We start from the raw sequence: 71887 nt of genomic DNA, 5'->3' as shown, positions 1-71887 counted from the left end.
AGTTGTCCCCCCAGCTCCTGTGCTCAAATGTAGAGACTGTTTATATTCACTTCAACTCAATGAGTGTATACATTCACTCTGCATCTATCCTATGCCGAACACCATAGACATGAAGCATGAATTAAAGTATTGAGTCTGGCTGGGTGGTGGTGCCACATGCCTTGAATCCCAGCACTCCAGAAGCAGAGGCAGGTGGCTCTCCATGAGTTCAAGGCCAACCTGGTCTATAGAGCAAGTTCCAAAACAGCCAGGGCTACACAGAGAAACTCTGTCTTGAAAAACCAAGGGGAGGGGGAAAAAAAAGCCTCTTTTAGCTGGTTCTGATGTTGCATGCCTTTAATTACACTCTCTGTGAGTTGAGGCCAGCCTGGTCTACAGAGCAAGTTCCAGGACAGCCAGGGTTATACAGTCTTGAAAAGAAAAGAAAAACTGGAAAATCTGATTTATTTATTTATTTATTTATTTATTTAGGTGTCACTCAGGATCCCCTCACCAACATCTATGGGAAATCTAGAATTTTTTCTTTGCAGAAACTACTCTCTGCCACCACCCACTCCATTCTTCATTGCCAGTCTCAGTTGATTCTACAGAGTAGAGCCGAGATATGACTCATGCCTGGCCAATCACAGACTTCCATTTTTCTAGACAAATAGTAATTGGTTATGAAACGGGCACAGGACTCCTCGGTGTCACTAAAACTCCATGAAACCCCTGCTGCGATGTCTGGGAGTAAAGGGAGCATTGCCCTGTTGTCTGTACGCGCTAAGATAAAAGCTGAGCCCACACAGCTCATGAATGGAGCTAAACGGAGGAAATGGAGCCAGGGGTGGGAAAAGAAAGCATGACATCTGGTGACATCCTTTGAGTCCCTCCATCCAGCCATATGTGGTGTGGCATTCCCAACTGAAGCAGAAATGTGCAGTCGCTTGTCCGTGCAGAGGATGTTTATTGAGTGGCTACTGTGTGCTGAAGACGATGTTAAACAGGAGCTGTAAGGTAGGCCTGGCCTAGTGCCTGCCTTTGAAAAGCTGATGATTTAGTACGAGAAAAATAAGAAAGGGCAACACAGGACTATTGAACTGCACAAAGAGAGAGGACATTTTGAGTGCTGAGGACATTTGAAGAAGGCTGTGTGTGTGTGTGTGTGTGTGTGTGTTCTATATGGAAATCAAAGATACACAGCCAGGGAAAGATGAAAAGAGGGATGGAGAGCGTTTCTTGCAGTTGGAAAATGGTGAGTAAAGAATTGGGGAAAACAGGACTTGCAGCAACTTGGGGAGGCGTCTTCTCCCTACTATGGCAGAGCACTAGGGAGGTTCTGCAAGACTACAGAGGTAAGCAAGAGTTGAACCAGGAAAGGACTTGCCAGTGTAAGGGGCTTCGGTGGCAATCTGAAAGGCATGCAAACAGAGGATCGTGTAGTAGAGGTCACCTACTGCTGTGCTCACAAATGTGGGACCCACTCCCGTCCACGCTGTTTCTAGGTAGACGTCATCCTGACACAGAAAGCCGTGTCTCAGTCTTCTGTTCTAAACTCCAAGGAGGTGGCTCCATGTAGACACCGTGGATCTCAGAAGAAATCCCACCTACCTACCTCCTCCATCCCTCTGCCAAAGTTCCCAGATCCGGGAGCAAGGCTGTCATCTTTCCAATCACTGGCTTCAAAGCCTGAGTCATCTCCACTTCTTCCCTACCCTGCATGATCCTCTGTTGTTGCCAAGTCACAGAAGTTCTATTTCTAGGGTGTCTCCCATTTTTATTTGAACCAAAGAGCTGTTTTTTTTTTAATTCCCCAGAAAAGTTTTGCATTTTCCTTCTTCTTCCCTCTGAGCTTGCTATATGACCCACACCTAGATAGATGCACCTCCCTCCCTCCCGAGGAGTCTAAGTTCCTCATTCTCAGGCCTCTGTATAATCCTTCTCCATAAGCAGATGGAGAAGCTATACAGTAAAGACTGCAAAGATGGTGGACTGCAGTTTCCATAATTACATCATCTTAATAAGATGCATCTTGCTGGCACATTTGCTCTAGACAGAGTCTTGAGCACTGGTTCTCAACCTGTGGGTCATGACCTCTTTGGGGATCTCAATATCATAGCAACAAAATAATTTTATACTTGGGGGGGCATTCACAGCAACATGAGGGACTGTATTAAAGGATCACAGGATGAGGAAGGCTGAGAACCACTGCACTAGAGGCTTTTCCTGCATGTTTGATGATATAAGTAGCCATGCCAGGAAGACCATCTGGCAAAGGACCATGGGTAATCTCTATTGAAGGCAACTTCCAGCCAATAACCAGCCACAAGCCAAGGACTCGGTCCTACAACTTTAAGGAAATAAATTCTGCTAGCAACCTTAGAAGCAGACTCAGTTCCTGCTAAGCCTCCAGATGGAAAACAGTATTGGTCAACTTGATTGTAGACTTGTAGAGAAGCCAGTTAAAATATGTCTGTACTCCTAACCTTCTGAAACTATGATACTAGAAACTTAGGCAACTTTTTATGCAGCCGTATTGCATTGCCCTGTTTACACCATAGAGCAGATGTTAACTACATGTGTGCTGACCATGTCCCCCTGTGCCCTGTTAGAACACTCATGTGTTTCAGATAGAGTCAAACCCTCTGTATCTATGTGTTCAACATCTACAGAGCCAACCAACCACAGACTGAGAAAATACCTCCAAACCCCAAGTCTCAGAGAGTTTCAAAAGAAGAATTTGAATTTGCTACATACTAGACATGCATGAAGTGACATATTGACATAACCTTTGTAGCCTTTTGCCACTTCAGGTGTCATCTTTCCCTCCAGCACTCACTATTGTCTGGCTTACTATTCCTGTACTGTCTAGTTACACCTAGGGTGACTGGCTCTACTGAATACAAACGGATTTCCATTTGTAGTTACCACCCAAACAGTATAGTTGTTCTATAGCTTGCTTTCCATTGTTGTGATAAACACCCTGACCCAAGCAACTTGATGGAGAGAAAGGGTTTATTTGGCTTACACCTCCACGTCATAGTCCATCACTGATGGAAGTCAGAGCAAGACTTCAAGCAGGAATGTAAAGGCAGGAACTGGAGTAGAGACTGTGGAGAAATGCTGCTTATTTGCTGTTCAGCTAGCTTCCTTATACAACCTCATTTGCCCAAAGGTAGCACCATCCACAATGATCTATGTCCTCTTCCATCAATTAGCAATCATGAAAATGCCCCATAGACATGCCTATAAACTAATCTGATGGAGGCAATTCTTCGGTTGAGATTCCCTCTTTCCCAGTGTGTCAAGTTGACAACAAAGTATAGCCATCACTGAAATGAATATGTACAGGTTTCCATTTTATAATTGCCACCCAAACAATATAACATAACAAATAATATTTGATAGTTTCAATATGGGGTTGGATATGTGATATAATATATTCAGGATGCTATGGGCTGTGTGCAGATATTATGCTATTTTATATAAGGAAGTAAAATACCTGAATTTTGGTATCTGTGATTTAGGGAAGATAGGGAGAATCCTTGGACCAATCCTCCTTGATACAGAGGGACAATGACATTGGGTATGAATGTGTTTCAAGGGATTCAATTTCTCTACCCTTAGGGGTAAAAGTTTGTATCTGAGCTTTTTATGGACCGTCAGTGCCCAAATAATGACACAGAGACTTCTTATTAAGTATGAAAGCTTGGCCAACTAGCTCTTATAATTTAAATTAACCCATTTTGATTAATCTACATTATGCTATGTAGTTCATTAACTCTCCTCAGTACTGTGTGTCCTACTTTCTCCATGTCTGACTGGTGAGTCTCTGCCTCTCCAGTTTCTTTTCAGAGTTCCTATCTCTGCCTAGAAGTCCCACCTATCCCCTCCTGCTTAGCTATTGGCTCTTTAGTTCTTTACTAAACCAATCAGAAGGTGCCTTGGCAGAGACACATCTTCACAGTGTACAAAAAGATTATCCCACAACAAAGGTTGATTGGGCAAGCGAATCTCGTTCATACATCAGCTTTAACTCTACCGGTAATATTTGCATTCAAGGCAGAGGGTCTGAAAGTAGAAGGGACCATGATTGTCTCTTTTATTAAGGACAAATTTCCAAAGCCACTGTCAGCAGACCTTTACTTAGTTGCATGGGCTATAACTTGGTTCATCGTTTCAACCTCAGATGCTGTCTTCCAAAGGTGATCTGGAAGCAGATGGCACACTGGGTTTACATGGTCCTTGCTAAAAGGATGATCCCAAGAAAAGTGGATACTGCCAACAGTGGAGAAAAGAGCAAATGGTCTGTTCTGAGTGACATCTCATCCTCTGGGCAGCAGGGGTAAGAGACTCTGTCTATTCCTTTCCCATCAGCCAGGGACAAGATTGTCATCACAATTAGGTAAAGGAGAGAAAGGTCCTGAGTGAAAAGGAGCCAGGCAGATCTGGACTCCATAAGGACATTAATCGAGTTTTGCTAAATTAAAGTATGATTATGTAGTCATTATGCACAAGATTTTAATGGATTTTTAAATGCCCTTATCCCAGAAGCATTCTGGGAAGCAAACAAAAAAATTAATTGCATTTTTTTTCAAGAAGTATACAGCTTCTGAGAGAAAGCAGTCATTTGGCTAAAATTAACGACAGATGAAGACTATTTAATGAACTGTAGCCATACATTTCAGAGCAAAGAAGTAAGTCAGTGGTGTATTTTGTATTTATAATTTGAAACTTATAAGATTTAAATGATGTAGACACAAGTACATTGAAAATCATGACTTAGGTGAGGTCAGAATAGAGAGCCCTTGCCTTGGTGAGATGGAGTTTATCTTGCTTGGGCTTTTAGACTGGTCCTTGGGTGAGAGATCCTCTGATTAGGCAAGCACTGGGAGCATCTTCCATATCATTGACCTGCTTCCCCTGGAATGCTCAAGCATCGATCTAGACAGTAGGCATGAATATATGGTACCAGCAGCCCGGTTGGGACTCAGCCAGTAAAAGAACTATTTTCCAGCCTTCGACACAGAACAGTCTCAATCAATCAGTCTACATTTCCCTGCTTTCTTTGCCAAGTTTAGAGTAAGAGAAAGGATGAAGAAAGGGGCATCAGAAACTGTAACTAAATGAGAAGACAGAAGCTGGAAACATCATAACAAGGAGTAGTCACCATGTGAAGATGCTCTGAAAGCTTGAGAGAAGCTCAGCGGAGTGTACAACCCTCCCAGGGGGTCCTAGCAAGCTGAACGTTTTGTTATTTAATAATTGCTGGATTAAACCACCATACCACAATGTGCTTCCAATCTCTGCTTGTCAGCCGGTCAAAGGCTTCTAGCTACTCAGCAAGGATTGATTCAGTGTAACCACACACAGATACTCTTACAAGTCAAAACAATTAGTGCAAACAGTAAAAGCACCAAATCATGTTTCTTCTGTGATTCCATAACGTGAGCATCTTCCACGTCTGCACAGTTCGGGTTTGTGAGCTAGAGACAGTCCTTGAAGGTGACGAAGGGGATAACAGTGATGAAGGGGATGAAGGAAAGGCCTCTGTGGTGGAAATGAGACCCCAGTCTCCACTCGAACACATTTGTGGCACCAGACAGAATCTTTAACTTCTGAGCCTCAAAATCTTCCCATCAAATAATGATGTGATTTCAAATGTCTTTTAGAAGTCTGCTTTTAAAATATATTTATGTCATATTAATAACATTCTGGTGTTAGGCAGTGGTGGTGCACGCCTTTAATCCCTCCACTTGGGAGGCAGTGGTAGGCAGATCTCTGAGTTCTAGGTCAGCCTGGTCTACAGAGTGAGTTCCAGGACAGCCAGGGCTACACAGACTCTGTCTCAAAAAACCAAAAACCACTTGGCGGTGGTGGCACATGCCTTTAACCCCAGCACTTGGGAGGCAGAGGCAGGCAGATCTTTGTGAGTTCGAGGCCAGCCTGGTCTATAGAGTAAGTTCCAGGAAAGGCTCCAAAGCTACACAGAGAAACCCTGTCTCGAAATAACCAACGAACCAACCAACCAACAAATAAAAACCACCACCACCACCAACAACAAAAAACCATTTTGGATATTGAGGAGATAGCTCAATTGATAAAACATTTCACTTTTAATCACAAGGACTCAGATTCAGTCCCTACAAACTACATAAAGAAAAGACGGGTGTTGGTACTCACTTGTAATCTCAGAGCTGGGGAGACAGACTCCTGAGGCTCACTGGCTAGCCCGTCTAGCCTAATGGGTGAGCTTCACCACAATGAGAGATGCAGAGACCTGGCCACAAAAAAGGCATATGGCACTTGAGGTTGTCCTGCAGCCTACACACACACACACACACACACACACACACACACACACACGCACACGCACACGCACACGCACACGCACACGCGCACACGCACACGCACACGCACACACACACACACACACACACACACACACACACACGAATACTTGAGCAATACATTCACTGAACTTTTTTTTAAAATGAAATTCTGAATGCTTTTAAGTCTTGTGGTATCAGAAATTCACCTGGAATCCCAGTACTTGGGAGGTAGAGGCAGGTGGATTTCTGTGAGTTCAAGGCCAGCCTGGTCTACAAAGTGAGTTCCAGGACAGCCAGGGCTGTTACACAGAGAAACCTTGTCTCAAAAACAAAGAGAGAGAGAGAGAGAGAGAGAGAGAGAGAGAGAGAGAGAGAGAGAGAGAGAGAGAGATTCACTTCACTTGAGTTGGCTAAAGTTAAAAAGATATTTATTAGAAACAGAGCATAAGGAGGAGCCAAACCCAAATCTCCACTAAGGTAGAAGACAGCCTAGGTCTGGTGTTCTAGGATAATTTAAATTAGAAAAGTAGTGTTGTCATACTCGGGGTGGGGAGGTGGGAATGCTGCTGAGATCCTGTGTGGATGGCAGCAAAAGAGTACCACTGAGAACATCTGGTAACTGATCAGGAAGGGTACCAGTGACTGAGAATCAGCACCAGCCACAGGCAGTGTACTGGTCCCACAGCTGGACCAAAGCATTCTGGCTGGACATTAGTCTCGAGTGGGGGAAAACAGCACCAACTCTCAGAAAACACAAAGGGAACTCCAAGAGTAGTTGAGTATAAAGTTTCAAAATAAAAAATATCCAAACACATTTTTTTTTTTGAAACTGGGTTTCTCTGAGTAGCCCTCACTGTCCCAGATCTCACTTTGTAGACCAGGCTGGCCTGGAACTTGGAGATCCACCTGCTGCTGCCTCCCAAGTATGGAAATTAAAGGCATGTGCCACCACCGCCTGGCTCAAACAAATTTTAAGAACAAAAATGCTATTCCTGGAAACTGGCTAGCAATTTATAGGGGTTATGTGCCATTCTGGATTTTGTTTGGTTGTAGGTAAAGTTCCACATCATAGTCAGCTTAGTGTTGCAAACAGTAGAAGAAAAACACAGCCTGAGATAGCTTCTACTTTTTGCACCCAGAGTAGAACCAGACATAACCATATGTTCAGCGCATACAGCCAGGGCTCCAGGAGGAAAAGAACGTCTACCATGGGCCAGATTTACCAGAGATACCTTAAGTTATAGCTGAGGCTCCTTTCAGCATAAGGGTGTTCCATACCCTATGAATTGACGAAGGGTCCCATCATTTGCACTTTGAGGGATAAAGTTGAAGTCTGAAAGAGTCTTGTCAGCCAAAGATGAGAATATAAGGTAATTTGATGAAGATTAAACATCAGCCTACTGTGGTGACATGTGTCGTTCATTCCCAGGTACCCCAGAGGTAGAGCATGAAGATCATTTGATCCCAAGAACTCAGGACTGGCAGACAACAGGGAGGATTGGACACCAGCTTTCTGGTTGAAGTACCAATTTATCACACAACTGGATGAGCCTTGAATACATTGTGGGAAAATTCCAGACTCTTACTATTATTTATTTTTAAAAGTATTAGAATTGACCATCTGTGGTGGTTTGAGTGAAAATGCCCCCTATAGGCTCATATATTTGTACTCTCAGCCCCTAGTTGGTGAACTGTTAGGAGCTGTGGCCTTGTTGGAGGAGGCGTGTCACTGGGAGTGAGCTTTGAGGTTTCAAAGGCCCAGCCCAGGCCTGTTGTCTCTTTCTCTGACTGTTGCCTCTGACTCAGGATGTCAAGCTCTCAGCTACTGCTCCAGCACCATGCCTGCCTGCTTCTTGCCACAATGATAATTGACTAACCCTCTACAACTATAATCAAGCCCCCAACTAAATGCTTTCTCTTATAAGAATTGCCTTGGCCATGGTATCTCTTCAGTGCCCTAGAACAGTGACTAAGATGCCATCTGTAGACACAGGAGGATGGTTCATGGTTGCCACAGAGTATGAGATTGGGCGATAGGGAATTTTCTTTGGGAGATGATGGAAATATTCTACAGTGGAGGATGGAGATGGTTATACAGCATTGTGATAATATAATGCCCTGAACTACTGAATGCTATACATTAAAAGGGAGAATTTTATGGTATGTGAATTCTATTTCAACAACAACAAAAGCCACAACAAAGCTCAAAGGCTGTCCATCTTCTGGTTAGAAGTAATAACGTGTTTGTCCCTTGTCTCCTTTGCTTCACTCTGTATGTTTTTTTTTTTTTCTAGCTACCCCGTGTTATAAACAGCCATCTGCCCACTGACAACTTCCACGTTTATCATACCAGAATAAAACTGTCGCCTGGCCTCCAGTTGGATCTAAAACATCTTTCCTGGAGAGCTCATAGACACCCAAAATGCAGCATGATGGATATAAAATTATGAATAAAGATTCAGCCTCCTCCCCTTTATGTCCCCCTTAATCGATAGTTTCTCTAATCACCACTATGTGACAGTCATTCTTCATGTCATTTGTTCATTCATTCATTCATTTGTTATCCATTGAGCTAACCTCTTCCCAAGCTCTGTCTGCATCTATTAGACACTGAGCTGTAGGCTAGGGCATAGTGGTGAACAAGATACACATGGTGTCAGCCTTTATGAAATTGTATAGGAGATGTCAATCAAAAACTTACCCAGTAGGATGAGATATACCTGAGGGATATGCAAGCAACTCTGGGAGTCATAGTATGGGAATCTGACCACCTATGTCTACTTAGGTACCAGATGATATTTTATTTTCCTTCTAAATACCTCTTGGCTCTAGTGTTGGCTGTTGACCAAACCATATCCTCACCATCCTCCAGGCTCTCATCAATTCTCACCTTCATGACCACAGTTGCTTCCTTGACTGGTCTTGTCTCCATTTCTTTTGCCAACCTTGCTAGTCTCAGATCTTCCTTCTGTATTTCTGCTAACAAAATCTTCAAAATCAAAACTTTGGGTGGGTGAGATGGCTTAGTCAGTAAAAAGCGTGTGCTATGGAGCCCAACAACCTGTTTTATCCGCAGGACCTACAAAGTGGAAAGAGAGATCTGACTCCAGCAAGCTGTCCTCTGACCTCCTCAGGTACACTGTGGCCTGAATGCTGACACAAATACAAGTATGTGCACACACACACACACACACACACACACACACACACACACACACACAGACTCACTCACAAATAAACAAATGTAATAAAAATACTCACCTCCTATTGAGTTCCTTTATTATCAACTTTTATCTCTTAAATCGAGCCACCCAGAACCTCATGACTATAACATGTTCCCCTTCAGAACAGAAGCTAAATGGGGCTTAATGACAAATGGGAGATTGCTCCCCCCCCAACTCAATGGAAAAATCATTGTGTGGTCTAGGTTCCATTTATGTGATAGACTTTCCTTTCTTCTCTATCACCACTAAACCCCACAGTCTGTATATCACTAAGCTAAAAATGCTCCCTAAGTGTCTTAGTTAGGGTTCTTATTGCTGTGAAAAGACACCATGATCACAGCAAACCCCCCCTTTTTTTTTTCGAGACAGGGTTTCTTTCTCTGTGTAGTTTTGGTGCCTATCCTGGATCTCGCTCTGTAGACCAGGCTGGCCTCGAACTCATAGAGATCTGCCTGCCTCTGCCTCCCAAATGCTGCAATTAAAGGTGTGTGCCACTGCCCCCCAGCCACAGCAACTCTTATAAAGGAAAAAATTTAATTGGGGATGGCTTAAAGTTTCAGAGGTTTAGTCCATTACTGTCATGGCAAGAAGCATGACAGCACGTGGGCAGACATGGTGCTGGAGAAGGAGTTGAGAGTTCTACATCTGGATCTGCAGGCAGCAGAAGGAGACTGTTTCACACTGGGTGTAGCTTGAGCACATGTGAGACCTCAAAGCCCACCCCCACCGAGGTACACCTCCTCCAACAAGGCCACACCTCCGAATAGTGCCACTTCCTGTGCCAAACATTCAAACACATGAGTCTTCGGTGGTCAAACCTATTTTCTTTTTAATTAAAAAATGACATTTACAGGTGTGTGTGTGTGTGTGTGTGTGTGTGTGTGTGTGTGTGTGTGTGTGTGTGTTTGGCTCCCATGTATGCCATAGCATATGTGTGATACGTGTGCAGGTCGGTTGATTTTCTCTCCTTCCACCACATGTATTCTGAAGATCAAAGTCACATGGCCAAGCTTGACAGCAAGTGTCCTTACCCACTGAGCCTTCTCGCTAGCTCAGACTCTCTTCTGTCATGATAATTTGTAAACACCTTGTTAGCAGGTGTCAAGAGGAGACCACGTGAAAGGCCTGATGATGTGTTTCAGATATTTACCCTGAAGTCAGTGTACAGGCTTTGTCCCACGGTCTCTTAACAAAAGTGGCCAGACAACAGGCAACCTATTTAAGATTGTGATGGGGGAGGAGGTGCTGGCCGACCTGGAAGTTCAAGGAATGAATTGAAATGCATCGAAGAAATGGGGAAACTGTGAGAAGACAGTGAGAGCTCAAGGAGAAAATGATACAAAATGCTGTGGAAATTGACTCTAAATATTGGGTCGTTATAGGAACTGGTGGCATGCAAGGGATAGAGAAAAAAGGTTTTCTTGAACACCTAATCTACTGAGGAGTTTACAAGCCCCTGGAGGCCAAAGTAAAGGACTGTGTTTACTTTGTTTATGCTCTAAGTGTGTGACTAAGTGATCAACAGTAAAACTCTTGGGTTGTGATGGCACAATGTCTTCTTCTCACACTGAGAAGGTGAGCAAGGCATGGCTGGCCATCCTGGCCATCATCATGCCGTCATGACTCTATCTTTTTCATGTCCTTGTTTCCTCCCACAGAAACCTCCTCCCCACCTTACTAGCTACCTCCATCATGAATCACCTTGCCGACCCTCCTAATGCTGAAAAGCTAGACGTTTAGAGAGCTAGGTGCCATGGCCCATGGTTTTCTTCAGATTCAGTGTTCCTTTCCACTGATGCTTGTAACATGGACTCGTGAAAAATCTATCTAAATAAGTCTTCTCCTCTAGATGGGAGGGTTGGGTTGCATTATGCTTATCTCTTTAGCCTGAGGTCCTATGAAAATGTTCCTAGCACCAAGGTGGCTTTCAATGACTATCTTCTGGATATGTGAAAGAATTACTGATAGAATGTTGCATATCAAATACTGACCTTGTGTCTCTCGGTCCCCAGAATAAATCTTACTTAGTGTTCCCAGGGCAGCCTGATAAGGTGCTTCCCTCCTGAACTCAAGGATTTGTTGTCCTTTGTCAGGAACACAGGGGAAGCAGGCATAATCGGATCTGTAAAGCAGCCAGGCCCTAGCCTGTGCAGTTTGCAGGAGGCCACACAATTCCCTTGCAGCCTTGACTCAACAGAGGGGTCAAGAGATCATGAGTGTGCAATTAAGGAGGAGTGTGGGGAGAAAGGAGACTGCTCGTGTCTGCTAGACCTGGCTGTGCCCATTAGTGACTAATAGAAAGGACACTCTTGACTGTTAGACTGTGTCACCTCCAAGACCCTCAGGTTCCTGGAAGTCTGAGCGCCAAGTCTGACCTTCTTGCCACCCACGCCCTCCATGTGGCTGATGATGACATGGCAGACAGTTTGTGGTTGCCTTTAGCAAGTTGTCTTTCCTAACACCTAGTTTAAGAGAAGATAAAGGTTCTTACTTGTCACTGTTATGAGTTCGTAAGCACAGGGTGCTCACAAAGCACTCTGCATCATCACCACCATTACCTGTAATTAGCTCATTGTAGTTTTGTACTATAATAATGTATGACTAATTATAGAGCATTGGAACTACACTTAGGCTCACATCAATGAGCATCAGTCATTCACTTATGTATTTATTAAGGAGGGTTTCAAAAATATTTATAATTACAAATAGGGAAATTGAGTTCTGGAAATGCCATTGTAAGCATCCCGCTTTCTTTCCCTCTTCCTCTCCTCTTTTCTTCATTGTTCCTTTTTGCCAGGCACACACACACACACACACACACACACACACACACACACACGCACGCGCACACACACACGCACACACACACACACACTTAAAGCTTGTATCACTCTCCTTGCTTTTGCTAACCCATATGTATTAGCTACTTTTTTGCTGCTGTGGTGAAACACTGAACACAACCCATCTTGGAAGGGTTTATTTCAGCTCACAGCGGCTGTCCATCATTAGGTGAAGTCAAGACAAGAACTCAAGGCAGGAACACGGATGAAGGAACTGAAGTAGAGACCATGGGGAAAGATGCTCCTTGGCTTGCTCCTCCTGGTTTACTTGGTCTGCTTACTTACGCAACTCAGGACCACCTGCCCAGGGATGGCACTGCCCACAGTGGGTTGGTCCCTTCCATATCAATAATCAAGCCTGAAAGCTTGCCTACTGATCAATCTCAGCAGGCATTTTCTCCCTTGTGGTTCTCTCTTCTCAGATGACTCTAGCTTGTGTCAAGTTGACAAAAACAAAAAACCAACATACCATAGAAGGATCGACTGCACATTTCTCTGTGTTGTGTGGTCTATGTGATTTTTAAAGCCTGCAGCATCCCACCTCATGTACTGACTCCAGTTAAGGAAGTCCTCAGTCATCCTATCTTGTTGCAGGGACCACTTTCCCTGAGACTTTCCTGCTAGTGCTTCCCATTGCTATCACCGAGATTCTGAGACTGATCAAAATCCCCGGGCTGTCGGGTGGGTCGTGGAACATTGTCAGGTACATTGAGGCAAAAGATGCCATAAAATTGAAACTATACATTCATCGTGACTACTAAAGTCCTCCCCAGTTACCTTCAGGGCTGGAGGATCCCAAGGTAATGACAAAGCTGATACAAAAACTTATTTAGGAGGGAGAATGAAAATGGAAAGTTTTATTATGTTTAAACTATCAATAACATTCCAATTTTTTGTTACTGTTTTTCATATTTTGAGACAAGATTTCTATGTGTAGCCCTGGCTGTCCTTGAACTCACTCTGTAAACCAGGCTGGTCTCAAACTAAGGAGATCCCCTTGCCTCTGCCTCCCAAGTGCTGGGATTAAAGCTGTGTGCCACCACCCCTTCCCCCGAAGAACATTCCAAGTTCTTAAAGCTCAATGAGACACTTTAAATTTTTTGACTAGTTAGTTATTGTAGTGCATCCTGCTGAGGACTCAGATTCACTCCTGCTCACTGTTTTTCATTCTCTCCACCCCCACACCCCTTCACCCCCCACCTCAGATGGTGTTATGGTTAGTTTTTGTCAAACGACACATATTCAGATCACCTGGGAAGAGGGAATCACAACTGGAGAACTTCCTCCATCAGACTGGCCTGCAGCCATGTCTGTGAGGTATTTTTTGATTGGTAATTGACAGAGAAGGGCTCAGCCCACCATAGCTGGTGCCACCCCTCGGCAGGTGGTCGTGGGTTATATAAGTAAAGTCACTGAGCAAGCTAGAGGAAGCAAACCCAGAAACAAGCACTCCTCCATGGTCTCTGCTCCAGGTTCCTGCCTTGAGCTCTTGCCCTAGCTTCCTTCTTGATGAATTATAATCTGTAAGCCAAATTAACCCTTTCTTTCTCAAGTTGATATTGGCCAATGTTTTACCATAACAACAGAAAAAGCAAACTTAACTAGGACAAATGGGGATCCATATTTCTCCTTAATTGCTTTTTCTGAATTCCATTGTTTCTACTCCCTGGGGCATATAGCCTTCTCTTAGTCCATTTCTTGATCATCCTGACTTCTAAGAGTTCTGCAGTAAATGGTCATGAACTCCTGAACCAAGTGGATTCCCAGTGTGCTAAGCATCAGCATCATATGGTTTATCCTTTCAACAAATTATTTTTTTGAGCACATGCTACATGCTGTCTCATACAGATAAGACAGTAAGGTCCATGTATGCACACCTTGGTCTATAGAAGCTTAGAGCCCAGTGGAGAAGCCAAAGAAGTAAAAAGAGAAATATTCAATGATATGTAAGAGCCACAAGAAAGGTCACTTCAATGTTACGTCTCACTTAATCGAATGCCATCTTTGACCAAGCCCAAACTTAGCCAATGTCCCTGGAACATACAAATATGACCCCCCCAAAAGATCCCAGTTCATCTGCTCCTGTTCTGAGGTATGGACTAGAGTACAGCCTGGATAGCATCTATTCTGAGAGGCCTTCCAGATGGCCACATGGAGAGGCCATTTCTAGCTGCTGGCTTGCTTCTGGCTCGCCCCTCTGCAGCTAAAACAGACTCAGTAAACATGTGCTGAATCAAACTGGTCATTGTTGAATCGATTTTTTTTTCTATTTAGATGATTAAAACTCTGAAGCCTGGCCAGAATCAAGTATGAATAATGCAATTGTTGCTGAACTTGTCCAAAACGGCCATTTTCATAGAGATAGCTTGCAACTCAGGAGTCATGGACAGAACACACTGTCCTTTGAGAAGATTCTGACCCGCAGCATTCAGCAGAGGGGCAGAGGGTGGTCAGTGCCTTCGTTTATCGGCTGCACTTAAATGATGGATGGCTGAACGATGTAAGCTATAGGAAATTGGGTGCTTTCCCACAGCCGTTAACACACTAGCGGAGGCAGAGGTGCTGTGTGACAAAGTCCAGAGAACCACGTCTCAGTTTTCTACTCCGGGTGAAATCATGTGGCTTGCTCCTCTAGTACCAAGTCTGAGAGACTGTCCTGCAAAATCTCTGAGAATGCAACCAGGATTGAGTTGGAGTTGGGTAGTGTGAAAAATAAAGTTTCCTTCTACCACCTCTTGGCATCAATCTCTTTAAAGGCTTCTCGTTGTCCAAGGGCTAAGGCATTACCCACTTCCTTCCCCAGGCAATGACTAAAGCTGGGGGCAAAGCAAACAGCGAAAAGAAATTGCCAGGATGGGGTACATAAGGCTTTTGTTTGTTTGTTTGTTTTTAGAGACAGGGTTGCTCTGTGTAGCCTTGGCTGTCCTGGAACTCACTCTGTAGACTAGGCTGGTCTTGAACTCACAGATATCCTCCTGCCTCTGCCTCCCAAGTGCTGGGATTAAGTGTGCCACCACTCCTAGGCGACCATAAGGTATTTTAGTTTCCTATAGACCAATAAGGAAGAATCCCTCCGTCTCTAATCCATGCTTTTCTTTGTCACTACATTACTGTGATCCAATCACATTGCACATTTTCTAAATTTAGGATTTGTTTAGGAACAAGTGTTAAAATTAGCACCCACAGAAATGTTACGATTTAGGAATTTTATTTTGTTAGTGATATAAGGAAGTTCCTTACTGGTCATTTTGCCTCCTGATATACTCACACCAGGAACTAGCTATGATCAGACCCAAGGCTTCCCAACTCCAGATGAGCCCAGGGATCCTGAGGACCCAGAGGCAATGTCTACTTGTGTCTGTGGTCTATAAGAATTGACTTGTTCTCAGAAATGTTCTGTTGCTGGTGTTTGTTTTTCTTTTTCAGTGCTGGGCACAGAACCTGCAGCTGTGCTCATATTAGGCCAGTATGCTACCACTGAGCAGCACCACCAGCTCTGGATGCTTTGAGGCTGGACCTCATTGTGAACAGGATGGACTAATACTTTCTGCCTCAGCATCCGAAGCCTTGGGACTACAACTGCATGCCACATGCCTGGATCAAAATTGTTAATTATTTATTACAAGGAACTGAAAAGAGGGTCTGGAGAGATGGCTCAGCAGCTAAGAGACTTTCTGTTCTTGCAGAAGACCCAGCTTCCCTGAATCCACATCTGTTTAGCTCACAGCTGCCTGTAACTGCAGATCCAGGAGATACGTCACCCTGTTCTGACCTCCTCAGGCACTAGCATACATGTGGTGCATGTACATACATGCAAGCACATACATATACACAAAATAAAAACAAACCCTTTTTTGAGAAGAAAAAGAGTGACCCAACTCCAGATTAAAATGAGCCCTGACCATGTCACTGTGAAATGAGATAAAATGGACACAAGATACAAGAAAATCATTATTCTTATTTAATCTTAGCCTGATTTACCCACAGTGGGCTGTTTGTTTGTTTGGTTGGTTGGTTTTGGCTTTTTGAGAAAGAGGTTCTTTATGTAGCCTTAGCTGTTCTGAAACTTACTCTGCAGACCAAGCTGGCCTGGAACTCGGCGGAGATCTGCCTGCTCTGCCTCCCAAGTGCTGTGCCACCACTGCCTGGCCAACTCACAGTTTTTGTTTTCATTTCAGTTTCATTCTGTATGTGCAGCAGTTGGAATTAGATTCGGGGTTGCCCTCCCTGTTTGTCTAGCTGCAAGGGATCCAAACCGAAAAACCAGGATGAAGTTACCCTGATGACAGAGTGTCAAGAATAAGTTGGTATGATTTCAGGTTTTGTTTTTTTTAATGTTAATATTCAAGCTTCCCTGAGTTCCTCCCACAAGGTCCACTGAAATAATACATCTTTTCTTCCAGCAGAAAACATGAAGGACCTTTTCATTCAGCCCCTTGCTTTTTATCCACTTCCATCAAGCCCTCATTATGTGTGAGGCACAATGCTAAGTGCGTGCTGTGTGTCTTTCATTTCGTTCTAGAAATAATTGCATCAAGTGGGTAAGATGATTGTTTCCATGCTGCACATAAAGGCTCTGACTCATGGAGGGTTTAGACAGACTCCAAGGAGCCCTAATGAGTCTCAGACTCAGGATAGGCTGACAGCAAGCTCACACTTTCAACCAATAGCGCAAAGTGCCTCTCCTTTTCTTCACCGAGACAATGAAAACTGAACGGCCCTCAGTCCTCTTCTGGGATAAGCAAACAATGGTGACAAGGTTTTTTTTTTTCTTTCTTTTTTTTTTTTTTTTTCCGAGACAGGGTTTCTCTGTGTAGCTTTGTGCCTTTCCTGGATCTCGCTCTGTAGCCCAGGCTGGCCTCGAACTCACAAAGATCCGCCTGCCTCTGCCTCCCGAGTGCTGGGACTAAAGGCGTGCGCCACCACCGCCCGGCGGTGACAAGGGTTTTAAACAATTCTCTGGGTTGTGTATGGTGTCACAAGCGGCTCTTGTGATAATTCTTTATACTAGTCTAGACTAGTATACACCAGTGTACGTACCAGAACCACAAGCCGGTGGTGTTTTATCTTGTGTCACAATAGGGTCCGCATCGTCCCAACTCATGGGAATGTACGAAGGCTGACATATGATGCCCTCACATGTTCTTGGAGCACAAAGTAGAAGTTTTATTGAAAACAGTGCCAGTTTGGTTTGTTTACAGGTCAAATGATTTTGTCAGACTTTGGGGACAAATAGTTCCTAAACTTGCACATTGACTCTTCTGTCATGTCGCTCCTACCGTGGCTTTTAAGGACAATCTGAAAGAAAAATGGTGTCTGATAGAATGTAGACTGGTTTAGTAGTTTGGTCTTCTGAACACCGCCAGTTGAGGTCTCGCACACTTCCAGATCTTAGAAAAATCTCAAATGAGAATGCTCTTGCCTGGTGGAAATGTTAAACGCAGAGACACAGGCTGGGCTGTGACTTTCCATATACCAAAGAGCACCCTGAATGCCCCTGCAGCAGAGGATCTGATGATTTTCTTTTATTTTTTTGTTACAATGCAAAAATACAAAAGTCACTGTAGGCCTGTTTTCCCCAGAGTTATAAAAAAAAATAATAATTTTTCTGCTGAAACTAAAGTAGTCTATCACCTCATAGTAAAAAATAGGAGTTTGCTCTCTTGAAGACCCAATACTTTTTATGTATTACTTTTTTATTTTATAATTTATTTAATTTTACATATCAGCCACGGATTCCCTTGTTCTCCCCTTCCTGGCCCCTCCATGTATTACTTTTTAAAAAATGTTTTTATTAGCATGTATTAATTCTGTATAAAGATGGGTTTCATTAGTACATTTTCGTACATGTAAGCAATGTATTTTGATCATATTCACCACTAGCCCTCTTTACCCTCTCTTGTCTCCTTTCTGCTCTGATTGATCCCTGTCGTCTTACCAACTAACAGATAACTCCCCCTCTATGTTCACATTTTGTTTTGTTTTCTGTTGATCAAGTAGCTTTCTTAGGGTTCCTTACAAGAATATGGGCACCTTTCCAGTGGTAATACCACTGAAGAAAATGTCTCTCACTCCTTCCTCATCAGCCATTAACTGCTTATAAACCCCCACGAGTTTATAAGGATGAACCTGCCATGAACCACGCCTCCTCCATGACAGAATGTTAGAGTGTGAGATCTTATGTAGATCTTGTCCCAGAAACCACAATTATGAGTTCAGGAGTGCAACATCGATGTCATGCCAAGAAGTCAGTGTTCTGCATCACTCACCCTCTTTTCTTACATTCTTTCTGCTCCTTCCTCTACAATAGTCCTTGCATTTTATAGGGTTGGTATTGTTGTCCCATTGTGGCTGAGCGTTTGATCCTCAAAATAAACTCAGTACTTTGGCCAGTTATGAGTCTCTGTGGCCCCTGTTGACCACTTCGGTGGGGGAGTGGGGCTGGGGATGCTTCTCCAACCAACACTAGTCTATGGGCATACACATAGTTATTTAGAAGGGAATGCTATGGGTACACCATGTCTACTTGGCAAAACAACGGCGGTAGCTTTCCCACTGGGGCCTATGACCTGCTTGGCCATAGGCTTTTCATTAGACCTGATGAGAATCCTGTGGAGAGCCGTTCCAATAAGACCAGAGAGTGGTTGATCACCCCTACACAACAGGCTCCCACTGTTGTTCCACTGGGCTCGTCTTGCCTTGCTGGCTAGTTTGGTTGCTCATTAGGTTCAGACTTGAGTAAGACTGTCCGCTATTCTCCACTAGAAACCTGCACACCACCTTTTGACACTGTGAGGGGATAGCTAACAGACACCAGTTGTTTTTAAGAGACATGAATGATGAAAAAAATATTGTTAGTTATCTAGTGGCTCGGGGAAGGTCAGTGATGAACAGGGCTTCTCACCCACATATCAATGCCTGAGTGTTTCCACATACACATACACACTTGTCTTTGTTGAAAGGATGGAAGAAATGGAAATTTTTCCATGAGAAACAATTAAAATACGGCTTCTTAAACTTTTCTACTCCAGGCTGCCCCAGAAAGGTTTTCACAACCCCCGGCATGCAGGTATATAAAGTATTACAACAAAGCAAATGATTGCCTATGGTAATATGTCATCGAGTAATCTGCCGGTTCTGAGACCAAGATGGCTGCAAGAGACTTTCCACTTTCTTTCAGAATGTCTGGGCAAAGCATCTGGTGCTGGCCTTTTCCTTCACCATCCCTGTTGCAGACCTTGACGTCATTCTACTCCCCTTCAGTCACTACACCAGATACGTCAGCAGCAACAACAAGGTCACACATTGTAACTACCCAGTGCCTGTTTGAGATAGTGGGCACGTGCCCACATACTCAGCCACCAGCACCCCACCCCCACCCCAGGGTACAAGCAATGACCGAAAAACCTGTGAGCACTCCTACAGATGGAGGAGGCCCCCTCCCTACAGCCTCCAATAAAAATGAGAAGACCATTACTTTAAGACGGTTCTTTAGTATCCACATGATTTTACCATTTATTGAAGACAAAAGAAACTTTGCATACTAATGAGATGGATGCGCTTGTCTCTTTATACAGTGAGTTAAACTGGCTGAATATTTGAGACTCGGAGATGTAGAACATCTTCAGTCTTTTTCAGCGTTGATCCACGGGTTGATTTTATGATCATTTGCTGGGAACACATCTTCCCATGAACACAGAACACCAAGTGGTAGAAGTATATTTAAGGACATTTCAGAAATTGTTGGAAGTTCTGTCCTAACCTTTAACCAAAGTTCATTTAACAGACCTTAAGTGAAATGTAAGTCAGCCACGCAAGGCACAATTGCTGAAATTAAGTCCTCTAACACACCTACAATCCACGGACATGCTAATCTGACGCTAACATGCTGAGGAATGACAGCAGAGAAATCTGAAAGTCTTTGTTTTCAGTAATTGAACTATCAGTGTTTGGGAAGATCGGAAAACCTTGTGTACGGTAAAAAACAAACGAACAAACAAAAAGCGCTGCAATTCTTTTTTTTTTTTTTTTTGGTTTTTTGAGACAGGGTTTCTCTGTGTAGCTTTGGCGCTGCAATTCTTAATGGAAGACTCTGAACAGAGGCATTTCCGACAATACTGGTCCGGGTTGCATGTGGTGATGGTGTGCACCATGCAGCGTGCACATGTACGTAAAGAACTGAGGCTGCTGTGAAGTGGCACACACCAGAGGCCAAGGCCACCAGAGAGACCTCAGCTTTCTTAGGCACTTGATTTTGAAGTATCTTTCCACTGTTGCACAAGCAGAAACTTCCATTGTTGTCCGGGGTTTTGCAGCCCTCCCTTCATTTCCCTAGCACAGGATTGCAACCCACGGTTTAAGATGCTGTGGATCATAGGAACTAGCATCCTTGTGAGACTTTACATTTGAGATAAAGCAGCACTCCCAGGGGTGGAGGGTATTGCAAGAACAGACAAAGATACACATCACGGACTTTTTTCCGCTCTTGCTACAGCTCACATTAGCTCAACTGAACCTGTGGGTAGACCCTCAGATTTGGAAACTTTTAAAAATTTTGATTCTAGATTAGATCTGAGTAGAAAGTGTGTGTGTGTTGGGGTGGGGGTGGGGGTCCCTTCCTCTTAGCATTGCTGTACAGCTGAGTTCTCTGGATTAAAAAAAAAAAAAAAAATGAACGCCTGCTAATGTGGGAGGCCGTGGCTTTCCAGGATGCAGGAGCAGCCTGGACATCTCTAGGGTGAGGCAGAAATGAAGGTAGCAAAGCTTCACAGGGCCTCCCCGGCGCTTTTGCACTCATGCCTTTGCATACTGGGCCACTGTCCTGTGGGGGAAAGCAGTGAAACTGAGCCAGGCCCCTGGACTCTTCCGGGGGTCTGAGTCTATTTCAACCTACCGCACAACAGCCCGGAATCCAAACATCTTCATTTACGGAATGGAAATAATCCCACTGTACAAACGGTTCGCTTTGCTTCTCAATGTTTTGCTAAAGATTCACCAAATAACAGATTTTTTTTTAAAATGTTGGGAATGGGTAGAATATTGTTAGATGCTTCGCGGCCACAGGGTGGGTTTAAAGGAAAGGAGCCCAAGCTCAGTAGTCCACAAACTGGTGGAGCTGTCTCGCAAAGATGGACCTCTTACAGGAAAAAACGACACAGACCACCTTCCCGGGATCTGACTCTCCCACCCCCTTTCTTCCTGATAATGCAGACAGCTTTTCAGCAGCAAAGCCAATTCGATTTGTTAACTGATGGTCCTGCTTCCTAAATGGATTAGGAAAAAAAAAAAAAAAAAAAAAAAAACCCACGATAAATACAGAGTGCATTGTGGGTGAAGAACAACTCCGGCCACTGTGGGCAGGACTTACTGGATGGAGGTCACACGGGTCTGCCTGGCACAGCCCAGTGACCTGTGTGATTGCTGTGCAATCACAGCAGAAGTATGAGTCTTGCACGGGGGTGTAAAAGTGTGTCTGCAGGGCCTTCCTGGGGTGCACTGCGTGATTTCTTGGGCATTACCTCAAACATTCACCCCAGGGCAGTGAGAGAAAACAAAGGCCAGGGTTGGGATCAGCTCCTGAAATGGCAGATGAAGTTTGTTATTCCCCCTCCCGAGGGACTTAGAAAACGGTTCTGAGGGAGAACACAGAGTGCATGCCGCATCCCTTGCTGCCTCAAGCCCCCGGGGGAGTTGCAGTGAAAGCGGGGCGCGAGGGTCTGAAGGTGGGTGGAAGGAAGCGGCGTCAGCCAACTTCCTCGGCTGCGGTGGCTGTGGCCGCGGGGTGTGCACCCGGCTATGCAGCCCTCCCCTGGGCCGGGAAGGGGCGGAGCTGGGCGTCGCCGCCCGGGTTGTCCCCTCCTCCTCGCGGCTCTCGGGTGCAGAGCCCTCCGCGGTCGCGGCCGCTCGGAGGGAGCTCTCCCGGATCCCGGGGCGGGAGTGTGGCTGGCGGGGCTGGGCTGGGCTGCCGGAGCTGGGCTGCCGGAGCTCGGCCGCGCCTGGTGTTGGTGAGTCCCGTCGCGGCGTCTGGGGACAGGGCAGGGTGCAGGTCTCCACTGTGATGCTGGGGAGCCTCTGCCAGAGCTCGGGAGGCGGGGATGTCAGGATGGAGACGTTGGGGAGCGCCTGACCCGACGACTCCGCAGAGAAGATGTAGAACCGCATTGACAGGTGCCCCGACCCCAGGGGCCGGGGGTGGGACCCGATGTTGGAGTTTCAATACTCGTTTTTAGAATGCAGGACAGACAGTCCAGACCATGGAGTTGGGAAGCTGCAGACCCCTGAAGGGCTGGGGCTTGGGAATCCGGACTAGCTAGTGAGGAGCTTGGGGATGGGAGCCTGGGGATCTGGGGTTTGGGGTAGATGTCACGGTCGTGAATTGTGGGTGTATGAGCCCGGAGAGCAGGAGAGACAAGATCCAGAGGAGGGGAGTCCTGTGCGCATTCTTGGGGCGCCCTCCACAGGGCAGAGAGGAACGGAACCCCGGAGGGGAATGCCTAGTAGAGGAAGAACGGGGAGGAAGGGGGTGCCCGAGGGAGGGGAACCCCGGAAAGAGTAAGGTGAGCAAGGCGTGAGCTCCTCCTTGAGGAGAATGGAGCAGGGTACTCCGAGGAGATGCTACACGGAGCTCAGTTGTGCTGAAAACCATGGGCTACTGATTTAGGGGCTATGATGATCTGAGGGACCAGAGAGCACGAAAGGGCAGAGGTGGCCAGCGGGGCAGTGCTGAGAGTGTCGTCTTTTCAGGGGAGGTAGTCGCGGACATCTCAAGAGGGTATCCCCTAGACAGCAGATTGGGAAGCCCTAGACAGTACACGTGGGGACCCAGCGCTCAGCGAGCCCAGGAATATTGGGAACCTAATGGAAGGATGACCAGTTAGTTGCCAGGACCTGGAGGCAGCCAAGTGTCTCAACTTCCTGAGCAGTTGTAGGTACCCAGTGATAAAAAAGAGACCCCTGGTCCTGGGGAGCACTTTGTCTTGCTTAAGTGACACCTCATATTTGTGACCTGGGTTGGAAATGCTTTGCTTGAGCATGTGATAAGAAGAGACTTGGGCAAAAGGAATAATCACAGAGTGAGATTTCAAATACATAAGGGATATCAACCTTGTGTGCTTTGGGCAGAACTCATGTAATGTAGGTATGTGTCATGTAATGTAGGTGTTTGTAGAGTAATAATCCACCAGAGGCAGCTGCTGAGAAAAAATGGAGGGCGAGGGGGTGGACAAGCACATTGCATCCCACAGGCAAACTTCAGTGTTCTACTGGTGCGGGTTTCTTTTCCTGTGGTTAAGAAGTTACCCTCGTGGAAGGCACTATCCACAACTGCCCTGTTGAAGTTATTGGTGGTCTGTTCCTGTGCCCTGAACTGCTCCATCCCTGGCATCTCAGAGGATACGTGTCTAAGGCATATCTGAAAACATGACCTAGGCATTGTCTGTTTTCCTTTGTTTATCTTGGGTGTGCAAGTCATTTCATTTAAAGTAATGTTGAGCATCTTGTTGACCTACCTTACATTGCTGATTATTTGTGGTGGGTAGTTTATTTAGGGATAACAACTGATTCATAGCGACCCTGTGATTTCTTTGCCACTGGAAGGCACTTGTGTTTGGGAAAGAATGTCTTTCCTTCTAGGCTGTGAGTACAGGGCCATCCTCTGGCACACATTGAGATGTCTGCTCCCTAAGAAAACCAAGGACTGGTTTTGTTTGTTTGTTTGTTTTTAACTTTTTTTGGGGGGGAACAAGGACTCATGGAGCCCAGGTTGGCCTCAAATATAGCTAATCCTTCTGTCTCTATTTCCCAACTATTGGAATTACAAATGTGTGCATTACAAGAAATATTTTATTTGTAGTGTTGGAAATTAAGCATGGGGCCTAGCACATGATAAGTAAGTAAGCTGCAGCCCCAATCTCTAAGAGCTATTTTGGGAACTAACATTTAGTGGGTCCGATTTTTTTGTTTGTTTGCTTTGAGACAGGGTAGTCCGCATATCCCTGGCTGGCCTGGAATTCACTATGTAGATCAGGCTAGCCTTGAACTTACAGAAATCCACCTCCCTCTGCCTCCCTAGTGCTGGGATTAAAGGCATGCTCCACCACAGCTATCCCAGTCTGGGTTTTTGTTTTGTTGGGGGTGATGGTGTGCTTTTTAATTTTAATTTTATTTTTGTTTGTTTCAAGTTTCCTTTTTCCTTCAAGAAAGGGAAATCTTCAATAACTATGCAAACTAACAGGAAAAGCATGCTTTCATTTCAAAACATCACTTCAGGACTTGCTTTGCTGCGCAAAGCACATACATAGAGCTTATTGGATGGCCTCACCCTTGCACCCAAAATCCGAAATATCATTATTGCAGCAGTGTATTTATTCACTTCAATATAAAGCTAGCTGATACTCTCAATTCTTTATCCAAGTATTAAAATAAATATGTCTGTATTCGTATATTCAAATGAATATTTCTCCCCTTCAACAGCGTTCCCTTGGCAAAGCTGGGTACTAAATCTAGTGATGCTGTCATTTCTGAGAATAGTCCCGGAGCACCTGCTTTGGAGCTTCCTTCACATCCTGCAGCACATTTGCTGATTGCCCCAGAGCCTGCAAACCTGCCGTTGGCAGAGTCAAAGGCAGAATGAGGCCAACCTGGGCTTCTGGAAAACTGGGGCTGTAAAACGAAATACGAAAATAGTGGCGATTCGCTCGAAGGATTAGCAGCTCAAAGGGGGGGCTTCCAGAAAGCATACCACGACACAACTCAAGGTTGTGTCAGATGAATGACAGCAGCAGGCCACCTGAGATAATCAACTTAGAAGCAAGAAGGAGTGCCCCAAGGAAAGGTTGAGAGGTTGCTGTCTGCTTGGCCTAGTTCATTTGGGTTTATTGGAAGGGCAGAGATGTGGGGCTGGGAGTGCACAGCCTAGCCAAGCTCTCAGCTCATGGTGCAGGTAATTAGAGACAGAGAAGAAGACCAGGGCACACCCCCGCCCCCCACTATCCTTTCCTCCACCACTTCCCAATACTACAGCTCAAACCTTCTAGACAGTAGCCACTGGGAGACATTTTAGGTCCAAATCAGCCAGATGTAGTGGCACATGCCTTTAATCTCATCACCAGGGAAGCAGAAGCAGGTGGGTCTCTGTCAGTTTGGGGGCAGCCTGATCTGTATAGCAAGTTCAAGCCAAATACATAGTGAGACCATCTAAAAACAAATTTAAGATACAAATTAATAGAAGTACCACCTTCATTTGGGTGTTTATGCTCTAGTATATATCGGAAAAATGACTTAGAAATATCACTTAATTAGTATACCTTACAATGTATTAGGTCATATAAGAATAAATCTCCTTTCATCTTAATATTCTTTGCTGGGCAGTTTGTATTGCTGCAGATTTTTACAAGCAGCAAAATAAGAGACTAGTTTTCTCACACACACACACACACACACACACACACACACACACACACACAAATAAACAAAAGGTACCCAGGAAGCCATGCTTACATATACCTATGCCCAGCACTTGAGTTTTGAGTTGGATTTTTAACTTTATACACAGGCAAATGGAAGAGAATGACTTCTGAAACTGCATTTAGCATGAGGATTCCAGGGCACACGGTGCAAGAAGCCAACAGAACCAGAACGTAGGCCCTCTTTCTTCTTGGATTTCCCTAAATCCTCCATTTTCTTTTCAGGTTACGTAGTAAGAAACTCCCCAGCACGGTGACTTGACTCTGGTCTAGGTGTGGTCTCAGATGACATGTTGTGTCACCCCTCTGAACCTCAGTTCCTACCGTATGGATACTAATTTCCATTTCAAGTGACATCTATTTTAAAATGGGACTAATAATGGGTGTAGACCCCATGGGTTTGGGAGGAAGATTAAATGTGACTTGTGCATAACTGGACAAGTACTGAGTGGAGGCTGGCAATTTTTAATAGTCAAATCATTTACTAGTAGATTTAAAATTCTTTTGACTTCATGTGAAAGGTTATAGTGTCTAACCAATGACAGTCTTTTAGCTAAGCTTTGTAACTTCATATATGAATGAGAAAGTTTTATTTTTTATCTTTCTAACATCTTAGATTTTTGGTTTTTTTGTTATTCAATTTTAAATCGTGGCTTTAAAAGTCACCACAGTTGCTTTACTTTTAATTTAGATGTTTTTAATGTGAACATTCCTCTTATCCTTGTATATTACAGCTTGGCATGGTGGTGAAATGCAAAGGAAAAAGTAATTGAAAAGTTTCCCCTGTGGCCCTTTCCTCCTACCCCAGCCTATAAAAAATGCCCTTCCTTTTACCTTCCTTCCCCCTTCCCTCCCTCTCTCCCTCCCTCCCTTCCTCCCAATGAAATACTGTTCACATGACAGATTTTGAAATGACTAGTCAAGCACTCACTGTCTAGTTAGAAACGACTGAAGTTCTGATCCTCCCTTTCCCATCATGAGTTCTGGGGTTCCAGGTACCTGCTACCACTGTGCCTGGTGTCTGTGGCACTGGGGATTGTGACTGGGTCCTTATGAATGCTGTGCAAGTGTTCGACCAACTGAGCTATGTCCCCAGCCCTGAGAGGGCTGACTATGATGAACATTCCTTTTTATTAAAATTTTAGTTCACCCTGCTTTTTTTTTTTTAAGGACAAGGAAGAACGGCTCGTCATTCAGTTCTCAGCTGTTTTGTAAATATCGACATTAAGTTTTTCTGTGGATTTTACTATTCCGATATAAACCAGGAAGATTATTATACAATAGTTTTAATCAAATGATCAGAGTTACTACAAAACATCATAGTTCATGAAACAGTGTTTTACGAGAGCTCCTAGATTGGAGACCAGCAAGTGCCAGGAATGTAGAGGGCCATTAGATGTGGACTTGGCCTCTCCGGAGCTCATTTATGTGCTATATACTGTCTTGGAACTATGTACTAACAAAAGCCTTCCCTTAATTACTTGCGGTGCCAAGGATTAATATGACTTTCACAGCGTGTTCCTGTATCAGCTACTTCTCTCATGGCTGAGACAAAATAACTAATAAAAGCAAATTAAGGAAGATTGTATTTGGCTCACAGTTCAAGAGACCAGTTCCCCCATGGTAGTTAGTATGGTGGCGAGAGCCACGAGCTCTGAGGTGAGGAAGCCGAAGGAGATGAATGCTGATGCTTAGCCCCATGGTAGTTAGTATGGTGGTGAGAGCCATGAGTTCTGAGGTGAGGAAGCCAAAGGAGATGAATGCTGATGCTTACTTAGTTCACTTTCTCCTATTTTTCCTTTTTATTCAGTCTGGAACCCCAGTGTATGGGATGTCATGACCTCATAGTCAGGGTGGATCTTCTCTCCTCGGATAAACCTCTGTGGGCAAGCAAGGACATGTCCAGGTGTGTCTCCTAGGTGATTCCAAAACCACTCAAGTTAAGAATGAAGAAAGGCCATCACAGTTCTCCTGCCTCCGTTTCTTTGAGGTGGTTTAGCTCTTTGAGGATTAGCTCTCACTACAGGCTTAGCTGCCATGAAGGGAGATGATACAAAAGCACCCAGGGGCCAGGCACAGTGGTGGGCACCAATAATCCTAACACTCAGGAAATAGAAACAGGAGAATTTTGAAGTCTAGATCACCCTGTGCTACACAGGGAGACCCTGTCTAAAAAAACTTACTGAGTCACATAATGATACATAACTGTAGAATGGGGTTGCATTATTAAAATATCATACTCCCCTGGAGAATTGTGGGATGCTGTGGGTTTTGTTGTTTTGTTCTGGCAGTTCCTCTTCTGAGAAATGGCCTGTGAACTTATACCAGGAAAACAGTATATAGCACGTCCCAACCTAGAGTGGCGGCCATTAAGAAGAAGGAAGGTTGACCTTGCCTGCCTCTGGAGACTTGGCCATTCTATAAACAATTTTGATTATTCTGACTATAGGGAGGGTTGTTGCTGGCCTGTGATGAAGGGAGGCCAGAGATTCTACTAGGCATCCTACAGAGCACAGGACAGTCCATCCCAACATAAAACTGTCTAAACGTCAGTCTAAAATGTCAATAATACCAGAACCCCCAGATCTGGTGTCAGAATAAGCCTGCCCTAGCATTCAAGTATCACCAGGTAGGTATTCACTGCACCATCCTGGGTGAGTGTCACTTGATGTGACTATCTACAAAGATATTCAGATAATGTAGATACATTGCAGATAATCAAGAGATAATACAGAAATAAATGAGATCGTCTATATGAAACACGTAGGACACAGCAGGAACCAATACACCATCACTTTAAGTAGGACTTACCAGTAGATCTGAGTAAAAAATCCTTGGACTGTTTTTCAAGAGACATGGAGTTGGGCCTTTAACCTGTGTACAGTAAGAATCCATATTTCTTGATCTACTCATGTGCCCAAAAGCAGGGCAGGCATGGATGAGCGGTTCCTCCTGCAGTCAGCTTGGACAGACAGGTGAGTGTAGTCTGCAGGTCATAAAGGGCGGTCCCCAGACTCCTCCTGTGTAAATGAAAGATGGCATGAGGAGAAGGGCTTTCCTTTGCCAGCTGGCTTTACCTGGCGGGAGAGGAGAGCCAGGGCGAGAGACCTCTGCTGTGCTTTCCTCCCCGGCGATCATCATCATCATCATCATCATCATCATCATCATCTCCTGTAGCTAGAGTTTTCCTGCCTGGCCCACAGTCAGGACAAATCTCTGACACCCGCCAGTCCCACAGCCACTCAGACCCGACCAAGTAAACACAGAGACTTATACTGGTTACAAACTGTATGGCCGTGGCAGGCTTCTTGCTAACTGTTCTTACAGCTTAAATTAATCCATTTCCATTAATCTATACCCTGCCACATGGCTCGTGGCTTACCGGTATCTTCACATTCTGTTTCTCATCGTGGCGGCTGGCAGTGTCTCTCTGACTCAGCCTTCCACTTCCCAGCTTTTTTCTCCTCCTTGTCCCGCCTACACTTCCTGCCTAGCCAATGGCCAATCAGTGTTTTATTTATTAACTAATTAGCAACACATTTGCCATACAGAACATTCCACAGCACTTCCCCCTTGGCGCCCAACGTGGGGCTCGAACCCACGACCCTGAGATTAAGAGTCTCATGCTCTACCGACTGAGCGTTCGGGCTTCTGCTATGGGAGCAGGCAAGGCCTACCAGTGTACCCCCGCTTTTCCCTAGACCCTTCGACCTTGCAAGGAATTCTTGTAGAAGTCCCTTTACTTTTAGCGAATTACCGTTAGCTATTTATTTTGGGCCTTGCGCGGCCTGACCTGCCGTGTAGGACGGGAAAGCACTGCTTTGATTTCTATTTGTTGCTGTTTTCTTCTATTCGATTGGGCGTCACTTGAGTGAGTAACTAACTAGCACATCTCCCCTGGCGTGGGAGTAGGGCGCATTCCAGGGCAGGCACAGTGTTTCCGTAGAGGAGGATGTAAATAAGAGTGGTTTCTTAGCTGAAAGCTAGAAACCGCTGGGCCTGTGGCTCTGTTCCTGCCGCACAACAGACTTGCCTGGGGTGCCCCAGTCGCACCGCAAACCACCTTTTGAGGAATTCAGGGTAGGGCCTAGGTATCCAATATTTAAAATGCTTCTCAGATGATTCTGCAAGTCAAGGGTCACTGCCTTCTTAGATTAATGACCTGCATAATAAAAAAAGGGGGGGAGGGGAAGGAGGTTGAGTTATGGCGGCTCATACCTATGATCTCAACACTTGGAAAGCTGAAGCCAGAAGATTGTTATGCTGGGCCACCCAATGAGATCTTGCCTCAAAAAAAAAAAAAAACAAAAAAACAAAAAAAACAAAAACAGAAACATCAAAAAAGAAGAAAACAAAATAGAAAATACAAGGCTAGGGAGATGATAGATCTGCTGCTGAGGTACCTGCTGTGAAGTAAGGAAGACTTGTGTTGCTCCCCAGAACCCATGTAAAAAGATGAGGGCAGCGGCATCTGTTAGCCCAGGACTGAGGCTGGAGTGGGAGGGAGGGAGAATCATGGAGCTGTGTGGATCCCTGGAGCTCATTGGCTAGCCAGCTTAGCCAATCGCTGAGCTCTCAGTTCTGATGGAGAGATCCTGTCTCAAGAAATAAGGAAAGATACCTGATGTGAACTCTGGCCTTCGCATGTACATTGGCATGCATATACACACATACCCACATGACCACATACACACACCCAGGGACTGGGTGGGAGAGGGAGAGGGAGAGGGAGAGGGAGGGGGGGTACAAATAAAAACTTGTTTTAGTGACAGGTGTAGGCAAACTTGCAGTCAGGGAAACATTCCTTCAGAGCCTTACAGAACTTAGCTAGTTCTGATACCTTCACCTTGTTTGACATTTCTGTGTGTCCCTCCGCCAAACAGTTTTCAGGGTACTTTTATAATCCTTGTCAAATACAATTTTGCTCCACCTCGTGTGCCATGGAAAACATCACCACAGCAATTTTTAAAACGTTTACTATAATTACTAATTTATTAAGGGGAATGCAAGAATGTCATGGCACCATTTATTTATTTACTTAGGGGGTGCATGCACGCCATTGCACCATTTACTTAGGGGGTGCATGCATGCCACTGCACCATTTACTTAGGGGGTGCACACATGCCACTGCACCATTTACTTAGGGGGTGCACGCATGCCACTGCACCATTTACTTAGGGGGTGCACGCATGCCACTGCACCATTTACTTAGGGGGTGCATGCACGCCACTGCACCATTTACTTAGGGGGTGCATGCACGCCACTGCACCATGTACTTAGGGGGTGCATACACGCCACTGCACCATGTACTTAGGGGATGCATGCACGCTACTGCACCATGTACTTAGGGGGTGCATGCACGCCCCTGCACCATGTACTTAGGGGGTGCATGCAAGCCACTGCACCATATACTTAGGGGGTGCATGCACGCCACTGCACCATGTACTTAGGGGGTGCATGCATGCCATGACACATGTATGGCAGTCAGCTAACGATTTGTGGGAGCTGGTTCTCCTTCCACCGTGTCTGTCTAGGGGTTTGAACTCTGGTCGTCCCGTGTGGTGGAGAGGGTTTTCTGGAAAGCGCTTTTACTCTCTGAGCCCTCACACTGACTTCTAATTTTTTTTCCAACTTAAGTTTGGTGATCATAATAAATTTGTCAAAATGATAATGAGAAAATGGCAAAATAATAATAATAATAAAATAAAAATAAAAATAAAAATAATAATAATAATAATAATAATAATAATAATAATAATAATAATAATAATAATGGCAGGACTGCCTGCCACATATTTGTACCTTTTTTCCCCCTGAGGCAGTGTTTCTCTGTGTAGCCCTGGCTGTCCTGGAACTCACCCTGTAGACCAGGCCGGCCTGGTGTGTAAGTGTGTAAGTGCAGGTGTGTGAGTGCCATGTATGCATGGGGAAGTCAGTTCTCACCCTCACCTCGTTGGGGCGTCGCTCTCGTTACTGAGCTGTGTCCTGTACTCTAGGCTAGCTGGCCCGTGAGTTTCCAAGCACTTCTATGTCTGCTCACCATCTCACTCTAGGACGGCTCAGGTTACAGATGCAGGCCACCACATCTGGCTTGTTCTATGGAATCCAGGGATTAAACCCTGGTCATCGGATTCGCATGTTTACAGGCTGAGCAGTTTGCTGGTCCTGCCTTGAGATTGTTGATGGACTTACCAGTGGTCTAGGAACCATATTCATCTACTCATTCATCCATCATATTTGGGCCTGCCAAGCACCAGGGTCTATAATAAACATCGTGGATGGAATGATGAAGAGAAATGGCATTTGTGCATCTCTGGAGGCTACAGTTTAGATATAACTTAGAGACCACACTGTCCTCAGAGTCAGGTGGAGAAAACTCTTCTTGGTGCCCCCTGTCCTGTCTCTCCCCCACTCCCCTCTTCCTCCCTGCCCCAAATTGTTTCTTCTGTGGCTTTCATATTTCATGGCTTGTGCGCAGAACTGAGACTACCAGGAAACAGGAGGGCACTAGCTATTTACCTTCTCAGAAGTTTAGAATGGATGAATTAAACTTCATGTTATCACCGGGCAGTGGTGGTGCATGCTTTTAATCCCAGCACTTGGGAGGCAGAGGCAGGTGGATCTCTGTGAGTTCGAGGCCAGCCAGGGCTACAGAGTGAGTTCCAGGATAGTCAAGGCTACACAAAGAATTCCTGTCACAAAAAACCCAAACAAAACAAAAACCTTCATGTTGTCTCATGTTACATTCAAAATGACTCTTCCCTAAAGGTGAAGAAACTGCTCTCGGTGACAAGTTAAGCGAGTTGGACCATCAGGTTGATAAGCCTTTTGGAGCGAAGGAGGAAGATATTTCTTTCCGCATGTCTAGGGGAGCTTCATAAGCTTCCTGGACATCTACATGCTTAACAGGCTCCATTAGGTACTCCTCTCAGTGGTGTGATAAATACCTGTCAGAGCAGCCTACGGAAGGAAGAGGGACAGGGAGGTGGCTCGGGTCTCAAGTGCTTGCTGCATAATCATGGGGACCTGAGGAGCTCAGATCCCCAGAATCCATGAAAAAGTCAGACACAGCTGTGTGTCTCTGTAACTCCAATGCTGGGGTAGGGGTAGAGACTCACAGATTGCTGGGGGCTTGCTAACCAGCCAGTCTAGCTAAAGCTGAGCTCCAGGTTTCTGTGAAAGGGCCTGTCTCAAAGAGTGATAGAGGAAGGTACTCCATGTTGACTCCTGGGTTTCTGCAAGCTCACGCACAGGCGTAGGCACCCCCCACACACACGTGCACACACAAACAAGCACCTTCCCTTCAGCTCCCACACAATTAGGAAAATTAAAAAGGAAGAAAGAGTTTATTTAGGTTCGCAGTTTGAGGATATGGTCCATCACGACCATGAGGCTGCTGGTCACATCACATCTGCAGTCAGGAAGCAGAGAGAGATAAAGAGACTGGAAACACTCTCATAGGCATTCACAGAGGTATGTATCTCTCTCATAGGTAATCCTGAAGTCTGGTCAAGTTGACAATAAAAATTTGACTATCACAGACTAACCCCGTTTTTCTATGTGAATAAGATTCAATACCATATCAGAGCAATAATCATTTGAATGAATAAATTAATAATTGGTGATAAATTTTAATATACAACAGGTGTAACAATAACCCAGATTTTAAGAAGAGCTAACCTAAGTGACCAAGGTATACCTCCCTCTCTAGGCTGACCCCATTCCTGACTTGAATCAACCACTGCCTCCCAGGCCCTTATGAAGGTTAAGGAGACCAGTGCGAGGGTTACTGATTTAAGGAGCTTCTCTGTGCATCTTGAGACACAGCTGGCAGCAGAGGTGGTGACATTTGTCCTTCTCGGCTAATGTTGTCAAAGATTCAAAGGAGAAGGAGCAAGAAGATGGATTCTGTATCCACAAATAAGAGAGCATTTGCAGCTTTTCATCAATGTCTTGAAAGTGTGTGTGGCTGCATCTGTGGCATCTGCTCTTTTCAGACCAAGACACTATCCACTAGGGCTGTCGTCTGGAAACTGGAGGAAGGCTGTGCTTACTCAAACCAATGGCAGATGGAAGGGAAATAGACATACTCAGTCCACAGACAATGGCTTTGTGCGAAATGAGACCTTTTACTGGGGAAAGCTTTCTGCTCGTTTTCCTCTTGGACTTGTTCAAGAAGAAAATGAGGGAACTATAAACAGAGGATGACATGAAATCAGCAACAGAAGGCAAGAATACCCAAATGACAAAATTTATGTTCTGCAAAATGAGTTCAGCGCAAAAATCCCACCTCAGCTTTCCTAGTCCTGCACTTAAGCAAGAATCTGGCATTAACAGTATTTATCCTCTTGAGTTGCCCGTGAAGGGGAATTCGTTTTCTGCATGGGCTAATACTGAAATAACTCCAGTGCATGAAATGCCATGCAGGCAGGTGACATTTCAGGGAGGTTTGATTCATCAGGTCTCTGCACAAGAGGCTCAGGTTGACTCAGGAAATGCTGCTGCTATTTCTCAGGTTGCAACGCCCCCCCCCCCCCCAATTCACAGGACTCCTGACCTCCTCCTCTCCTTCCTCCCCATTTCTTTATAACTCTCCTCCTTCCCCCCAGCTTTCATCCTCCCGAGTAGCTAGAATCACAGCCTATGCCAAGGTTCAGCCTTACTGATGACTATCTGTTTCATCTGGGATGTGAATAGTTTTAGATCTTTGAAGTCGGAGAGTCACTTTGACACAGAGGTAACAGAAGAAAAAGAAAATCTATGTTGTTGGGGTATAAATGGCATCAGGCAGCAAAGATGGGCTTCAGGCAAGAAATTTTAGTTCATCTGCAGGGATTTTGACCACTTAATAATCCCCAACAGTCAACTAGGCACAGTAAGGGATAAAATAATTTAAGAAACATAATACATCTCTCTCTCTCTCCCTCTTTCTTCGTCTCTCTCCTTTTTTCCTCCCCCCTCTCCCTCTCTCTTTCTCTCTCTCTTACACACACACACACACACACACACACACACACACACACACACACACACACACACCCCGTGCCTTTTGGCCAGCCCTTTTTAATAGTAACAACAGTGATTCCTAGGCTTGAATTGGGCCATGTTTTTTTTCTCTGTACTTTTTTTACTTATGATTTTTCTTTTGGTATAAGAAATACACTGTCACAATACATTTACAGAAGTAGGGATCATATAAAAGAGGACAAATAGGCACCGATGACAATAATATAGTCATCCACATATCAACTCTCTGTAGAAGATTACAGCCGTATAAAAATCTTGCTACATGAAATAGAAAATACTGAAGTGTCTGTAATTGTGTGATGTGTCTTATGCCTGGAGACCCGCTGCCTTTAATGATTAACTGAATTCCACAGGAGATAACAATACAACCATTCCTATATGAACGCACAACGTAGAAACATGTACCAAGTAACTGCTATGTTCCGGCTCTGTGTGATATACTTTCTTTGTATTTTCTCTAATCTCTGTGGCAACGTGAGGAGAGAGCTGCCATCTCAGTTTACAAATGAGCAAAGTTGGTCTGGATCAGGGCTGGTACCGTGAATTCCTTCATAATGATGGGACATGGAGTTTGAAAACACTGATTTAATTTTAAGTTAAGGGCCCCTGAGTATCTAACCTAGAATTACTTCAGGGTCAGGCTTCCTGTCCAGCTCAGCATCTTATTGAAGAAATTCTAAAAGTTCAGAGTTTCTGGTGGTGACTGAATAATCGGTGTAAGTGGTTTCCTGAGTCCGTCAACAGCACAGGGTAGGATTCAGAGGGTGTCTTCAGTGAACTTTTTTATTCTATTGTTTCATATGCCTGTAATTCCCCAAATCTGTGTATGGAAGAGCTGCACGAGTCCATGAAGTTTAGAAGAGCTTCGCTTTGGGTTGGGGTGACGATAACTGTTTGAAGATACTGCAAATCTGTAGCTCTTTGTGATTGTGTGTGTCAATAAAGGACAGGGTGTAATTAATACTTAATGAATTCAGCTAATTTAGCAAACTTCCCAACGGAAAGCTTGGGCAGTCATGGGTGGCTTCGAGTGACAGTGAGGTTTGCAGTGTGCTCACTCATGTCCCTTTGTGCTGGTGTCCAGAGGCAGGCTCAACTCCTGGTGACTCTGTGTGAATAATGCCTTTGAGATTCTCCCTGATCTCTAACATTACATGTATTGAGTACATGTATGCTGTGTTTGAAGAGTTTTAATGTATTCTATTCTCTTTCTTAAATTTGTGCTATATATATTTTGGGACAGAAGGGTAGCAACCCTCTCCCCAGGTCCTCACCCAATTTGGATAACTATAGTCAAGTTTCTTTTTTTTCACTTCTTGGTTGCTGTTGTTTTTTGTTTGTTTGGGGTTTTTTATTTTTTGTTTTTTTGTTTTTGTTTTTTTTTCAAGACAGGGTTTTTCTGTGTAGCTTTGGAGCCTGTCCTGGGACTCACTCTGTAGACCAGGCTGGCCTCGAACTCACAGAGATCCACCTGCCTCTGCTTCCCAAGTGCTAGGATTGAAGGTGTGCGCCACCACTGCCTGGCTGTTGTTTGTTTTTTTAAGACAGGATCTCTCTACATATCTCTGACTGTCCTGGAACTCACTATTGTATATCAAGCTGGCCTTGAACTCACAGAAATCCACCTGCCTCTGCCTCCTGAGTGCTGGGATGAAAGGCATATGACACCACACCTGGCCTGCCAAGATTTTTTGTTGGCTTGTTTTTTATGTACCTTACCTCCAGATTATTTTGAAGTACACCCCAAATATCACTTGTCGGCCTTCTCAAGTGTGACTTAAAAGATAAAGACTTACTGTTATAATTCTCTCAGCTTCACAACAGCTCTCTTCATGGAATGCCATGATAATCTGTGTCTCACAGTGAGACTGCAGCCTTATAGACTTGCTCAGGTCACCCAGTTCGTAAGTAAATGGTGGAGTAACCACGCACATGCTACCTAACTCCACAGCCTGTCCGGCTTACCAAAGACTATATATACAGTCGCCTCCAGACCCCACTGCTGTAGCTAATCCTCACGCTAAAGGACCGGATCCTCAGAAGAGCAGACTCTCGGGGCTGTGACTGAATTCCATGAAGACAATTTCCATGTTGGTTTTCACGAATTCAGTCACCCAGCCATTGCTGAAAACCGGCACACAGGGACAGAACGGCTTTGAGAGGCTCCGGTATCTCTCGTCAAGCAAGGACCAGCCTGCAATATTAATGGATTCTATTCAGTAAGGGGCATTGATGAAGCAGTCCAACTCTTATTGTGATAGTTTGAAGTGTTGGAGAAATCCACACTGAGAAGGGACGTCACAGGAAATGTGACTGCCGTTGGCCGCCACTACCAAGGGAACGAGAAGGTTTCTTTTCAGACGAGTTTCCCTTTGCTTCTCTCTCTTGGCAGAGGGAGTCAGTCTTCCCACTGCGTCTTTTCAGTTTGTGTGGGGCACAGCTAATTGTGTTTGTCTCCAGTGTCACACACACTGCCTCCACTCCCTGGCCCTTTCTGAGGTCTCCTGCCTGCTGCGTACTGCGTCTACTGCCAGAAATCTCTCCCCACCTGGGAGCCAGTTGGCTGAGAAAACAAAGAAGATCCAGGGAGGCGAATTCTACCCCTCCAGAGACCTGACCTAGCAGGCCCCTCCTAAGCATTCAAACCGGATGCCAAAAAGACCCAGAGAGTGGCTAAACCAACAAATCACCATGATTCTTCCCTTACATTGCATCCGCTTGGCCCATCACATGGTTAAGACCAGAGCAGAAAGCAAGCAAGTCTATCCATTGGTCAAGACACCTCGCTGCCTCAACTCCAAGAAGCTAGAGTCTCCATTCTCCCCATGAAAACATTGACTTTCTGCTTCCTTTTGTCATTGAGATCGCTGACATTTGCCAAGTCTTGAATCTGGATTTCTTCTCCGGCCCTCTTATCTGCCCAGTCCCGTCATGGAGGCTGTATAATTGCTGGAGGGCTGCCTGTGCCTTCTTATTCCTCTCACAGTGGAGCATCATAGGGTGTACTTTGTCAGGGTGCTCTTGAGGCTGAGAACAAGTTCCACCCATGTTCCTCATGAAATATGCCAGCTAATTCCTCAGTCAAGGTCTTTTCTAGGAAACATGTATGTTCTTTTTATTTCTTTCTTCTCTGTGTGTGTGGTGTATGTGGGTGTGCACATGTATGTGAGGGTGAGTGTGCCCTGTGTGTGTAGTGTATGTGGGTGTACACATGTATGTGAGGGTGAGTGTTCCCTGTGTGCATGTGCAGAGAGGACAGACTTTGAAATCAGATGTCTTCCTCTATCATTTACCACTTTAGATTTTTTTAGACAGAGTCTCTCATCAAACCCAGAACCTCACTGATTGGCTAGACTAGATGGCCAGTTACCCACCCCCATACTCTCCCCCTCAGAAGATCCTCTCACCTTCTCCGCAAGAACTGTATCCACTATGATGTCTTCCCCAGCTCTGAAATGTATTTCCTTCAAACATTTGGGTTTTGTTTGTTTGTTTGTTTGTTTGTTTGTTTGTTTTGTTTTGTTTTTTCGAGACAGGGTTTCTCTGTATAGCTTTGCACCTTTCCTGGATCTCACTCTGTAGCCCAGACTGGCCTTGAACTCACAGAGATCCACCTGCCTTTGCCTCCTGAGTGCTGGGATTAAAGGTATGTGTCACCACCGCCCGGCCTCAAACATTTGTTGTGGCAAATACTTTTAAGTAATTTTTCATTATTGATGCAATGTCTACATTTAAAAAAAAAAGTCTCATGGGCAAAACAGCGGAGAAAAAGTCACTTGGCTCTTGCCAGTAGAATAGGCTCAGGCATGACATCATGGCTCTGCATTGGGCTCAGACGTGACATCATGGCTCCATGCCATGGCCCCCCTGAGGCTGGCCTTCCGTAAGAGCCTATGGCAGACATTGCAGTCACAATACCTTCCTTCCCGGGTGCAGTCCAGGCTGGGGACATCCCTCAGTATGTCACTCCAGGAAACCCTTACCAAGCAATAGCGGATGACAGGAACAGGGAAACCCGAGTGCCACTTGCTACCCCAGCTCTGGCCTGTGGTTTTGTTGGTTCCTTCCCTAACATTTGGGAAGTGGTTCTGAGAGTGAGCGCAAAGGATGGGAGAAGTCATCCCACTCAAGGATGCCAAGACACCTCTGCAAGGCAGATGACAAGAGGGACTTCCATTTTTGTCTGTTTGATTGATGGTTTGTTTGTTTGTTGACACAGGGCTTCTCTATGTAGTCCTGGCTGACCTGGACCTCACTGTGTAGACAGGCTGTCCTCAAACTCACAGGGAGGGCTGGGATTAAAGGTGTGCACCCTCAGATCCAGTTAAGAGAGGGTTTTCTCCCCACTTGGTTTTTCAAGGCAGAATTTCTCTGTGTAGCCCTGGCTGTCCTGGAACTCACTCTTATAGACCAGACTAGCTTCAAGACCTCAGAGATCCGCCTGCCTCTGACTTCCAAGTGCTGGGATCAAAGGCCTGTGCCACCACTTCTGCCTGAAGAGAAGGTTTTAAATGCTAACTTTTCCTGGACGGTTTGGGGGTTGAGTTCTCCCTTTCTGCACACTGTAGGTCCTTCAGGGGGGCTGTAGATGGGTTGAACAATCAGTAAGACCAAGTGTAGTCTCTCTTCTTGTGCTTTGATGTTTGGTTGGTTGTTTTTGACAGAGGTTCTCATTACTTAACCTAGATTGACCTTTAACCCGTGGCCATCCTGCTTCAGCTTCCTGAGGGCTGCAATTGCAGTCATGTGCCTCCTCACCCACCTTAATAAAGCCCCTCTTTTAGGAGGAGAACGAGAATACTTACTACAGAGTTCAGGGGAGGTAACAGGAACCCCAACCCACAGCCTGTCCTGATGGAGTCCCTAATCTTTCGGAGTCATTATACCTGGCTGGATTTAGATTCACTGGGGTCTCATGAGACGAGGAAACCAAAAAAATCTAGTGCCCAGTTACTGCTAACTTCTTCAGAGCTGGTACAGTTCTCTTCCCTTTTGAAGAAACTGTAAAGTGTTAAGAAAATGGGATTTAGCTGGGCCGTGGTGGCACACACCTTTGATCCGGGCACTCCGGAGGAGGCAGAGGCAGACAGATCTCTGAGTTCCAGGACAGTCAAGGCTACACAGAGAAACCCTGTCTCTAAAACACCGAAGTCGGGAGGCGAGGAGTAAAGAAAAGAAAAGAATCTGAGACTTCCTCGGCAGAAGCTGATTGCTGTGCGCCTGGTTCATGCCACCCGTTGGGCAATAGAAATGGTTTAGGTGTGTTGGCTCACTGGAAAGCATTTCCGGCCGGCTGATAAGCTATGTAGGCGGGAGCTTGCAGGCCCTGCCTCAAGAGGCCTGGCTGTTCCTAAGAAGACTGGACAGAGGGTGCCAGGCTGTCTTCTGGACGCTGGAGATTTGCTTTTGCTGCTGTGGTTTGCTTTTGTTGGCTTTTTCTTTTTTCAAGGCAGAGTCAAACCCAGCTGCTTTGAGGATCCTCTTCTGTGGCTGCAAGGACCCACAGAGGTCCCTTGTCATTTGAAAAGTGTCATCTGTGTACTGGGGATGGAGCAGGGAGAAGGCAAAAACCCATCTAGGTCAGACAACACTCCTTTGACCAAATATTTTAAGGGATGTTTTCTAAACCAGGTAGGATTTAGAGGACACTCCCTGCTCCACTAAGGGTAATTAATTTCTGTGTAGTAATGCTTAGCTAAAAGTCTTCAGCTGAAATCACTTCAAGCTCGCTGTTTTTTTCTTTATTTTCGGTGTCTCTTTGGATGTCATCTAAAGGAAGAAGGAAAAAGGCCACACACCACTTGGGAGTGTTGAAAGTAACTGGACTCTGCATGAGGCTGAAATGGTGAGCTGGGGAATAATACAACTCTTCAGAATATAGGGCAAGCCTTTGTGAAAGGCAGCGCTGGGTGATGGAAATGAAGCCGCAAGTGTTGTTGACCTTGAATCTCCTGGTAACACTGAGTGCTGGTCTGTTCCTAGCCCCGGTTCGCACTTGCCAAACAGCTTGGGTCCGTGCTGTTTCCTTTGTTTGCTAAAGGGAACTTGGGGCCTTTATAGTGTGCCCTTTTAGATTTAAACTGAATCTTTGTTTAGCTGTGTTTTGCTTTGCTTTGCTTGAGACAGGATCACACTACAGGAGCTCAGGCTGGCCTTAAACTTGCTGTCCTCCTGCCTCAGCCTGAAGGGGGCTAGGATTACAGTCACTAGCCAGGACAGCTGGCTAAAAGGTATCGTGTCTGAATGTTCCTCTGATGGCAAACGGATGTAATGTGGGTGATTATATACAGAATAAGCTTGAAACTGAGAAGTGACACTTGCTGACCCTGCGGTGGTCTTGATATCTGCCGATATCAGAAACCCCCAACTTGTGAGCCTTTTTTATCCTTCTCAGTTTCCAGCTGGGACTGCTGGGGCCAGCAGGGCTGTGGAGCATGTCTAAGTACATGCTTCATTTAATGTGACAGGAGCCGGCCTTGGGCTGTCTGCCTCCCGGCCTCCTTTGCTTCCAAGATCAGTACATCCTCCAAAGAAGAAAATTTGGTGTTTGTAATAGATGTGCCTCGATATCAATGAACGTGTCTACTACAATATATTTGGTTTAGTAATTCAAATTTTAGTGACATATTCTACTTGAACAACAACAACAACAACGAAACATCAAAATGCAGGATAATCAAGTGCTGTTAGGACTTCTGTTTCAGCCCAACATCCCAGCAAAGACTGTAGATTCCGTCTGCCCCTGGCTATGGCCACCTGCCTTAGCCAAGGTCTGCATAGAGATGGAGGACGTAGACAGGTCTGAACTGTTAGAATCCTGTTCTCGTATCAATTGAAGGGAGTAGTCTTAGAGATTTGTATTGATTTCCAGTAAAGAAGGTTGAAACAGAAAGCATGTCTATCCGAAGCAGCACCGAAGCCTAGGGGGCAAGCTCGGAAGCCAGATGATTCCTGGCTCTGCTCCCTCCTCTCTGAGGGACTTTGGACAAGGGACTTAACTTGTTCTCTTATCTGGATCATAGCTAAAAATTAGTAGACTCTAGTCCATGTAGTTAAAAGGAAGAAAGCGGTCATGCACGCAGTGGACCTAAAACAGTGCCTAGCGTAGACTGAGTATTTAAGGTACGTGAGTCGTAAGGATAATTTCTTTGCAGGTGGCTAGAGAAAGGTGCTGAGTGAGGAAGAGGGGGAAAGGCATCGCCTGTTTCTGGCGGGAGTACAGGAAAGCTAGATGTGAGAGCGTGTGCCTGTGGGAGGTGGAGGTAGATGGATCAGAAATTCAAGACCTTCACAGCTGCGCGGGAATTTTGAGGCGCCCTCAGTTACTTGAGACTCCATCTCTAAATAAATAAGTAAATTAATTAATAAGGAACATGGGGCAGAAGTAGGTTGGGGAAGCTTGATTGTCTTTGGGGAATGTTCAGTTTGAAATATCTGTGGTTATCAGCAGAGATACCAAGTGGGCAGCAGCCATGGCCCTTTCTGGATGATAGCTAAGTGTTCTAAGTATCACGGACTCTCTTTGGTTTTCCTGCAAGCTTCTTGTGAGCTCCCCACAACCCCAAATTCCATGAGCTTAGGATTCATGAATAATAACGACTAGGATAATGGAATATATTCATCAAGTATGTATTAAAGAGAGAATTTCTTTCCAAAGTCCTAAATGTCATAGATAAAGGTAATAGATAAACATAAACCTAAGCATGCCATGAGCAAAGCAATGATGAGATTGGGCATACAAACCAGAAAAAGAACAGCCCACTTTCCCATGTCTTTCTCTTACCCATTCGGTTCGTTCTTGGTTTGGTTTGATTTTTGGGCTGGGACTGCCTGGAGGCCTTGTGTATGCTAGTCGAGGGCAGTACTGCTGAGTATCCCCTCCAGCCAATTTCTTGCTTTTTATTTTGAGGCACAGTTTGCTAAATTGTCCAGTTAGACTTGAGCTCACAATGGAGCTTGCAATCCTCCTGCCTCAGACTCCTGAACAAGCAGGATGACAGGCTTGCTCTCGGAGGCCCAGCTTTTCTGTACTCATTCGTACAGTGGGCTAGTCACTGAGCATTTACTGTATACTCAGTACTGTTCTGGGCAAGGATGGGACAGTGGACACAACAGACATGGATCTCTATGGTGATGGAAGCTGTAGTCTGGGACAGCAGAGAGACTAGGAAAAACAGACATTAAACACAATACACAAAAAATAATATACCTCATATCCACTTAGATGGCTGCTATTTAAGAAAAACAGAAAACAGGGCTGGAGAGATTGCTCAGTGGTCAAGCACATGAGTTGCTCTTTCAAAGGACCCAGGTTCAGTTCCTAGAACCCATGTGGCCACTCACAATCATTTGTAACTCTGGTGTCCAGGGAGTCTCATACTCTGTTCTGGCCTTCACAGGCATTGCATACAGGGGTGGGGATGAACTGATACACATAAAATAACTTTTTTTTTTTAAAAGTAAAACAGAAAATAAAGATATTGAAGCTGTGCAGAAATTGGGATATTCTGATGGGACAAAAAAAAAATTTGCAGCTGCATTGAGGATGGCATTTATTTTGGTGGCTTCTCAAAATATTAAAAATGAAATTACTATGATCCAGAAATCCTACTTCAGGGCATGTATGTTTTAGAGGATAGAGAGGGTGCTGGAGGGATGTCTCAGAGGTTAAGAGCACTGGCTGCTCTTCCAGAGGTCCTGAGTTCAATTCCGTGCATCCACATGGAGGCTCACAACCATCTGTCATGCAGACATACATGTAGCCAGATCACTGTCTACATAATAAATAAATAAAAATCTAAAATAATAAAGGACAGAGAGCAGGGTACTGAGAAGGTATGTGTACACCACATCCGTGTGTACATGGCTCACAGTAACCAAAAGGTGGGACTGTCTACTGGCAGATGAGCAGACAGACAAAGGGTGATGTATGCACACACTGAAATGTTGACCCTCCAAGAAGAAAACTGTCGAAACATACTACAAACATGTGCAAAACTAGGGAACACTGTGCCAAGTGAAATGCCAGTTACGAAAAGATTATGATTCCATGAGAATGATGTTCCAGGAATAATCCTTAAGGCCCAAAATGATTGCCAGGGGCCAGAGAGAAGGGAGAACAGAGAATTGTTCAGTGGATATTGGGGTTTCGTCTTGCAGGCGAGAAAGAGTTGTGCAGATTGGTTTATGCAACATGAATGTGCTTAACTGCACCCCGAGAAGGGTGAAGATGAGATGCTGAAAACATTGGTGAACACCCGTGATCCTACGGCTTAGTAGCTTGTGCAGGAGGATGACAAGTTTGAGATCAGTCTGGACGAAATAATGAGACTGTATGGAAGGAAAGAGAGAGAAAGAGAGAGAGGGGTGGGGGTTAAGGCGATAAATTTTGTGTAATTGAACAGAGAGAGAGAGAGAGAGAGAGAGAGAGAGAGAGAGAGAGAGAGAGAGAGAGAGAGAGAAAAGAGGTTAAGGTGATACATTTTGTGTAGTTGAAAGAAAGTAATACATGAAGCTACAAGAGATAAATCCGAGCTGAAACAAAGGAGTGGAGAGGGGTGCCAGGTGGAGCATCAGACAGCTTGAAATCCAGAGGGTGGCTGCTGCATAGCTCCTTGAGAACAGGAGTTTTGAGCACAGCCAGGAAGGAATTGTTTATCTCCTGGCAGCCGTAGTAATCTATGTCTAAATCTTCCAGGACCCATGGGTGCGGCGGCAAAGCCCAGACAGAGATCCAACAGTGTCACAGGTAGGCAGCTGATGTTGAAGCTGGGGGTGGATTTATTTCAACCTGATTAGAAAGACAATCCAGACGCTCAGGTGGCACCTGCCCTGGCTTTAATGAGATGTCACCTGAGACCGAAGGTCAGGTTACGGTCATGATAGGTGCTTGTTCTTATATGTGACCCTTTCTTAAGTCAAACTGTAGCCTAGGAGCAAAAACCAGAGGTGTGATTTTCTTTTCTCTTGTTTTCTTAAATCTTAGCTTTGCAGGTTGTTATTTAGCCTGAGGAGTCTTAGCTTCCTGGGAGCTGAGAAAACATTCATTTCCAGTATGAATTTTAAGCCCCTCATAAGCCTGGGATTTGCAAAGCTCCAGCTGACCTTCTTGTCAACTCCTAAGTAAGGAAGGAGCTCAGATATGCTTTTTTCAGTTATTCTTTACCAAATAGATCATATGGCATGGAATGGTGAGCCGCCTAGAAAAGTCTGTGACCTGGACATGTCTTACTATGAACTGAGGAGGCCAGAATAAACAGGTATCAACTTATCATCGTTTAAGCCAATACTTCACACTTCATGATAAAATGTGGAAGAAATTGGTACTGTTTGGAGTCTGAACGGATTCCCACGTATCATTTTGTTATGTCACTTTTCTAGATGTAATAGGAAAAGTGGATGCTGAGCATGAATCTCTGCTCTGCAATCAGGAGGATGCCCCAGCACGCGTGCGCGCGCGCACACACACACACACACACACACACACACACACACACACACACACTCTACTGAACATGAGAGGGTGATTAGCACATATGGGTGGCCAATGACTCTGCCCCTCCCACAGTCCTGTCCTAGTCAAGGGTTCTGAGACTACACTGCAGGGATGGGGTGGGGGTAGGAACAGCTTCTTCTGCTGTGTCCTTTCTACATGTCAGCAATCATTATGGATTGCCTGAAAAACAAACACACAAACAACAAACAAACAAACATACCACCAACCTTGAAAATGGCCTTCTGCTCCAGTGTTTGGTAACCAATCTGCCTAATGTGTGATTTCCTTTAATTTATGAACAAAATTCTTCCCTCTCTTCCTCTCTCTCTCTCTCCTTCCTTCCTTTCTTCCTTCCTTCCTCCCTTCCTTCTGTCCATACTTTCCTTCTTTCTTTTCTTCCTCTCTTCCTTCCTTCTTGTCCTTATTTCTCCCTCTCTCCCTTCCTTACTTTTTCCCTCACTTCCTCCCTCTACCTTCCTTCATTCTTGTCCTTCCTTCCTTTCTTCCTTCTTGTCCTTCCTTCTTTCCTCCCTTCCTTCCTGTCCTTCTAGCCCCCCCCCTTCTTATGCAGAGGATCAAACCTGAGGCCTTGTGCACACTAAGTACATGCTTTACACTGACCAACACCCCTATCCTCAGATAAAATTCTGATAACATTCTTGGTATGTGCTTTTCCATCAGCTTTCTTGTCTTAGTTAGGGTTTCTATTGCCGAGAAGAGACATCATGACCGCGGCAACTCTTAAAGAAAAACATTTAATTAGGGTGGCTTACAGTTTGAGAGGTTTAGTCCATTTTCATCATGACGAGACATGGTGGAACTCAGGCAGACATGGTACTAGAGAAGGAGCTGAGAGTTCTAGATCTTGATACACAAGCAACAGAAAGTGAACTGTCTACCACACTGAGTGTAGTTTGAGCAAAGGAGATCTCAAACCCTACCCCCACAGTGACACACTTCCTCTAACAAGGCCACACCTACTCCAGCAAAGCCATATCTCCTAATAGTGCCACTCCCTTTGGGGAGTGTTTTCTTTCAAACCACTGGTGCTTTCACAGTAAAGAAAAGAAAAGGGGTGTTTTTTCTTCATCTTTGTGCATACCCAGCTGTGTACAGTCATCTACTCCTGGTTATTGAGCCCAGAGACTCTTAGTGACTCTGATTTCTATCAACATACAGTGTTGGTGATAGAGCCAAGCTTCTTACCTCCAGGTTCAAATGACAACACATGGAAACGCAGCAGCTCCTGACTTTAATGATTCTGTATCATTAAGTGGGGAAGCAGTACTTGTAGCAAAAACAGAAAGGCCCTAGTGAATTCTACAGACATTCATTGATGTCTACTCAGTGTTCTCACTAGAGAGGAAAAGGAATTGAATCCCATGCAACACAATATTTATCTCTAAGGAAGTATGGCTTGATAGGGATGTAAGAGAAACACCCAGGTAGGTACAGGACAAGATTGTGTTTGAAGGCTTTATCTGACTAACAGAAATGCAGATGGTTTGCTTGTTTGCTGAGGATGGATGGAGGAAGGTGTTGCTGTGACTTAATGCTTTGGAGAACATGGTGAGCTACCATCTGAGAGCACCTGCAGAGATGATGAAATTCATAGACAGAAAGAAAGTCATTCCAGGTAAAGAGATCAGCTTGGGTAAAGACACCACAAAGGAAGCCCCCTTTGAGCAGCTACTCAAAAAGACATGAGCACTCAGGTTTGTTTGTCAAAATGAATACCTAGAAACAATCTCTCTATTTATTCACAAGAGGGTAGTCAAAGGAATCGTGGTATATTTAGCCAATGAGAAATGGTCATATGGGGAAATAAATCAAATAGAGATTACAAAATGATTAATGTGGGAAAAATAAAATAGCATATTAAATGACAGAAAGTAGGTTATAAAATGTTGAAAATAGCATAAAGGTTAAAAATGTACGAAAGGATGTATTATTTGTGGATGTGTAATTTCATGATGTTTTTATACTATTCCATGTTGATGCCTATTCATAATTTCATAATGTCTTCAAATGAAAAGAGTAGTGGGACGAACAACCTAATTCAGTACATAGTAACTGTCACTGGGGAGTGAAAAAGGTTTCACCTGTGTCTATCGAACAGACAGGGAGATCAACCAATAGAAAGTTGTACACACTTACCATGTGCATTTATTTAAAACCTGAAATAAGTACAACATACGAAGATTTGGCAAACTCCTGTTTATCGTCTACATTTCTGTACACGAACTGTTTAATGATTTTAAAGTGAAGAATATGGACATAAGTGGCCCATACCTGGAATCACAGTATGTGGGATCTAGAGGCAGGAGAATCAGAAGTTCAACAAAGAGAAAGTTACAGTGCATAAGGAACAGCAAATGATATCCCGTGTCCCATGGAGGCCAGCATGCTGCAGCAGGAGGACAGCCATGAGTTCAAAGTTCAAGGATGACTTGGGCTGCTTACTGAGTCCCAGGCTATCCTGGGATGTGATGGAGACCTTATGTCAAACACATAAACCACACATACACACACACACACACACACACACACACAAACGAGAAAGAGAGAGAGAGAGAGAGAGAGAGAGAGAGAGAGAGAGAGAGAGAAACAGACACGGACAGATGCAGATGATGGATGGATGGATGGATGGATAGATAGATAGATAGATAGATAGATAGATAGATAGATAGATAGATAGATAGATAGGGTGGGTGGGTGGATGGACAGACGGGCGTACAGATGGATGTACGTACAGACGGACATACAGACAGACGTACAGACAGACAGATGGATGAATGGATAGAGACAGAGAGAGAGAGAGATCCTTGGCTCTGGTGTTGTGTTCTGTTTGTTCTCCTTTGTTTGCATGACTTCAAGAGAGGATGATTCCCACGGATGAGGACCAGGGCCAGGTCATGGAATGCTCTGACTGCCAGGCTCAGGAATGTAAGCTTCAGTTGGCAAACGAGAGTTACCAGAGACTTTGGAGTAGATTGTTTTTTGAGCTGAATTTTGGCCAACCAAATAAGATAACTGAGGCCAAGAACAGTTAGGAAACTGTCACCATTGGTGTCGTTGGGGGCAAGATACAGGTCTGTAGAAGTAAAACAAAACAGCATGTTTTCTCTATAGCCATTCTACCCAGAACAGGCTTTATCTTGTCAGAAAGGACAGGTTTTTGTATATGCTGAAAATTTTTAAGTTTTAGTGGCTGGGAGCTTTTAAGGGAATTGGGAGGCAAAGAGAGGAGACTGGTTCTTTCTTTTTTACACAGCTCTGCCACCGAGCTCTATATAGACCCTGCTGTCTTAGTTTTTATTTTGAGACAGGATCTCACTGAGGTACACAGGCTGCCCTTGAGTCTGCACCTGGCATAGTCAGCCTTGAACTTCCTCTTTTCTGCCTCTCTGCCTCCTGAGTAACTGGGATTATAGGCCTCCACCAGCAAACCTGGTGAGAGATGTCAGTCTAGACTTCAAGGGTCTATAAGTAAGAAGTTAACCATGCCAATAAAAAAATTAGGTATGCCAGGGGAAGTTGGCTTGTGGTGGTGGTGGTGGTGGTGGTAGTGAGGACAGCTAGGTGTGATGGACAGAAGTGATGGTTAAGAAGGCTGAAGCCATAATGGTCTCACAACATGCTAGGACTTCCCACAGCACACCAGATGAGAAGAAAAAGGAAAAGTATGTGTAATTGGGGGCGAGCAAGGAGGCAGACTAAGCCAAGGGTAATGGAGGAGGGATGGAGGCAGGGGTGTGCTGGCTAGGGATGAAGTGAAATGGCTGGCCCCGGGTCACATTTGTGTTGGGATGCCACAGGCCCAAATCATGCAGTTGGACTAAGAGAGGAAAGAGGACTGGAGGTTATAAGGAACCCAAGGTGTATGGACGCAGACACAAGTAGTAGTTGGGACCCCTGTAATCAGAAGGGATTATAAGCCTAGTATCTCAGAGTTAAAGTAACTCTGAGTGAGAAATCATCAGACCTCAGCAGACAGTGCAGGGCAGCCAGTGGGCGATTAGTATACCGGAGAGGAGAGCTGTCCCCATGTGGCAGCTCTTAGTGATCTGAACTGAGCGTGCTGATTTTTCAATTGAAGCCCCTCTGTTGAATAACTAATGACTTTTAACAATTTCAATTAACTATTGGTTATGAATTACTACTAAGGGTTATGGAAAACACCACTATGGATTACTACTAATAGTTTTGGAAAATGCCACTATGGACTACTACTAATACTTATGGGAAATGCCACTATGGATTACTACTAATAGTTATGGACTACTACTAATGGTTACGGGAGATGGAATAGTGACTTCAGAGGTACCTTTAAGAGGGCTCTCATAGAATAACCTGGGAGGTGAAGGTCTAGGTAGTGCGTCTGGGTAACTCCCAGGATTCTTCACCCAGAATCAGCTCAGAGGCCACCCTCTTGCCCTCTAGATCTTCCTGTTCATTTGTGGGGGATGGCTTTTCTTTTATTGCCACACAGTCAGTTGTTGGACTCTTGGGATGGGAGAGTTGAAAGCATGGGGTTTGTCTGTGCGCTATTGCCAGTTTGCTTTAAAGTTTAAGTGCTCTATGTCTCAATTATTCTCACAGTCAAGTGCCACGAACTAGGAGGAAGGGGTATTGTGTGTGTGTGTGTGTGTGTGTGTGTGTGAGAGAGAGAGAGAGAGAGAGAGAGAGAGAGATAGGGTGCTTACCTATCAAGATTGAGCCTTAGGCTCAATCTCCAGTACCATAATAAATTCGGTTAATTAATTCATTAAAATTTTACAATGTTTGAACAACTCTCTCATGCATCTCAGTGATGTTCACAATTCCAAGTAAAGGAAAATACCCCGCAAGTTGCAGCGTAATGCTAAGATGGTGTTGTAGACTGAATGTGTCCCCCTACCCAAATCCATATGTTCAAATCCTCATCCCAATATGAGGGTGTTAGGAGATGAACGGCTTCAATGACCTTATAAAAGATACACTGGAAGCCCGGTGGCCCTTGTGCCTTCTGAGAGTACAGCTAGAAGAGGGTTGTCTGTGAGTCAGAAGCAAGTCCGCAGCAGGCAGTAGGCTTGTTAGGGCCTTGTTCTTGGCCCTAACAGGGAGAAATAAATGTTGGCTGTTTAAAAACCTCTTGGTTGGGGCCTGGAGAGATGGCTCAGAGGTTAAGAGCACTGACTGCTCTTCCAGGGGTCCTGAGTTCAATTCCCAGCAACCACATGGTGGCTCACAACCATCTGTAATGAGATCTGACGCCCTCTTATGGTACGGGAACCTGAAATGCCTAAGGTAGGGGCAGATGGAGTCAGTTCCGCCTGGGGCAGCTCTAGACGTCACAGGGAGGACACAGCTTTTGCCAGGCACCGTGGGGTCCAGTAACATTGGCAGTGTCTGGCTTGCTCAGGGAACCAGGACAGGCTGTTCTGGCTTTCTTTATGCACCAAGAATAAGAAATTAGGTCCCTGACTCTCCTCCAGTGTCACTGGCTTTTTTTTTCTTCTTCTGTCTAGCTCTCCACTCCCTGCATCTTTATTAGGCATTCTTGGGACATGAAATTACCAGTAATAAGAGATGAAAGACTAGAAGCGAGCTGGTGGTTTGAAATTCAGTCGGCAATTTAAATGTTGTTCTGGATATCTACCATGCAGATGAACGACACACAGATTCCAGTGCCCAATACAAACACTGTTTTCCTTTTGCCAAACGTGCCACAATTTCGTTACCTAAAATTCCACTGCTTTTGCGAGGATGTAAGCAGGACTGTGTCACAGAGCATACGTGACAGTGAAGTGACAGTTGGTTTGGGCCCTTTCACCACGTGGGTCCCAGGAACTGAACTTAGGTCATCAGACTTGGCAGCAAGTGCCTTTACCCACTCACTAAGCCATCTTGCTAGCCACCATTATTTTCAGTTATCCCCTCCCCCATCTTGCTGTGTAGCACAGGCTAGTCTTGAATTCACTAATTTAGGCCAGGCTGGTCTTGAACTCATAGCAGTCTTCCTGCCTTAACTTCCCAAGTGCTAAGATTATAGGCGTGTGCCACCTGTGCGTTGACTGTAACTTGAGAAGCAGGCGAAGGATGCCTTATTTCATTTTGTCTTTTAATAGTTGTTATCTATTGATGAATCCTGGGGTCCTTTTACCCTGCCAGTTTTCAAACAGGAGAATAAGTCTGTGTTACAGTCTCAAAAGATCTTAGGCTGTAGGGACAAAGCTCTCTATACTACAGTAGTGAAATAATCTGTGCATCAGGTCACAACATGTGGAACAGGGAAGCAAGCATTTCAGGAGGGAAAGTAGTCAAAACGACCGGAAGAGGCTTCCTGATAATTCAGAATTGAACTAAAACCTACTTATCTAAAGAGAAACTGATAATCAAGTGATGTGCTTGAATTTATAGCAAATAAAAAGGTCAGAACTGGGGACCCCCTGAAGAGTGCACCCTATCAACTGCAGAAGGATTGATGCAAACCGTGGGGTGGCTAGGGAAGAAGAGGTGGTGTTCTGACTCCACTGGAAGAAAGCAACGGCATTTCCGAGAGGGACCCCTGTCAATGGAGATGAGCAGCCCCCTGCAGTTCACCTGGGCTGGCCCCGGTCCCAGCAGGCTTGCAGATCCGTGGAAGGTGCCTGTCTGCCAGAAGCTGGAACCGGCTGAGAGGCAGAAGGACAGGAGCCAAACCACACCCAAGCGAAGCCAACAGCTATGCTCGAGAGGGACGTCTATGGAGACTCCTTGTCCCCAGCCTTTAATTAGCAGGTGTTTCAGACAGCAGAGCCTACCCGGACCCAAACAAGAAGTCTAGAAAGAACAGATGAGCCTCCTTACCCAGACAACGGAGTAGCTGATCGGTCGCAGACTGTTCAGTGTGTTCTTCCGAATTGTTCCCAGCTCCCCTGAATTCTCCCTCCTGGTGACTCGGATACTGCCGGCTGCCCGGGGTAGAAGCATTCTGTGTGTACAGTGATGCTTTTTGAGGCCAGCACCTGCTTGAGTGACATTAGCTGGCACGTGGTGGCAAAGCATGTAAGGGCAAGCACGGTCAGGAGTTCTAGCTCGAGGGCTTCCTTGGGGAGAAAGGGCACCCTGAGGAATTACACCACGCTCCTCTCCCGGAGGGGGCAGGGCAAACTACGTTTCTCCTTTTCATTTTCCTCTCTCATTTTCCTCGCATTACCTCCAGAGTCACATAGGCAGGCTCAGAGACCACTGAGCCTAGAAGACGGCAAACATGCCTGTCTATCAGACCGATGTAGCTTCTTTTGCTCATGTGCGCGCACGGGGGTTGGGGCGGTGCTTTTTATGTCTTTGTTTTGTTTTGTTTAATATGAAAAGTATTTGAAAAGAAGACCAACCATGCCCATTAGCTCGGTCAATGCTAGCTGCACCTGGAATTCTAACATTCCAGGTATAAGTTACAGAGCTCAAATTCATCTCCAAATAATAATAATAATAATAATAATAATAATAAAATTTTGAACAGCACCTGCAAACGGTCACAACAAGAACCTTAGCGCCCACCCCAGGTGAGACGACCCATAGCACAGGGCTGCTCAGGGCAGTTCCTCCAAACAGAAATCAAACGCAAAGCTAAAAAGACTCCTTGGTGTCTTGGAATAAGTTAGACCACTTCTTCCCTAGCATGTCCATCCAAGGAGTAGGTGCTTGTTTGTTTTGTTTGTTTGTTTGTTTATGATTTATTTTAATGATTTACTTGCTAGAACCCTTTGAGTCTGTGCCACTGTTCAAAGTACAGGCACACTCCGAGGTAAACGGGGTCATACAATTCTACTGTGCGCATATTTCCAGAAAAGAGATGTAATAAATATTGTATAGATTTATAATTTATTCAGTCTAGTCTTCCATTTGGGGATGTCAAGAAACTATTCGTTGGGTTTTTCCCGAATATAAGGGAAACATGCATTGACTGTTGGTGAATCCAAGCTAAAATTACCTCTGCTAATAATAGTATTTAGTTGGTAACAACACTAAGCCTTAAAGTATGACATTATAAACAACGATACGATTCTTGGCAGAAGTTACAAAGATCTGGGAGGGCCCAGCAGTCTCTTGCTTGATGGGTGGCTGGAGGTTCTGGAAGCCTGTGAGTCTGCAGCCTGCTCTCTCTCTCAGTTTCCAAGGCTTCTCCAGGCAAGGCTCTGGTTCTAATTGAGTCCAGGCTGTTTCTTTAGCTGCCATTTCTTCTCCACCCCTGTGGTTATGCAGTGATGTGCAAGGGTGTCCCCGGGATTCTGGAAGCATTTCTTTTGACCTCTACTGAGAGTGTTTGCTCTTCTGTTCTTTGCCCAACAACCAGCAGGGCCACCTGCCTGCCATCTGTGTGTTCTGCACATAATGGCATGGGATGATGTCATAGAATCTTTTTGTTGATGATTTCAGTGTGAGCCAAATGCAGCCCAGGTGAATTCTAAAATCACCCTGTAACTGAGCTTGTACAGACTATACTCTTGTTTTAGGGACAGGGACGCTGTGACACGGTGAGGATGAATGACTTGCCGCAAGTTTTCATGGTTAGTAGTAGAGTCGAACTAGCAACTGCAACTTCTCATTTCTCATCCAGGTTCATCTCGTGGAAGTGGCATGTCCAAGTTTGTGGTAGGATTTTGTGGGATCTTTGGAATGGGAGAAGGAACACCATTGCTTTGGAGGGTGTCTTGGTGGTTACCAGTTAAAATGTCTTTCATACCACACTATGTGAGTTTCCCAAATATGGAGCATCTATTTAATTTTCCTCTTTGTTGATCTGGGAGAGGCTTTTTGGAATGCATGGAATATGAATAGCATATTTCAGTGGTTGTTCTTTGCTTTCGTTATTAGCATGTATTAATTACACATAATAATAGGTTTCATTATGGCATTCTCATACGTATGTTTTTATGTGGATGTATTTTCTACCAGCATCTTCAGGTTGGAATGTCTCAGTGTATTAGTTTTGCAAATCTAGCCACAATGGGTCTGGAGAGATTGCTCAGTTCTTAAGAGCACCTTGCAGTTTTTTTCCAGAGGACCTGGGGTTCAATTTCTTGTACTCACAGGGTCACTCACAATTACCTGTAAACTCCTGTTTCAGGATAATCTGATGCCCTCTTCTGGCCCCTCAGGCACTAGAATCACTACTGAGAAATCTCTGTGGACCATGATCTCAGTCTGGGAGAGTTGATGTTTGCAAGTGTGGAGAAATCATTCATGTCTCTAGGATCACACAGGTGAGGTGTGAGTTGCAGTAGGAGAAAGCTAGTTGGATTTTCCTCAGGGACATGTATTTTTACTGTTTTCAGGGGATTACAACAATCACCAATTGGGAATTCATCATTTTGTCCTTACTGAAAAGTAAATGTATTCTGGGTATTTTTCAGCAGTCTAAACTAGATAAACAAAACCAAGCCTTAAAGTTTAGGAACTAGAAAGATGGCTTAGTGGCTAACAGCACTGACTGCTCTTCCAAAGGGCCCAGGTTCAATTCCTAGCACACATATGGCAGTTTACAACTATCTCTAACTCTGGTTCCAGGAGATCCAACACCCTTTCTGGTCTCCAAGGACACTCAGGCACACATGTGGTGCATAGACATGCATGCATGCAAAAGACCCACCTGTATAAAATATAAACAACAACGATACATTTATTCTTTAAAAAATACTACTTTATTCAATGCTGTGATTTCTGTTTTTGTTTGTTTGTTTGCTTGTTTGAGACAGAGTCTCATAATGTAGCCCTGGTTTGCTAGAAACTCACAATCTAGATCAGGCTGTCTTCAAGTTTATAAAGACCTGCCTGCCTCAGCCTCCAGGAGTCTTGAGATTAAAGGTGTGTGCCACTACACCTAGCCTGTGACATCCTTTTAAAAACATCTAAAAGCACAGTTGTGACTAAAATGTCAAATTACTGCTGTGAATGCTAGATTTACCCTGCTTTTCTCTCTCTGTTTTGCCTTCATTTTCCATTTTTCTAAATAACTGAAAAGAGTTTCTCAGTGTGAAACTTTCAGAACGGAGCCTTCTAAGACACAGACGTGATATAACATTTTGTCACTTTTATTTTTACTATTAAATGAATTCATGGTATACACACCGTATTTGCCAGAACTTCCATTGCCATCCCACTCTAATCTTGATCTGATTAATTTGGGGCTGCAGATGTAGGTCAGTGGCAGGGTGCATTTTTACAAAGTGTAAGGCCATGGATTCACTCTCTGGTACCACCACCACCACCACACACACACACACACACACACACACACACACACACACACAGCCTATAAAGGAATTGGGAGGAAGGTTCTGAGGGAACATACAAAAAAAGGTATGTTCCTTTTTAACATTAAAAATTATAATAAAATAAGTTTCAAGGTACAAAATGTTGGCCCTCAGTGGATTGGCTCCATTTCCCATTTCTAAATCAGAGGACTCAGATGACACTAAAGTCCCTTATGTAAAATAGCGCAGTATTTGCATATGACCCCTGCACATTCTCCTGTATACTGCAAGTCATCTCTAGGTTACTAATAACAGTTAATACAATGTAAATGTTATGTAAATATCATGTTGCACTGTTTAAAAACAACAAGAGAAATTGTTATATACTCAGTAAAGACATGATCAAGACATTCTTAATCTGTAATTACCCACAGACGTAGAGGGACAGCTGTGATGGGAAGGGTGATATGAGAGTTTCGACAGAAAGCTCAGCTCCGGTAGACCCCACTGATAAAGTTCAGTCATCCATTTCAGTGCAACTGTGAAGGAGCTGGCTGATGGTAAAAGGCAGATAAAGAAGATTCGACCAATGTGGTCACACTGGGAAGCACAGATAAAGTGGTCAGTGACTTCCAGTCTGTCTTCTGAATGACCACGGCAGCTTTACACTAAGAATCGTCAGGGGACATGAGCCATGCATCACTAAACCATCTGGGTGGACTGATCTGGTTGACCCCTGGCTGGTTCTATAGGGTGGTTTGAAGAAATGCTTGTCTCTAGAAGAGACAAGCTACTTCTATAAGATTATCCTTCCTGCTTAGGGTGGTATGTCTGCAAAATTCTGCTGTTCCTGGAATCCAAGGAGACTGCAGGTCTAGGACAATCACTGGACACCTGAAGGAGATTTTAGGGGCCTAGAACAGGACACGTGAAAGCTGGTTTAAATTAAGTGCCTAAAGGAGATAGATGCAAGCTGGAGGCTGTTATCCTGTGTTTAGTTACTGTCTCAGCTAGGGTTTCTATTGCTGCAATGAAACACCATGACCAAAAAGCAAGTTGGGAAGGAAATGGTTTATTAGGCTTACACTTCTGCATTGCTGTTCATTGTCAAAGGAAATCAAGACAGGAACTCAAGCACAGCAGGAACCTGGGGGCAGGAGCTGATGCAGAGGCCATGGAGGGGTGCTGCTTACAGGCTTGCTTCCCATGGCTTGCTCAGCCTGTTTTCTTGTAGAATCCAGGACCACCAGCCCAGTGATGACACCACCGACAATGGATTGGTCTCTCCCCCATAGATCACTAATTGAGAAAATGCCTTACAACTGGTTCTTATGGAGGCACTTTCTCAATTGAGGCTCCTTCCTCTCTGATGACTCTAGCTTGTGTCAAGTTGAAAACCAGCCAGGACAGTTACCATCAAGGATTTTTTCAGCAAAAGCAGTTCCTAAGTGCTTGTCATACCAAGTGGTGGTACTTTATTCCAGATACTACCAGAACCTTAATATGCATATTTTATCTTTTCAAAGTACTATCCACTTCTGCCCATTTTACTATTATTTATTATTTTCCTGAGATATAGATAGAGAGGAAGTCATCTCCTCTTACCTACTTGGTTACTAGGCAGTCACACTGAGTAGTTCAGTGTCTTGGGCAGGGACAAGTAGTTAATTAAGTACAACAAACACTGGCAGCCAGACTTCCTGACTACCAACCCAGCAGTTCTTTTTTTCCTTTACCACCTATTCAGTAAATAGTTATTAAGTGTTTTCCATATACTAGATACTATTTTAAATATGGAAACTTCTTCCACAAACAATCCCTGCCCTGAACTAACTGGTGACTAATGAGGATGTGAGTGGAGTACATCAACAACCATGGTTCAGGAGAGACGTGAGTAGAGAAAGGCAAGATGGGATACAAGAACTAGGCAAAGCCATAATGTAGGCCACCATTAGTAAGAGCTTCTTCTTCCAGAGTGAGCTGGAGTTGAATGGCTAGAACGTAGTAAGGTTGTAAGCGTGGGAGATGGAGAGTGCTGGGCACTCTTCAAGATTCAGTGCTGTGATCCGGGCCCAGGCCATTGGCATTGCCTAGGGGTGTAAGTTCAGGGAGTAAAAGGTAAACTAGGTAGACAGTCAGCAGAGAAAGGACTAGTTTGAAAGACAAGGCATAGAGTTTGTATTATAAACAGGTGGGCGTTTGAGGAGGAGAAGACAGAGTTCCATTTTAACTATCACCAGGAAGTAGTTGGAGACCGTATTGAAGGTTAGGGGTGTAAGGCCAGGGAGGTTTACTAACAGAAGAAAGGATGCTCATGGGACTGATGTTGCTATAATAGAAGTTATTGTTGGAGTTCTGAAAATGATGGGCTAAAACCAGCAGGCCTGGATTCCTGAGATGTAGGTGCAGGAACAAGGCCAGACTGAACATGTTCCGGAGATGTTGTCTTGGAGTGCCCATTCAAGATTCAGTTGGACACTTCTAGAGCAGTTGGTTATTGAAATCCCAAAGTCAGGAATGGTCAGGCCAGAGGGATATTTGGGAATCTTCTGGTAGAGATAGTAGCTGAAGTTAAGGACCTGGGAGAAGAATCTGAGTGAGAAGTGGGATGTGCAGAGCGGCTTCTTGGGTCCCTCACAGTTGATGAGGATGTGGAGAGAACTAAAGAGAGATGAATGGGGCTGGCGATGAGAGTAACTGTGAGAACCCGTCATACCCAGGGAACATTGGAACTACCCAAGGGGAGAGAACTGCCTCCTTCTTGGTTTTTCCTCTGTTGTTGTTTGGTTTGGTTTGGGACAACCTCTCAGAATGTAGCCTTGTCTAGTCTTGACCTCTCAGTCCTCCTGCTTTCCAAGTGCTGCCTGGGATTATAAGCCTGTGTCATCCCTCCTGGCAGGATCCTCATTTTCCTTCTATAATACTGAACCTCATCTCTTACTGATGTCACTGCATTTCATTCCCTTTCCTATTATTTCCAAATAGTCCCTCTACTATCAACCCACCAAGAAGCCACACTACCCTTAGGTTTGTGTTGTGGCCCTTTTAGACCCAATACCAGTCAATTTTCCTCATGGCTGGTCTAGGTTAGTCTATTCCATAGAGATTTGTTTGGGCTTCATTTTACACTTGATTTTGGGCTAACTACTGATTCGGGCTGGAGAATTATCTCTTTAGAGTCAGATTTTTGAGGAAAGTGATCTTGTTTTAATCTTCTGTGGCCTTTGGAGTCTGGAGTAGGCCATCAAGTAAATACTTATCATTTTGCTTTTTTGTTTGTTCGTTTATTTTTGAAGACAGGGCTTCTCTATGTAGCCCTGGTTGTCCCAGGACTAGCCCTGTAGACCAGGGTGGCCTTGAACTCAGAGATCTGCCAGTCTCTTGCCTCCCAAGTGCTGGGATTGAAGGCGAATGCCATCACTGCCCAGCTTAGTTGTTGCTGTAAGAAAGTTCTCATTGACCAAAATGACTGGCTTGAGCTTATCTATTGGAAGAGGATTCTTGAGGGTTGAGCTTGCATCTCCAACAGGAGAGGGGGTGTGGAGTGAACCTGTGCAAGGACAACATCTTGAGATAGCATCTTGGTTGACTACTAACCACATCTAAAGGGATATCTAAAGGGAGGGGCCAGGAGTGAGAGATGGGTCTTTACTCAGAGCATCCACGAGGAATGCTGAAAGTCGTGTGCCTGTATCAATATTGAGATGTCAATGTTCAGTTTCTCCAAAACTGGATTCAAACTTTACAGTTGGCCCTTTGAAGCCTCCTTCTATGTCCACCCTGGATTGGTGAAAATAAAGACCATCAGGGTAGGGTGTCAAGATGCCATAAGATAGTGTCTTAGGAATTTGGTATTAATAAGAGAACTATAACCCATCACCATCATTATGTAACTGGAGTTTAAGGGCTCAAGTATCATCTCCGGCATCAATAATGAGTTAGGAAATGTCCCAATATGCCAAGTAAAGACTCATGTAGTGGTGAAAATAGAGTTGGGAGATTGACTCAACACATTGGGAAGAGGAACAGACAAATGAATCTAGTGACTCCCAAGTTGGTCTTCAAGGCACTGATGTGAGCTTTAGGTATGAGTCAAGGAAGGATTGAGGCAGAAGGGAAAGAGGTATTTGTAATTAAGCAGTCCTGGTTCAGGTGTGGTCTGGTTGATTCTAGTCTCAGGTCTGGGTCTTTGAGGTGGTCTGAAGAAGTCCTTGTTGTTTGAAGGGATCAACCTGGTTTTATATGTGATAAGATGGTCTGTTATGTCATGGATAATTCCTTTGGGGTGAGAGGGTGATCAGTTCCATGAAGTTCTTCGGTCCTGGAATCTAAGGTGACTGCAGGTTTAGGACAACGAAAGAAGATGAAACAGGTTAGGTTGGCAGACACTCTGAGTGATTAATGTGTTTGTAGAGACTCAGGCAGGGAGGGGACTGTTCCAAAGTAAAGATAGCATCTTGTGATTAGTTTCTTTGTAGACCCAAATGAAATTGTCAATGGTTTTTAGCAAAACAGCATTACATGACCAATATGATTGTGGTTTTGTTGATTACTCTCAAAGGGAGAATTTCATATCAGGTGAAGAGGTAGTTACTAAGGAAAGAACAGAAAATAGCAACCTGTCTTTATGACAGGTTTGTAATTTCGTACCCCTTAACTCCCAAAGGAAATGTAAGCCTTTCCCATTCTTAGAAAGAGGACTCAGCTCCTGGGCTTCCAGAATTGATGAGCCAGATAAGGAATCACATTCTGGATTGGAGGTAATGGCGGCTTAATTCCTGGATTACCAGGATCCAGTCTCAGATTATACAACACTCTCAGGGTTATGAAGGAGATTTGAAGACTAGCATGGTTGCATTTTAAACATCTAACTTGCAAAGAGAATGATGATTCTGCTTTGTGTGCTTGTGTGTGCATGTGCACAAGCTCGAGTGTGTATGTACTGAAAACTATTGGGGTCCAGCCTCTCGATAGCTGTCCCCAGAGTCCCAGAAGAGACGCTACTTGTGGCAAATAAATCTGAGGGATAATTTAGTAAATCTACATACATGAAACTTTATTTTATTCACTTTATTTTTCTGAGTCGGTTCTCTCTCTACGTGGCTTCTATTCTGCTCTCATGCCTAGCTCCTTTCTTGCTGATTTCTTTCTGCATGTATCTGCTGTCCCCTCTAAGTTCTATCTTAATTCTCTCATCTTAGTTCCGCCCCATCTAGGTTCTCATCCACCTAGTTCTTTCCCATCTTAGCTCCTCCCCCATCTCCTTCTTTCTCATCTTGTTCTTCCTCATCTCGTTCTTCCCCATCTGGCTCTTCTTCATCTTCCATCTCATCCTTCTAGTTCTCTCTTCTAGTCCTCCAATCTAGTTCTCTTCCAATGCGGTTCTTACTCATCAAGTTCTTCTACTCTCTCTTTTCTTCTCCATCCTGCTCTGAAAATAAAACTGCCTTTTATCCCTTTGGCTCTTATCTCTCCAAGCTATCTCTGCTCCCGCCATTTCTGGCAGGGTGAGGGAAGTGTGCTCCATCGCTAGGCAACTTGGACAAGCAACTTCTGTCACAGCTAGATGTACCTGTAAGTAGGAACCCTTTAGTTCTGAGTTAATTGTTAAGGATGGATCTAAAACTAGAGATAAGACTTTGGAGAGGAGAAAGTTTAGCTTAATCAACTCATTCGCCAGGTCTTCTCAAACAGATAGTCTGGATGCTTTAGTCTGTTCTTAGCGAGTACAGAGGTATCTCATAAGATACTTTCATCCATCTGGGGATGGTCCTGGCCGGATGCTGCTAACGACGATAATGACAGATAGGTCTGAAATTAGGGATCCTGGCTGCATTGCTGCACAGAAGGTTATCTAAATATTTCATCAGTAGAGGGGAGATTGTGCCCAATGCATAATGGAAAAGCTACACTAGCCCGCGAGAAATTCATAGCAGGAAATGGCTAACAATCAAAAGCCAATATCATCAAGACTCCTTGAGCCTCAGCTTGACCTCGGGAAGGCCCTTGGCTTCTTCCAGGTATTAGCTTGTCATAATCAGCTGAAACCCTACTTCATATTATTGCGGCTTACAACATGTATGCATGCACATGTGTGTTGCTAGAGTTTTCCTGCCTGGCCCACAGTCAGGACAAATCTCTCTCACCCGCCAATCCCAAGCCCCTCAGACCCGACCAAGTAAACACAGAGACTTATATTGGTTACAAACTGTATGGCCGTGGCAGGCTTCTTGCTAACTGTTCTTACAGCTTAAATGAATCCATTTCCATTAATCTATACCTTGCCACATGGCTCGTGGCTTACCGGCATCTTCACATGCTGTTTCTCATCATGGCGGCTGGCAGTGTCTCTCTGACTCAGCCTTCCACTTCCCAGCTCTATTCTCCTCCTTGTCCCGCCTACACTTCCTGCCTGGCCACGGGCCAATCAGTGATTTATTCATTGACCAATCAGCAACACATTTGACATACAGACCATCCCACAGCACATGTGTATGCAAGCGTGTGAGTTCCTTTGAAGTCAGTTAGTATTCCTTCCATCTTACCCTGTTCCTCCTCTTAGTTCCAAAACCTCTTCCTAGTTTGTTTTCTGTGAGAGCAAAGGAGAAGTACTCAATCTTAGTGGAATTCAGCATAGAGTCAAGGAGGGCGTGAGCAGCAGGAAAGCTGGAGGAACTGCACAGATAGGGTGCAGGCTAGAGGCACATGACTTGCGAACAGCAGTGCTCAGGACCAGAGCTCCAGGCGTCTCTGGTGCCACTGTCGTACATGGTCTTCACTCAGAGACTGGGTTTTCTAAGTTTGTAACTAAACAGGAGTTCTCTGAATTGCAGGACATGATAGAATCCCATACTTGGGAGACTAAAGTAGGAGTTTCGTGTGTTCAAGGGCTAGCCTGGGTTACAGACCACAACCCTGTCTCAAAAATAAAAGTAGGGGCTGAAGCGATATCTCATCGGTTAGAGCCCTGGATGCTCTTGTAGAGGACTCAGGTTCAGATCCTAATACGCACAGGGTGGCTCACACCCATCTGTAACTCCAGTTCCAGGGGGCCCACATGCTTTTCTGAACTCCACTGGCACCAGGCATGCGTGTGGTGCACATACACACGCGCAGGCCACACATTAAATACAATACACAGAACACATGCACACGCATAAAATAAAATAAAATTTAAAAGTAAACAATTTGTTCCCTGCCTGAAGTCTTACGTTTTGTTTCATTTGTTTGCTGTTCAGGAATCCCTCCAGTCCTGATAGAAGAACTTGAAGTCGCCTGTCTCTCAGTCCACCCACCCTGGTTTGCAGAGACCCAGTAGGTCATTGCCCACCTCAGCTGGAGCATGGACTGCACTTTTCTGTCGTAACCCCACTACATATCTTTCTAGCCACTAACACTTCAGACATTAATCTCTACAAAAGGTGAGTAGACTACCTTTTTGGTTATTGTCTCCTTACTACCGAGCACTAGTACCTAGCACTTATTACCTAGTATTTAGTACCTAGCATAGAGTCTATCCCAGAACGACCTAGCATTTTCTGAGTACCATCCCAAACCAGGCAACTTAGACATCACAACAATGGATGCAACCAGTGAAATTATTACCCTTGTTTTATAGATGAAGACACTGAGACCTGGGAAGTTCTAGCTGGCCATTCAGGAAGCAGCAAAACCAGGGCTTGGCTCTAGGTTTTCATAAAGTTCATTCACTTTTTTCCCTTTCCTTTTATTTGTTTGTTTGTTTGTTTTTATTAAGAAAAATTTTCCATTCATTTTACACGCCAATCAAAGATCCACCTCTTCCCGCCCCCCAGTCTCCCACTCCCAACTCACTCCCCCAACCCCGTTTGTTTGTTTTTGAGTCAGGATTTCTCTCTGTAGCCCTGACTGTCCTGGAACTCACTCTGTAGACCAGGATGGTCTCGAACTCACAGAGATCTGCCTGCCTCTACCTCTCAAGTGCTGGGATTAAAAGTGTGCAGTACCACCGCCAGACTTCTCTCACATTTTTATTCTTTTCATTCCTGACATTTTTCACCTGATTAGATATTTTTCTTTCAGCATTAAGAAATGTGAAATTGGGCTGGAGAGGTGGCTCAGGGGTTAAGAGCACTGGCTGCTTTCCAGAGGACCCTGGTTCAATTCCCAGCGCCCACATGGTGGCTCACAACTGTCTGTAACTCCAGTTCCAGGGGACCTGACATCCACACATAGATATACATGCAGGCAAAACAGCAATGCACATAAAAAAATAAAATTAAAAAGCAATCATAAAAAAAGAAAAAAAAAGAAATGTGAAGTTAGCTGGGCAGTGGTGGCACACACCTGCAATCTCAGCACTTGAGAGACAGAGGCAGGCAGATCTGTGAGTTTGAGGCCAGGCTGGGCTACAGAGTGATTTCCAGGACAGCCAAGGCTACACAGAGAAACCCTGTCTCGAAAAATCAAAGTGGGGTGGGGGGAGTGAAGTTGAGAGACTATTATTTCCTTAGCAGCCCTTGTCGGGTCCCCTTTGGTCAAGACCTTTGGAGGAAGAGGGCCATTTAGATAAAATAAGAATTTAGCTTTCTTCAGGAAAAAAAAAAGCTTAGAAAAATAAAAGACACAGAAGGTACTTGTTATTAGAACATAATTTACTCAGTGAGTGTGCATGAAGATCATCAATTTTATGAAGTGATCTTTGTGTGCATCTGTCTGAGCACCACCTCGAAATCCTAAGTATAAAGTACTTCAGAGGCCTGAAATCTGTCACACACAGGTGTCGTTACCCGGGAGAGGCACATCCCAAGCCACTTGCTTTCTTGAGCAGCATCTGAAGAAAAACAGAACCACCTCTGCAGTTAGACTTCAGCTATATTTAGGCCATGGTTTTAATTCCTCTGTTGAATGAAGAGTTGACATAGGCATTAAAGGTTAAAAAAGAAAAATGAAGGATTACAAAGTTGGTCAACACGAGAGTGTGTGGAACTAAGAAAATGGTCAATTAGAGGGGCTGTTGAGGTGGTTTAGCCGGTGAAGCTGCCTCGTTACAAACCTAACAACATGGAGTTGATCCCTGGACCTCATGTGACAGAAAAGGAGGGAACTAGCTGCACAAGTTATCCTGACTTCTATACATGTGCCATGGCACCCAAGTGCGTACACACACACACACACACACACACACACACACACACACACCATACACACACACATGTGCACATACACACACACAACCGTACACACACACACACACACACGTACACATATACACATACACACAAACACATTTGCACACACACCATATACACACAAATGCACACACACAAACACATGCACACACACACATCATACACACTCGTGTGCACACACACAAACACATATGCGCACGCGCGCGTGTGCACGCGCGCACACACACACAAATAAAAAATAAAATAAGTGTTTCGTTTTGGTTTTTTTTTTTTTTTTTTGGTTTTTCGAGACAGGGTTTCTCTGTGTAGCTTTGCGCCTCTCCTGGAACTCACTTGGTAGCCCAGGCTGGCCTCGAACTCACAGAGATCCGCCTGGCTCTGCCTCCCGAGTGCTGTGATTAAAGGCGTGTGCCACCACCGCCCGGCTCGTTTTGGTTTTAAAAAGAAAGAAAATGCTCAGCAGAATACTTTCATCAAAAAAAAAAAAAAGAAAAAAGAAAAGAAAAGAAAAGAAAAAACTAGGCTGTGTTTCCACCGTCAGCCAGCAGAGGGATCTGTGTGCCTGGGCTTCTGGGACTGACCCGCTTGGCCGCAGCCCTGCAGTACCGGGTCTAGAACAGGACAAGGCTTTTGCAGAGGGGTTGTCCAGCATACCCAACATGCCTGTTTTTCAAGCAATGGTGGCCTCACACTGCTAAAATATCCCACGGTGTGCACTGCTCTTTCCAAATCTCACTGACAAATATAATCTGCCTTTAATGAGTTTCAGCCAATTGTTTATCTTAGATTTTAAAGTTTCCAGTAAGATCAGTGAATAGTTCAAGATTGGCTGAGTGCTAAAGACATGACGCCTTATTTATTTATTTTTTAATCTATTTATTTATCAATAAGCATTGTTAGATGGGTGGTCTTGAACTCACTGAGGAGTGCAGACTGGCTTCCCGCTGACAGCTTCCTGCCTCAGCCTTCAGAGTACTGGGAATACAGGCATGTGCCACCATGCCCAGCTGAAATGTATTCTTTTATCCCAACCATGTAATAATCCAAGGGCATCTGATGATTACGTCTTGGTGATATCTAGGGAATTTAGTGATCTTTAAGAGTACCTTTACCTTCTAGGTATCATTAAATCTTACTTATCACTAACTTATGCTGCGCTAACACGACCATTATACCTTACGCCGTGGTGAATAGTAACCGGGGAGTCAGAATGTTGTCATGGCGAGGGAAGATGCTGCAACCCTGCAGTACAGAGAAAGAAAGCAAGGTCCAGAGAATCCATCTGGACCTCCTAACTTCCCCGGTTGTCTGAGCAAGCCGTGCTCCGTTATGAGTAGCACCTTGGCCACCTTGGCTGCGTTTGTCTCTCAGCTTTCCTCTCTTCCCTTCAGGTGGTCCTGCTGCGTCCTGAGGAGCCTGGACCACCGCTGCCATGACGACTGCCATCCTGGAACGCCTGAGCACCCTGTCTGTGAGCGGGCAGCAGCTGCGCCGTCTGCCCAAGATTCTGGAAGAAGGTCTTCCCAAGATGCCGTGCACGGTCCCAGAAACCGACGTGCCCCAGCTCTTCAGGGAGCCTTACATCCACGCTGGCTACCGCCCCACGGGGCACGAGTGGCGCTACTACTTCTTTAGCCTCTTTCAGAAGCACAACGAGGTGGTCAACGTCTGGACCCACTTGCTGGCGGCCCTAGCGGTCCTGTTGCGATTCTGGGCCTTTGCGGAGGCTGGGGCATTGCAGTGGGCCTCTCCCCACACCCTACCCCTGCTCCTCTTTATCCTGTCCTCCATCACTTACCTCACCTGCAGCCTCTTGGCTCACCTGCTGCAGTCCAAGTCAGAGCTGTCCCACTACACCTTTTACTTTGTGGACTACGTTGGGGTCAGCGTCTACCAGTATGGCAGCGCGTTGGCTCACTTTTTCTATAGCTCGGACCAGGCCTGGTACGAGCGGTTCTGGCTTTTCTTCCTGCCCGCGGCTGCTTTCTGTGGCTGGCTCTCCTGTGCGGGCTGTTGCTACGCCAAGTATCGCTACCGAAGGCCATATCCAGTTATGCGGAAGATCTGTCAAGTGGTGCCGGCAGGGCTGGCCTTCGTCCTAGACATCAGCCCTGTGGCCCACCGGGTGGCTCTCTGTCATCTGGCTGGTTGCCAGGAGCAGGCGGCCTGGTACCACACCCTTCAGATCCTCTTCTTTCTTGTTAGCGCCTACTTCTTCTCCTGCCCGGTACCCGAGAAGTACTTCCCCGGTTCCTGTGACATTGTGGGCCATGGACATCAAATCTTCCACGCCTTCCTTTCCATCTGCACGCTCTCCCAGCTGGAGGCCATTCTTCTAGACTACCAGGGACGGCATGAGATCTTCCTCCAGCGCCATGGTCCCCTGTCTGTCTACACTGCCTGCCTCTCCTTTTTCTTTTTGGCTGCCTGCAGTGCGGTCACCGCCTCCCTCCTGAGGCACAAAGTCAAGGCCAGACTGATCAAGAAAGATTCCTGAGGTCTGCCCAGGGGGAAAAGGTGTAGAGATGTGCTACTGTGATTTGGAGAAAACTTGACACAATAATAGAAACTGACTTTTTGTTTTTAAGGCTTGATTTTTAAATTAATATGTACTACAGGTTGGGGATGAAAACTCAGTTGGTAGAGAGTGCTTAACATAGCATGCAGGAAGCCCAGGGTTCAATCCCCAGTACCACACAAACCAGTAGCAGCATTCAAGGAGGCAGAGGCAGGAGGATCAGAAGTTCTAGGTCATCCTCAGACGCGTAGTGGGTCCAAGGCTAGCCTTTAATACATGATAACTTATCTAAAAAAAAAAAAGGATTATTATATATTTTCAAGGGCATGGTATGGTTATAAAATTTCAAATGCAAGGCAGGCATTTAAGAGTTTTAAAAGGAATATTCATTTTCTATCTGGCTTATAGCCTTGCATGGGAAGGGATCCTGGCTAAGATTCATGAGATTCCAAACTAAGGAAAACCATCCCCACTCATGAACACTTAGCAGAATTCTGGATGTGGCTTCCAAAGCTGAGCCCTGAACTGGACAGATAATCAAACTGGACTGCCAAGTAAACTGTGGATGTTCCTCACAATAACAAACAGAACAGCCACCCTATGCTGCTGGTCTTGGTAACTGAGTAAATTGACCTGTGGACTCTGTCTTATTACGATTTCAGATTGTCTAGGGTGGAAGTCGGAATTTTCAAGAAGATTCATCAAAACCCTTAGACAGAATGGACTATTCAATGTATCTGATCTCTGGTCGCATTCACTGCAGCAATGGCCCCTTTCTCAGGATACCTAACTAACTGGCCGATTTGCCTGAAGTACTGTTCCCATCCCTAGGCTGCATGGTAATATACAGAATTCCAAAGCTATTACACTTCCAGGAAACGCTTGGAGCCATATGAACCTTCAGGAAGCCGATTCTCACGTAATACAGAAACATCTGGAAACGCAACAGTGCCAGGCTCTACTAGGAGACCCAGCCCGAAAACATGGATACCTTCGTCTGTGTGTTGCCCCATGGGGACCTTTTAGTTTCTATGTGTGGACTGCAGTATTAACTGCAAGCTATTTAGGGTTGTCTTGCAGGCCAGGACATTATCTGAAGGTTTGAACGGACTCTTTTAAAAGTTTGGCTCTAAAGTTGCTCGAGGGATCTGATTCTTTGAAGAGGAACGGAGCATCTAAGGTTCAAATTTCTGTCAGATGCTGTCCCGTGATGGACCAACACAGCTACCCCAAATCCAGGGTCCTCAAACAGGCAGTTCTGCCTCTGATTCAAGAAGAAACCTTAAAGCAGGTCCTAGGACAGGTGAACGTGTGCTCACTGTGGTTGGCCCCTGAAGGTCCTTTGAGTAAGAATGAGGCACCTGATGGCCAAAGGCACTGTTTGCAATACTGCTGCGGGCAGCTGCTGGGGGGTGGGCGGTGCTTGCAGCTGTTGTATTCTGGCCACACAGCTCTCTCTGAGGACTGACTGACGTCTGCATTAATCCCGTGAAGGAGGCTGCGGCCAAGGAAGAGCTGAGATACCCTCTTTTCACAGGCTGTGTTTCCTATCAGTATAAGGTCCCTGTGTATTAAAAAGGGATGGTCTGTTTCAACTCCAGTGTGATGAATCTCCTCCACTATTACATCACTTGTTAGTCTTTAAACCTTTGTATTTTTTTCTTTAATCTTTCTGTGAGAGATTTGTGAGTTTTGTGCCTTATACATGGAAATATCTAACCATTTTATTTAATGTATGCACACATGCAATTTCATGTTTTGGGTTACTGGGACAAAAAAAGAAGAAGAGCCCCAGAAAGCAAGAGTTGTTAACTTGTCAAATAACTACTCTTCTATATTTGGGGGGCAGGGTCAACTGAAACTTTCCTACTGCCTTCAAAGCAAGAAAGCATGTGTCTGCTGTATTGTTTTACTAGCTGGGTTTCTTGTTCATGGTCAAAGATCTGAACTTCTGTGCTGACTGAGTGTCTACAGAGGCTCCCAGTTGTCTAGGCCAAGTTCATGACAAGGAATGTTATCAAAATTGAACTGGTTTGAACTGACCAAAAGATGACAGAGGTAGGGGTTGTGTAAATGCTACAAGTAAAGGGTCTGTTTAAAATGGGGACCAGAAAGTGTTAGAAGTTTTCTTTGTTATGGATTTAAAGATGGTATTCTTTTAAAAGTTGGTGGGAAAGGTGAGAGAGGGAAGGAGCAGAGGAAGGTGCTCTTGACTGTAACTGCGGTGGTGTTTGTGAATGGAGATTTTGTCCTTTCTTTCCTCCTCCTCCTCCTCCCCTCCCCCCCACTCTCTCTCTCTCTCTCTCTCTCTCTCTCTCTGAGATAAGATCTCACTCTATAGCCCTGGCTGGGCCTGTAAATCCTTATATAGACCAAGGCTGGCCTTGAACTCTAGAGCTCAACCTGCTTCTGCCTCCCAAGTGGCAGGGTTAGAAGTGTGCACCACCACTTCGAGCCTTGTGAACAGAGACCTAGGGCTCTTCCGTGCACCTGCAGGCCAGGGCCGAGCTAAACTCTGTCGCTGGCGGCTCCATGAGACCATACGTGTAAAAAGGGAGATAGTAGCTTCAATGTTTAGCTTAATTATACAAATATTGCTAACTAGTGATTTGGAAATTGATAAGAAAAAGAAAGAAGTGATTTCTGTGGAGTTGGGACTTGACCCCAAGACCTCCAACATGCTAATCAAGAATTCCTCCATTGACCTACTCCATTTGACCAGGCCAGGGAACAGTGTATGTATAATAGATACATTGGGAGGCATTGAGATGGGGGACTGTGATCTTCCTTGAAAATACCAGTATCTAGTTAGAATAATTAAATACAGGTGGTTTTAACTCTATCGACTCCTTTTGGGACAGTCATTAAAACGAGTCTATCAGTGTGGAAAAGACCTGCTGAATTTAAAAGTAACAACTAGGAATTGTAAAAAGGAGGATGAATGCCTCTTGATTTACATTGGGCTTACTACCCCCCCCCCTAAAATCAGCATAATGTGAAAGAAAATATAGTATAAAGGAGATAGTTATCTGGCTCTGCAGTACTAGACACTCTGGTTGCTGCCACCTCTCTTTTAAGACTTTCAGCCCATTAACATGCAAATGCCTCTGATAAGATTAAGCTGTCAGTCATCTGCATTTTCTCATGAATAAAATTCTTGTAGATTTATACAAGGCCCTACTTAGTTCAAGAAGAGGGGCTGACGGGATGCATTTGGGGGTGCCTGTTTCTCATTTCAGAATCCTGACTTTTATTTGCTGGTGAAAGTTGTTTCTGGTTTGGAGTGTTTTGTTTTGTTTGAGATGGGTCTTTCCGTGTTTCCCAGGCTGGCCTGGAACTCCTGATTCTCCCATCTCAGGTGGCCAAGGAGCTGGGAACACAGGCTGCGTGCGCCCGCACCACACCCAATTCTAATAAACTAATTTTAAAGTTCTTAAAGATGTCACGGTTACAATTTCAATTTTTAAGTCTCTCAATAGCAATGTGCAAGTCATCGACCGGAAGCTTGAAACAGGGTTCAGAGCCGCGACACGAGGGCAGTTTATTGTGTTTCTGTTGCTCTCCGTGTTCGTCTTTGGTTACTGCTCTGTAGTTCCACCTGGATCCTCCAGATGGCGATGTTGTCTTAATCGATGCTTCCTCAGCTCTTGTTACCAAGGTTTTGCCGCTCGCTACTTGTACTACCGTGTTTTGCTCGATTGCTTGGTAAAGAAAATGTGGGATTATTTTCTGTCTCTCTAAATCGACTTACATGAATAATCATTAAACAGTTTTTGTACATGAATTTTTGTCGTGTTACCAATATAAAGAAAACTACCTTCCTTGACCCCTTGACAAGGGCTGCCTGGACCCCAAACTCCTAAAGCTGGGTTGTATTTCGCTTGGCACTGCCAGGGGGAGGAGGTAGGGACACTCCATCCATCTAAAAGTAGGAAGACACAAAAGCCTTTAAAAATAAGTCTACGGCTAGTTTCTCTGCTTGTGGGCTGAACAAACTACCCTTTGAAGAACCACGGAGTTGACTGCTATGCGGATTTCAGTGCAACTACATAAACATTCCTAGCTACATTCACAATTGTATTAAAGATTTTGACATTTTTGAATTGATGGCCTACATTTTTTGAAATATAAAAAATATGAATTGCACAAAGCAATGTAGAATTTCCAAGAACATAATGCCCGGTCCTTTGCAGAAGGAGCTGTGGGTTTTCTACCAGAGTACATGTTTCTGATTTGATAACTTTAAAATAATATAGAATAATCTTGCTAGCAGATCTAAGGTAGGGGTTTCTACTATATCATGATTCTTATAGGAAGATGTGTTCATGGTACCTTTGACTCCAGGAGGCCTGACCAAATCCCCTCCATAGCCGTTTGAGCGGCTGAGTAGCTATGAGGCAAATAAGGGCAAAGGGTTTCCATTGCTAGAGAGCAGGGATTCTCAACCTTCTTAATGCTGGAACTCTTTATTTTTATTTTTTATTTTATTTTATTGAGGTAGGGTTTCTCTGTGTAGCTTTGCGCCTTTCCTGGATCTCGCTCTTTAGACCAGGCTGGCTTTGAACTCACAAAGATCTGCCTGGCTCTGCCTCCCGAGTGCTGGGATTAAAGGCGTGTGC

General features: G+C 44.8%; 1 protein-coding gene and 2 long non-coding RNA genes across 10 annotated transcripts; 2 read left to right on the top strand and 1 right to left on the bottom strand.

Annotated features, from left to right (window-relative positions):
* Nucleotides 1-660: 660 nt before the first annotated feature.
* Nucleotides 661-8519, top strand: LOC128114922 (uncharacterized). Its single transcript, XR_008219941.1, has 3 exons — nt 661-996; nt 4169-4324; nt 7741-8519. It is a non-coding gene; the product is annotated as an uncharacterized LOC128114922 (long non-coding RNA).
* Nucleotides 8520-22263: 13744 nt separating this feature from the next.
* On the top strand, nt 22264-71052 carry Paqr8 (progestin and adipoQ receptor family member 8). Of its 8 annotated transcripts, none has more exons than XM_052745368.1 (5): nt 22264-22379; nt 40641-40710; nt 44563-44613; nt 62819-62894; nt 66142-71052. In XM_052745368.1, the coding sequence occupies exon 5, from the start codon at nt 66183-66185 to the stop codon at nt 67245-67247; it is 1065 nt and encodes a 354-aa protein (XP_052601328.1). In that variant the 5' UTR covers nt 22264-22379; nt 40641-40710; nt 44563-44613; nt 62819-62894; nt 66142-66182; the 3' UTR covers nt 67248-71052. The 8 variants fall into 8 exon arrangements, with proteins under 8 accessions (XP_052601328.1, XP_052601323.1, XP_052601327.1 ...); XM_052745363.1 differs by having other exon boundaries at nt 62819-63001; XM_052745367.1 differs by lacking the exon at nt 44563-44613.
* Nucleotides 22392-30091, bottom strand: LOC128114921 (uncharacterized). The gene is made up of 4 exons (XR_008219940.1): nt 29221-30091; nt 28650-28858; nt 27613-27753; nt 22392-25569 (listed from the first exon to the last, which is right to left on the bottom strand). It is a non-coding gene; the product is annotated as an uncharacterized LOC128114921 (long non-coding RNA).
* Nucleotides 71053-71887: the final 835 nt, after the last annotated feature.

The sequence above is a fragment of the Peromyscus californicus genome, unplaced genomic scaffold (genome assembly GCF_007827085.1).
Source record: "Peromyscus californicus insignis strain IS unplaced genomic scaffold, ASM782708v3 Scaffold_19__1_contigs__length_69161282, whole genome shotgun sequence".
NCBI classification, from domain to species: domain Eukaryota; kingdom Metazoa; phylum Chordata; class Mammalia; order Rodentia; family Cricetidae; genus Peromyscus; species Peromyscus californicus.
This window is presented reverse-complemented; position numbering and strand designations above follow the sequence as displayed.

Coding starts and splice junctions, on each gene's coding strand:
- Paqr8 (XM_052745370.1), top strand. CDS start 66,183: ATGACGACTGCCATCCTGGAACGCCTGAGCACCCTGTCTGTGAGCGGG.